The sequence below is a fragment of the Meleagris gallopavo genome, chromosome 27, assembly GCF_905368555.1.
Source record: "Meleagris gallopavo chromosome 27, MGAL_WU_HG_1.1, whole genome shotgun sequence".
NCBI classification, from domain to species: Eukaryota; Metazoa; Chordata; class Aves; order Galliformes; family Phasianidae; genus Meleagris; species Meleagris gallopavo.
Genome location: NC_139430.1, coordinates 2,842,567 through 2,909,916, shown reverse-complemented (window position 1 = coordinate 2,909,916; position 67,350 = coordinate 2,842,567). Strand labels below are relative to the sequence as shown.

The 67,350-nt window shown below is 60.2% G+C and overlaps 6 protein-coding genes across 10 annotated transcripts in view; 2 read left to right on the top strand and 4 right to left on the bottom strand.

The window, feature by feature from the left end:
• The window catches only part of LOC146542743 (uncharacterized), a 6,463-nt gene extending 4,829 nt beyond the window's left edge, over positions 1 to 1,634 (top strand). Inside the window, exon 3 of the mRNA XM_085209557.1 lies at positions 1,176 to 1,634. The gene's annotated coding sequence lies outside the window, so the exon portion shown is untranslated. The remainder of the gene's footprint in view (positions 1 to 1,175) is intronic.
• A 7,198-nt stretch (positions 1,635 to 8,832) lies between these two features.
• Positions 8,833 to 18,914, bottom strand: LOC104916855 (COUP transcription factor 2-like). Its single transcript, XM_085209692.1, is given in 5 exon segments — positions 8,833 to 9,098; positions 11,348 to 11,837; positions 11,840 to 11,874; positions 18,516 to 18,755; positions 18,758 to 18,914. Coding segments are annotated over 5 exon segments (1,095 nt in total). The 5' UTR covers positions 18,822 to 18,914.
• A 3,019-nt stretch (positions 18,915 to 21,933) lies between these two features.
• Positions 21,934 to 25,023, top strand: BOLA1 (bolA family member 1). Of its 3 annotated transcripts, none has more exons than XM_085209693.1 (2): positions 21,934 to 22,072; positions 23,784 to 25,023. In XM_085209693.1, the coding sequence occupies exon 2, from the start codon at positions 23,789 to 23,791 to the stop codon at positions 24,170 to 24,172; it is 384 nt and encodes a 127-aa protein (XP_085065819.1). In that variant the 5' UTR covers positions 21,934 to 22,072; positions 23,784 to 23,788; the 3' UTR covers positions 24,173 to 25,023. The 3 variants fall into 3 exon arrangements, with proteins under 3 accessions (XP_085065819.1, XP_085065821.1, XP_085065820.1); XM_085209695.1 differs by having other exon boundaries at positions 21,954 to 22,069; XM_085209694.1 differs by having other exon boundaries at positions 22,019 to 22,090.
• A 2,432-nt stretch (positions 25,024 to 27,455) lies between these two features.
• SV2A (synaptic vesicle glycoprotein 2A) lies at positions 27,456 to 48,180 on the bottom strand. The gene is made up of 13 exons (XM_085209604.1): positions 47,989 to 48,180; positions 44,487 to 45,205; positions 41,072 to 41,252; positions 40,845 to 40,996; positions 37,089 to 37,222; positions 36,530 to 36,619; positions 35,155 to 35,265; positions 34,985 to 35,073; positions 33,763 to 33,927; positions 32,299 to 32,432; positions 31,994 to 32,197; positions 30,814 to 30,973; positions 27,456 to 27,710 (listed from the first exon to the last, which is right to left on the bottom strand). The coding sequence occupies exons 2-13, from the start codon at positions 45,064 to 45,066 to the stop codon at positions 27,527 to 27,529; spliced, it is 2,184 nt and encodes a 727-aa protein (XP_085065730.1). The 5' UTR covers positions 45,067 to 45,205; positions 47,989 to 48,180; the 3' UTR covers positions 27,456 to 27,526.
• Positions 48,181 to 51,674: 3,494 nt separating this feature from the next.
• Positions 51,675 to 58,452, bottom strand: SF3B4 (splicing factor 3b subunit 4). The gene is made up of 6 exons (XM_085209603.1): positions 58,280 to 58,452; positions 57,737 to 57,865; positions 56,916 to 57,458; positions 56,200 to 56,394; positions 52,913 to 53,083; positions 51,675 to 52,165 (listed from the first exon to the last, which is right to left on the bottom strand). The coding sequence occupies exons 1-6, from the start codon at positions 58,311 to 58,313 to the stop codon at positions 51,981 to 51,983; spliced, it is 1,257 nt and encodes a 418-aa protein (XP_085065729.1). The 5' UTR covers positions 58,314 to 58,452; the 3' UTR covers positions 51,675 to 51,980.
• Positions 58,453 to 58,605: 153 nt separating this feature from the next.
• On the bottom strand, positions 58,606 to 66,531 carry MTMR11 (myotubularin related protein 11). Of its 3 annotated transcripts, none has more exons than XM_085209600.1 (15): positions 66,381 to 66,531; positions 66,181 to 66,293; positions 64,743 to 64,815; positions 64,513 to 64,655; positions 63,111 to 63,331; positions 62,939 to 63,026; positions 62,773 to 62,861; positions 62,566 to 62,687; positions 62,405 to 62,468; positions 62,089 to 62,159; positions 61,457 to 61,629; positions 61,190 to 61,360; positions 60,460 to 60,660; positions 59,975 to 60,235; positions 58,606 to 59,411 (listed from the first exon to the last, which is right to left on the bottom strand). In XM_085209600.1, exons 1-15 carry the CDS (start codon positions 66,424 to 66,426, stop codon positions 59,280 to 59,282), a joined length of 1,968 nt encoding a protein of 655 aa, XP_085065726.1. In that variant the 5' UTR covers positions 66,427 to 66,531; the 3' UTR covers positions 58,606 to 59,279. The 3 variants fall into 3 exon arrangements, with proteins under 3 accessions (XP_085065726.1, XP_085065727.1, XP_085065728.1); XM_085209601.1 differs by having other exon boundaries at positions 60,460 to 60,657; XM_085209602.1 differs by lacking the exons at positions 64,513 to 64,655; positions 64,743 to 64,815.
• Positions 66,532 to 67,350: the final 819 nt, after the last annotated feature.

The window sequence follows — 67,350 nt, the reverse complement described above, 5'->3', positions numbered from 1 at the left end:
GAAATAAGGGGGAATCAGTGGGGTCGTTGGCTTTAACTTCTGGTGCTGGGGCGGCGGGGCCTGATGCTCTTGGAGGTCCCATCTTCCCCCCCCCCCCCCACCAGGGCTGTGTGTGTTTTCCTATGTAGCCATGATGGGCCCCAGGGAAAACTTCACCCAGTGGGGAAACTGAGGCACGGAGGTGGGGGCACCACCACCAAACCCACCCCCCATTCCAAAAACCCATCCAGAATTCCATCCAGGGACCCCCAGAAGTGGGACCCCGACCCCAACCCCTCACTGGGTTCTGTGCCCCCCCTCCCCCCAACTCCGCTCGGCCCCATGGGCTGAACCCCCCCCCCCCTCCCCACAGCTGCACCGTGTGAATCTCCAACTTCATTTTCTAGTGGGTTTTTCCCTTAAAAATCTGTGCCCCCCCCCCTCCCCTCCCCTCCCCAATGCTACTTTTGGCAGATTTGGGGAGAAGTGAGGGGTGGGAGATCCTTGGGAATAAATGAGGTGTCATCAGCCCTGCCTGCTCTTATCCACCCCCCCCCCAACAAGTAATTAAATAAGAATGAAACACAAAATAATAAGAAAAAAGGAGGTGAAAAACCCAACACAAAACGTGGAGGTGGGGAGGAAGGGATGGAAGGAAAATCCGGGTGTGCGAGGTCCCGGTTTGGGTCTGTATCCGATCCTATCAGCCGTGCCTCAGTTTCCCCCCCACCAGCACCGAACGAGGAGCTCTCTCCACACCCCGACCCCCTCCGACCCCCCCGGCCCCCCCATCCCGATGCCGTCCCCCCTCCCTCGGCCCCGTGACCCCGATCTTCAGGCTGACAGGCTGACGGATGGCAGCTCCCGCTGATGGACGATGTCCTTTGGCGGAGGGCCGGGCGGCCGAGGGCTCGGGGCAGCGCGGGGCGGCGGGGGGGGGCACGGATGGAGATTTGTCAACCTTTGAGCCCCGGAGGTGGGGAGGGAGAAAGTGCCCGGCCTGTCGGCAGTGATTGATACGCGATGGCTGTGATTAAATTGGCCTTAGCTAATGATAACTAACTAGTCAGGGGCTGACCTTTCCCTGATGGCGGGGGGGGCCGGGAGCCGTGCTGCTATGGGTGTCGAGTGGGGACGTTTCTTCAGCCTGAGACAGCACTTCTTTTTGTCTCTCTCTTTTTTTTTTCCCCCTTAAGAACGGTTTCCCGGCCATCCCTGCGCACCCGGAGCTGTAGGATCAGGGGTGTCGTCCCACAGTGTGTCCCAGCCCCATGGCTGCACTGTGGTCCCACTGGGATGAGCCCGACCCCAAGGTGTGGGGCTGGAGGAGCCCCTGCGGCTGATGGTTTTCAGCTGGGGGACCCGGAATTCCAGTGGGAAGCGTCGGAGCTGGATGAGGTCTTGGAATTCTGCTCAGGTGCCCTCAAGCCTGAACTGTTCTGGCTTTCCATGTAATGCCATGCTGCCCAGCCCTCCATCCACCCACACATCCATTCGTCCCTCCCATGTATCTATCCACCCCTCATCCCATCCCACCCCATCCCATCCCATTCCATCAAACCCCAACTCATCCCATCCCATCTCTCATCCCATCCCAACCCATCCCATCCCATCCCACCCCATCCCATTCTCATCCCATTCCATCAAACCCCCATCCCATCCCATCCCATCGCATCCCAACTCATCCCATCCCATCCCATCCCTCCACCTCTCCACCCTTCCCTTCCCCCACCCCTCCATCCCTCCATCCCTCCACCCTTCCCTCCCTCTCTCCTCCCCATCCCATCCCATTCCATCCCACCCCATCCCATTCTCACCCCATTCCATCAAACACCAACTCATCCCATCCCATCTCTCATCCCATCCCAACCCATCCCATCCCATCGCATCCCAACTCATCCCATCCCATCCCTCCACCTCTCCACCCTTCCCTTCCCCCACCCCTCCCTCCCTCCAATCCCATCCCATCTCATCCCAACCCATCCCATTCTCATCCCATTCCATCAAACCCCATCCCATCCCATCCCATCGCATCCCAACTCATCCCATCCCATCCCTCCACCTCTCCACCCTTCCCTTCCCCCACCCCTCCCTCCCTCCATCCCTCCACCCTTCCCTCTCTCTCTCCCCCCCCCCATCCCATCCCATCCCATCCCATCCCATCCCATCCCATCCCATCCCATCCCATCCCATTCTCATCCCATTCCATCAAACCCCATCCCATCCCATCCCATCGCATCCCAACTCATCTCATCCCATCCCTCCATCTCTCCACCCTTCCCTTCCCCCACCCCTCCCTCCCTCCATCCCTCCACCCTTCCCTCTCTCTCTCCCCCCCTCCCATCCCATCCCATCCCATCCCATCCCATCCCATCCCATCTCACCCCATCCCATTCTCATCCCATTCCATCAAACCCCATCCCATCCCATCCCATCGCATCCCAACTCATCTCATCCCATCCCTCCATCTCTCCACCCTTCCCTTCCCCTATCCCTCCCTCCCTCTATCCCTCTACCCTTCCCTCCCTCCCTCCATCCCATCCCATCCCAACAAGGACCCCCAGTGTTCCCATGTCCCCAGTGATGACCCCAACGTCCCATGTCCCCCATTAGGATACCCCATGTTCCCACATCCCTAGCAAGAACCCCTTCCATCCCATGTCCTCAGCAAGGACACCCGATGACCCCATATCCCCAGAGATGACCCCAATGTCTCCATGTCCCTGGTGATGAAATCCTCATCCCCCCGAGGACCCCCAGCGCCCCCAGACCCCCACACCCCATCTGCAGGCGATGCAATGACCTCCAATGTCCCCATGCCCCCATTGAAGACACCCGCTGTCCCCATGTCCCCAGCAAGGATACCCCATATCCATTGGGACAGAGGCCACCATCTCCCATAGTGTCACTCCCACAGCAGCCCATCGATGTCCCCGTTCCCCCCCCCCCCCGATGTCCCCGTGTCTCCCCCCAGTGTCCCAGCATCCTCGCGATGCAGGGGATGGCTGCCCGCTGCCCCCCCGATGGCTCCGTCCCCTCGGAGTCCCTTTCCAATAAGTCCCATCCCTCCGTGGCAACAATAACCCTTAATCACTGCAAAGTCATTTAATTTCCGTGTTAATTAATGAGCACTTACGGGAAGGGCCGCTGGGCACGGAGACTCTGCAGATGACGGACGGCCCCTGAGCGTGGTTGGGACATCCCATGGGGAGCAGCATGCCCTATGGGGCACAGAGCCTAATGAGGCACCCTGCTAATGAGGAACGGGACGATGGGGCTGGGGAAGAACTGGAGGGGCTTTAATTTCAGTCCCCATTTCTTCTGTGTGGGGAAACTGAGGCACGGAGGTGGGAAGAGGCCATCTCTAAATGACCCCAAAGGGACGGGGTGTCCCAGTGCGGTGGCTCCAGGCTCAGGGTTGGGGGTGTTTGGACTCGTCAGGGAATTAAGCTCGTTAGGGTCCCACGAGCTCTGGGGGGGGGTGGAATCACCTGCTTGCCCCCCTCTGGCTGCAGAAATGGGGTCACGTCGGTTAAAACAGGAGCTCCCTGACAAGGAAACCCCACCTCCCCAGCGGGGTCTCTGGTGTATTATATGAGGGTAGGTCCCCCACAGCCCCAAGGAGGATCCCAAACCCCTCCCCCTTCCACCACCACCCCACCCCCAGCCCACCCCACTGCTCTCTGCAGGAGGTGGGGACCCCTCGGGTTCTCCTCAGTTCCCCCCGGTGTGGAACGTGCCTCAGTTTCCCCCACGGGATGAGCCTTCAGCCATAGGGAGTGGTGACACACAGTGGTTTATGGGATGGAGTTCAGGGGGTGTGTTGGTGACCCCATAAATTATAAGATGGGGTGGGAAACGGGATGGAGTTGGGGTGGGGTGGGATTGGGGTGTGGATGGGGGTGGGGATTGTGTTGGGATGGGGATGGGGATGGGATGGGATGGGATGGGATGGGACGGGATGGGATAAGGATGGGAATGGGGATGGGATTGGGATTGGGATTGGAAATGGGATCAGAACTTGCACAGGGATGGGATGGGATTAGGATGTGAATGGGGATGGGATGGGATTAGGATGGGATTAGGATGGGAATGGGGATGGGATGGGATGGGATGGGATGGGATGGGATGGGATGGGATGGGACGGGATGGGATGGGGGTCGAGATGGGGATGGGAATAGGGATGGGGATGGGGACGGGGATGGGGTGGTATAGTATGGGATTGGGATTGGGATTGGGAATGGGAATGGAAGGGGATGAGATGGGGATAAGGATGATATGATATGGGATGGAATGGCATGATATGATATGGGATGGGACAGGGATGGGTTGGGATGGGGATGGTACTGGGATTAGAATGGAGATGGGATGGGGATGGGGATGGGGATGGGGTTGGTTTGGGGATGGGGTTAGGATTGGGTTGGCTTGGTATAGGGGTGGGGACAAGAATAGGAATATAAATGGGAAAGGGGTGAGGATGGGCACAGGGATAAAAAAGGGGGTGTGATGAGACGAGGAAGGGGCTGGGGGGAGACAGAACTGGGGCTGCCGCGCTGCAGCCGTGGCACTGAGGATGGGGAGCAGGTTAAAGGGTCGCAGGGAGACGTGGGGACCGGGATGGTTTCAAGAGCACAGAGAGAGCCAGGAGGGGAGGGAGCTGGGGCAGGGCTGGGGGCAGAGCTCACAGCCCCCCCCCAGGACAGCAGCACTGGGGAACGGCTGCACCTCACAGCAGGAACTCCTGGGTGGGTGCTGGCCCCTTGGAGCACCCAGCTTGTAAATCCCCAGCGCCCGCCTGCCAGCCCATCTGCTGCCTTAATGTCAGCGCTGTAAATTAGCTCCATCACTGCGGCGACCTTGATGAGTTCTGCACAGGAGCTGAGAGCTGAGGGGAGGGGGGGGGGAGGGGGGCTGTGGGAGGGGGACACATAGGTGACCCATCCCAGTGCTGCCTCAGTTTCCCACTGCCAGAAGAGCAGCTCCAGAGGGCAGCGTGGCTCTGTGCTCAGCTCCCAGATGAACCTCCAAAGCTCCTCTGGGGGTGGGGATACAGCCAGGAGCCAGGGAGCTCCCCCCCGTCCCCCCCATCCCCCTCCCCAAATACCCTCCCAGTCAGGGGCTGGGGGTTGCAAACTTACCTCCAATGATCGACCTGCTGCTGCTGAGCTGCACCACGTGCACACACACGTGAAAATGCGTGCGCACCTGTATGCGTGTGTGCGCGTGCACGCACGTGCATGGGTGTGTGTGCGCAGGCATGGGCGTGAGTGGATGCGCACAAATGCGTGCGTGCAGATGCAGATGGGCCTGCATGCATGCGTTTGGGCAAGGAGCATCGCTGCAGGATGGTTGTGGAGTGGCTGAGGGTGCGTCGTGCCCAGGGTGCAACTGAATGCTTGATCCAGGCATGGGGGTAGCACTGGCTGCAGCAGGAGTGATGCTGGATGCAGCAGAAGCAGCACAGAATGCAGCAGGGCTGGCGTTAGATGTGTGCGCGTGGACACACCGGGACCAAGGGCGGTGCTGGCTGCACCAGGGTTGGCATGTGGTGCAGGGTGACACTTTGTGCCTGCACAGGGGAACAGCAGGGGCTGAGCACAGCAGTCAGTGCAGCAGGGTTGCAATGGGTGCATGAATGCGGATGCAGCGAGGACCCGGGGCAGCATTTGGTGCAGCAGGGCTGCAACAGGTGGATTCCTAGGGCTGCAGCAAGGACCGAGGGCAGCATTCAGCACACAAACAATGCAGACGGTGCATATAGGAATGCAGCGAGGACCCAGGACAACACTCAGTGCACCAGCACTGCAGTGGGTGCATGCACAGGGCTGCAGCAGCAACCCAGGACAATGTTAGATGCACCAGCAGTGCAGTGGTTGCACAGGGCTGCAGCAATGACTCAGGACAGCGTTCTGTGCAGCAGGCCTGCAGCAGGTGCATGCACAGGGCTGCAGCAATGACCCAGGACAGCGTTCTGTGCAGCGGGGCTGCAGCAGGTGCATGCACAGGGCTGCAGCAATGACTCAGGACAGCGTTCTGTGCAGCAGGGCTGCAGCAGGTGCATGCACAGGGCTGCAGCAACGACCCGGACAGCGTTCTGTGCACCAGAGCTGCAGCAGGTGCATGCATAGGGCTGCAGCAATGACCCAGGACAGCGTTCTGTGCAGCAGGGCTGCAGCAGGTGCATGCACAGGGCTGCAGCAATGACTCAGGACAGCGTTCTGTGCAGCAGGACTGCAGCAGGTGCATGCACAGGGCTGCAGCAACGACCCGGACAGCGTTCTGTGCACCAGAGCTGCAGCAGGTGCATGCATAGGGCTGCAGCAATGACCCAGGACAACGTTCTGTGCAGCAGGGCTGCAGCAGGTGCATGCACAGGGCTGCAGCAATGACCCAGGACAACGTTCTGTGCAGCAGGGCTGCAGCAGGTGCATGCACAGGGCTGCAGCAATGACTCAGGACAGCATTCTGTGCAGCAGGCCTGCAGCAGGTGCATGCACAGGGCTGCAGCAACGACCCGGACAGCGTTCTGTGCACCAGAGCTGCAGCAGGTGCATGCATAGGGCTGCAGCAATGACCCAGGACAACGTTCTGTGCAGCAGGGCTGCAGCAGGTGCATGCACAGGGCTGCAGCAATGACCCAGGACAACGTTCTGTGCAGCAGGGCTGCAGCAGGTGCATGCACAGGGCTGCAGCAATGACCCAGGACAGCATTCTGTGCAGCAGGGCTGCAGCAGGTGCACACAGAGCTGCAGCAAAGCCCCTGAGCTGCAGTGGGGCCGATGCAGAAGGCAGTAACTCTCCCCAGGGCCTTTCCCAGCCCATCCTCGGGTGCAGCCCCACGAGCGCTCCGTGCATCACTCAGCCCGTGTGGGGTTGGTTTAAAATATCCCCCACTGGCCGATATTGATGGGGGGGTCACAGCGAGGCGGCCCGCGGCCTTTGCTTTGAAAAGGCCATTTTTGACTTTTCTCTAATGGGTTTTGAAACGTCCGTAATAAAACATCGGCAGCTCCAACGCAGCTGGGATGGGAGCGGGGAAACACCAGGGTCAGACTGCGGGACAGACTGGGGGATACTGGGATGAGATGGGGGACAGGCTGGGATGAAAGTGGGGGACATAATGTGGTCAAATGGGGACATACTGGGAATGTGCTGGAGGGTATACTGGGATGAGACGGGGAAATGCTGGGGTCAGAATGGGGGACTGACTGGGATTGGTCTGGAGTATACTGGGATGAGACTGGAGGAACAGTGAGATCAGAGTGGGAGATGTACTGTGGTCAAACTGGGAGCATACTGGGATTGTGCTGGGGGTATACTGGGATGAGATGGAGGACATACTGGGATCAGACTGGGATGAGATGGGGAAAACACTGGGGCCAGATCGGAGAATATACTGGGATTGGCCTGGGGTGTAGTGGGATGAGATCGGGGAACGACTGGGATCAAAGTGGGAGACACACTGCTATCAAACTGGGGACATACTGGGGTTGTGCTGGGAGTATACTGGGATGAGATGGGACATACTGGGATCAGGCTGGCAGTAAACTGGGATGGGATGCAGGAAACACAGGCGTTAGACTGGGGGTATACTGGGATGAGACTGGGAGCAGAGTGGGGCTGCAGTGGGGTGAAACAATGGGATGATGATAGGGTCAGACTGGAGGGCAGACTGGGGTTGGACTGGAGTATACTGGGATGAGACTGGGGAAGCACTGGGATAGAAGTGGGGGACATACTGCAGTCCAACTGGGGGATACTGGGATTGTGCTGGGGGTATACTGGGATGAAATGGGGGACCTACTGGGATGAGATGGGGGTGTATTGGGATGAGATGGGGAAAGAACTGGGTTCAGAGTGGGAGACATACTGGGATCAAACTGGGGGACAAGCTGTGGTCAGACTGGGGCTGTACTGGGACCAACTAGGGAGGTACTGGGATGGGGTTGGGATACGCTGTGGTCAGACTAGAAGGTGTACTGGGGTATACTGGGGCATACTGGGGCTGCATCAGGACCAACCTGACTGGATCTGGGATCTGATTGGAGTACAGTGGTGGTCAGTGGGATGATACTGGGGGCATACTGGGATCAGAAGAGGGCTGTACTGGAAAGGATGGGGCTGTACTGGGAAGGATTGGGCTGTACTGGGACCACACTGGAGTTTGCAATGGGTTCATACTGGGGGCATACTGGGATTAGAAAGGGGCTGTACTGGGGAGGATGGGGCTGTAGTGGGACCACACTGGAGGCTGCAGTGGGTTCATACTGGAGGCATACTGGGAACAGGAGAGAGCTGTTCTGGAGAGGATGGGGCCGTACTGGGGAGGACGGAGCTGTGCTTGGGCTGTACTGGAAGCTGCAATGGGATGATACTGGGGGCATACTGGGATCAGAAGGGTGTTATACTGGGACCACACTGGAGGCTGCAATGGGATGATACTGGGGGCATACTGGGATCAGAAGGGTGTTATTCTGGGACCACACTGGAGGCTGCAATGGATGATACTGGGGGCATACTGGGATCAGAAGAGAGCTGCTTTGGAGGATGAGGCTGCACTGGGATGATAGTGGGGTCATACTGGGATTAGAAAGGGGCTGCACTGGGAAGGATGGGGCTGCACTGGGATGGGAGATGGGGCCGTTAATAACAGCACACGTGCAGAGGGAGAGCCGTGAGGACACGATAAAGGATTTATTTGGCTTTTAGAAATAATCCACACCTGTCCTTCTGCCCGTCCCCGCAGGGCCATTAGATCTCCCCCAACCCCCCTCCCCCTCCCCAAATCCCAGCCCCAAATCCCTGAAGGCCACAACTCCGCACCCCCCCCCTCTCCCTTCCCCAATCCCCCCATCACTGCATTGGGCCGTAGGGCCAGCAGAAAGCCGCCCCGGAGAGCAGCATGTCTCGGATGAGGGTCTCGATGGGGGTTTTGCCCACCAGGCGGACGAAGAAGAGCTGCTCGATGACGGCGGAGGAGACGCGGCGCAGGGCCGGCAGACGCAGCAAAAGCCGCCCGAAGCGCCCGGGCTGCCGGCCGAGCTCGTATTCCTCCAAGGCGCGCTGCGATCGCTCCTGCACGGCTTCCACCTGGCCCGGTTCCGACAGCCCCGAGGCGTCTGCGGGGTCGCGTTCTTAGGATTCCGCATCCCCCCCCCCCCTCTTCCTCGCCCCCCTCCCTTTGCCCCATTGCCGTGCCGGGTTTGGGGTGTGTGGGGTGGGGGGGGAAGCGATGGGAAATGGGGATTTCCTTCTGCTGTGCTGGGGGGAAACTGAGGCTCGGAGCTTTGCAGCCGCTGGGGAGGGAAGGATGGGGGGCGGGGGGGAGAGGACACGGGTACAGCATCTGTTAGCCCGACCCCATTGAGTCCCACCCCATTAATTCCCATCCACCCCATTCAGCCCCCCCCCATTGAGTCCCACCTCATTAATCCCCGCCCCATTGAGCCCCTCCCCATTATTCCCCACCTACCCCATTAATCCCCCCACTCCATTGAGTCCCACCCACTCAATTGAGCCCCACCCCATTATTCCCCACCCACCCCACTGAGCCCCCTATCCCATTGAGCCCCATCCCACTGAGTCCCACCCCCCCATTAATCCCCACCCCATTGAGTTCCACCTCATTAATCCCCCCACTCCATTGAGCCCCTCCCCATTAATCCCCACCCCATTCAGCCCCATCCACCCCCATTAATCCCCACCTGTTGAATCCCACCTCATTAATCCCCCAACCCCATTAATCCCCACCCCACTGAGTCCCACCCACTCCACTGAGCCCGCCCCATTAATCCCCATCCACCCCATTAATCCCCACCCTATTAAGCCCCACCCACTCCATTTAGCCCCGCCCACTTTCTCACAGCCCATTCATTCATTCCAACCCATTTCTCCTCTCATTCCCCACCCATTCATTCCCATTACTCCCACTCCCTTTAGCCCCAACCCCATTGAACCCCCACTCTATCAAGCCCCCCCCTTTCCATTTCACCCCACCCTCTCTCTCCCAGCCCATTCCTTCACTCCCCACCCATTCCTTCCCAGCTCCATTACCCCAACCCCCCTTAGCTCCACCCCATCGAACCCCACCCTTTCCATTTCACCCCACCCTCTCTCTCCCCCCACATTCCATTCACTCCCCCCCCCATTCCTTCACTCCCCGCCCATTCCTTCATTCCCCACCCATTCCTTCCCAGCTCCATTGCCCCAACCCCATCGAACCCCACCCCATCCATTTCACCCCATCCTCTCTCTCCCAGCCCATTCATTCGTTCCCCTCCCATTCATTCATTCCCCACCCAATTCTTCCCAGCTCCGTTACTCCCACTCCCCATAGCTCCACCCCATTGAACCCCACCCTATTAAGTCCCACCCATTCCATTTCACCCCCCCTCTCCCAGCCCATTCATTCGCTCCCCACCCATTCCATTCATTCCCCACTCATCCCTTCAGTCAGCCCTGACCCATTCATTCCCAGTCTCATTACTCCCACTCCCCTTAGCCCCAACCCCATTGAAACCTCACTTTATTAAGCCCCACCTCCTCCATGTAGCCCCTCCCCCTCTCTCCCAGCCCATTCCTTCACTCCCCACCCATTCCTTCCCAGCTTCATTACTCCCACTCCCCTTAGCCCCAACCCCATTGAACCCCCACCCTATCAAGCCCACCCTTTCCATTTCACCCCTCCTTCTCTCTCCCAGCCCATTCACTCATTCCCCACCCATTCCTTTTTTCATCCCCACCCATTCATTCCAAGCCCCACTACTCTCATTCCCTTTAGCCCCAACCCCATTGAACCCCCACCTATCAAGCCCCACCCTTTCCATTTCACCCCACCCTCTTGCTCCCACCCCATTCCTTCACTCCTCACCCATTCCTTCCTCCCCGCCCATTCCTCCCCAGCCCCATTGCCCCAACCACATTGAACCCCACCCCACCCATTTCTCCCCACCCATTCCTTCCTTCACTCCCCACCCATTCCTCCCCAGCTCCATTGCCCCAACCCCATTGAACCCCACCCCACCCATTTTTCCCCACCCTCTTTCTCCCCACCCATTCCTTCCTTCATTCCCCACCCATTCCATTCACTTCCCACCCATTCCTTCCCAGCCCCATTGAACCCCACCCCATTGAACCCCACCCCACCCATTTCTCCCCACCCATTCCTTCCTTCATTCCCCACCCATTCCATTCACTTCCCACCCATTCCATTCACTTCCCACCCATTCCTTCCCAGCTCCATTGCCCCAACCCCATCGAACCCCACCCCATCCATTTCACCCCACCCTCTCTCTCCCAGCCCATTCATTCGCTCCCCTCCCATTCGTTCCCAGCGCTCCCATCCCCACCCCCCACCCCCGACCCTCACCGGGCGAGAAGAGCGCGACGGCCTTCAGGCAGGCGTATTCGGCCGCATCCACGTGCAGCGCCTTCAGCCTCTCCACCTGCTCCTGCAGGACTCGGATGTGATCCATGAAGGCGACGACGCGCTCCGCGGCCATGGGCGCAGCGTGCAGCCCGGCGGCGGCCAGCAGCGGCGCGGCGTGGAGCGGCATGGAGCACTGAGCCGCGTTCAGCACGAAGAGCTCGCTCCAACCCACGCGCAGCAAGGCGACCTGGTCCGAGAGCTGCAAATCCGGGAAGAACGGGATGCCTTTGGCCCATTCGATGGCGCTGAACAGGAGGCGGGCGGCCAGCTCGCAGACGCTGTCGATGCCCGGCACCCCGCCGGGCTGCAGGCACTGGGTGCTGCAGCGGGTCGGGGGGTAAGGCTCGGCTCGCAGCAGCAGGGAGATGAAGGTGCTCAGGGAGCCGGGAGCGCCGGATGGGTCCCCCGGGGTCGGGGGTACAGAACCGTGCTGCTCGGAGTGGGAGCCGTGCGGCCCCGCTGCACCGCTGTGGGGGGAGAGGGGTCAATGCTGGGGGGGAGGGGGGGCTGAGACCCTCGTGGTGGGGGAAAGTGGGGGGTGAGGTAATGGGAAATGGGGTGAGGTGTGGGGGTGAGCAATGGGAATGGGGTGCACCAATGGGATGGGGTGAAAGGGGAGGACTGGGGTGAAAAGGGAGGACTGAGGTGAAAAGGGAGGACTGGGGTGGAGCAATGGAATGGGGTGGAGCAATGGGAATGGGGTGCTCCAATGGGAATGGGGTGCTCCAATGGGAATGTGATGAAGAGAGAGGAATGGGGTGCTCCAATGGGTTGGGGTGAAAAGGGAGGACTGGGGTGAAAAGGGAGGAATGGTGTGCTCCAGTGGGAATGGGGTGCTCCAATGGCATGAGGTGGAGCAATGGGAATGGGGTGCTCCAATGGGAATGGGGTGCTCCAATGGGTTGGGGTGAAAAGGGAGGACTGGGGTGCTCCAATGGGATGGGGTGGAGCAATGGGAATGGGGTGAAAAGGGAGGAATGGGGTGGAGCAATGGGAATGGGGTGAAAAGGGAGGAATGGGGTGCTCCAATGGGAATGGGGTGCTCCAATGGGATGAGGTGGAACAATGGGAATGGGATGAAGAGGGAGGAATGGGGTGGAGCAATGGGAATGGGGTGAAGAGAGAGGAATGGGGTGCTCCAATGGGCTGGGATGTGGGGCGGTGATGGGAATGGAGTAGAGCAATGGAAATGGGGTGGAGGAAGGGGAATAAGGTGGGACAATGGGAATGGGGTGAAAAGATGGGAATGGGGTGCAGCAATGGGAATGGGGCAGAACAATGGGAATGGGATGCAGCGATGGGATGCAGCGATCATTTGGAGTGTGGAAAAGAATGGGGTGCATTGATGGCAATAGGATGCAGCGATGGGAATGGGGGGTTCTGAAAAAAAATGGAGTGTGCTGGTGGGAAATGGGGTGCAGGAGGGGAATGGGGTGCAGCGATGGGACGGGGCTGCAGGGGGGCACAGCGCACGCAGGGAGCCCCGGGGGTGCCAAAAAACCCCACACAGCATTTGGGATCGTCCCCCCTTCTTGTAAGGATGCTGTGCTGATGGGGTCCCCGAGGTGACAGCAGATGGGGGGGAGTGCCCCCAAAGTGACAGCAGTCAGTGGGGGGGGGGGTGCACAGGAGCATCCCTCCACCCTCTGAGGTTTTTGGGATTCAAACCCCAATGGGGGTCACCGCACCTCCTTGTCGCCCCCCACCACCCCGCACTGTGGGGTCAGGAGGGCAGTAAGTTCATCCCCAGGTTTATCCTAACAGCTCCTGGCAGCCCCGATGCCATCCAGCATTTGGGACAACCCTTACGTTCACCTCCACCTGCCCCACTGCAGACCTGCCAGCACCCCAGTTCCCACTGTGGCACCAAAAATCCCAAATCCCGTCTGCATCACCCCAAATCCCCATTGCATCAATAACAACCCCGAATCCCTTTTGCATCACCCCAAATCCCCACTGCAGCACCAGCGAACCCTAAGCCTTTTGGCATCACCCCATATCCACACTGCAGCACCAAAAATCCCAAATCCTCTTTGCAGTCCGTTTTTTGATGGGGGGGTTGGGGAAATAAAGAATTGGGGTCGGGTTTGAGCTCTTTTAGGGATCAAGCTGCTGCAGTGGCACAAAGGGGGATGGGTGCCCTGACCCTGAAAAAACAAAGACAAAAATCCCATATGGAATAAGTGCCCAACACTGCATGGCCCCATCCATCCCAGTGCCGGCGGCACCATGTGGGGACAAAGACCCCAATGAGCCCAAATCCAAACCCCAAAGAAAGAGCCAAAACCTCAGTGACCTGAAGCCCTAAAAAAAAACCCCAAACCCCAAAGAAAGAGCCCAAATCCCAATGACCCCAAACCCCAAAGAGCCCAAGCCCTATAAAGCCCAAAGACAAACTCCAACAACCCCAAACCCCAAAGAAAGAGTTCAAACCCCAAAGGAGGAGTCAGAACCCCAATGATGCCAATCGCAAACCCCAAGGAATCCAACCCCCCCCCAAAATGCCCAAACCCCAAAGAAAGAAGCCAAATCCCAACAACCCCAAGTCCCAAAGAAAGTGTCCCAACCCCAACAACCCTAAACCTCAACGACCCCAAAACTGGACCCCAAAACTGGACCCCAAAGAAAGAGCCTAAACCCCAATGGCCCTGAACTCCAAAGAAACAGCTCAAACCCCAATGATCCCAAATCCTAAAAAAGTACCTAAACACCAATGACCCCAAACCCAATGACTCCAAACCCCAGAGTCCAAACCCCAAAGACTCCAAACCCCAGTGACCCCAAAGAGACTCTCCAAAGAGTTCAAACTCCAGTGACCCCAAATCCTAAAGAAAGTGCCTAAACCCCAATGACTCCAAACCCAACAACCCCAAAGAGCCCAAACCTAACGACCCCAACGAAAAAGCCCAAATCCCAACAACCTCAAATACAAACAGGGAGCTCAAACCCCAATGACCCCAAATCCTAAAGAGTCCAAAAATCCCAAATCCCCAAAGAAAGAGCCCCAACCTCAGTCACCCCAAAACCCAAAGAAAGAGTTCAAATCCCAATGATCCCAAATCCTAAAGAAAGAGCCCAAACCCCATGGAGTCCCAGCCCACTGACCCCCAGTTCCCCCATTTCCCCGTTTCCCCCATATTCACACACTTCTCCCATCCCACAATTTCTCCCACTTCCCCCCAATTCCCCCATTCCCCCCCACACCCCAATTTCTGCCACTTCCCCCAATTTCCCCTATTTCTCTCCATTCCCCCATTTTCCCCCAGTTCCCCTATTTCTTCCACTTTCCCCGTTTCCCCCATTTCCCCCATTAACCCCCCCATCCAAATTCCTCCTCTTTTAGGGTTGTGTTCCCAATCCTTCCTGCTTTCCTGCGCCCACGTCCCCTCTCTGCCCCACATCGACCCCACAGAACTCAGAGTTGGAAGGGGGGGGATTGGGGGCGGGTTTGGGATTGGGATTCTGCCCCATTTGGGGATATTGCCCCTACAGCGATGGGGTCGGGGATTGGGGAGCGAAGGGAGGGGGGAAACGGAACGAGGGATTCTCTTCCCTTTGCTTTTTCCCCTTTTCTTCCCCCTCCCCCCTTTCACTTCCCATCACTTCCCCCTTTTTCCTTCCCCTCCCTCCCCCCATTTTCCCACATCTCCCCCTTTACCTCCCCATCTTCCCTGCATATTCCCCCATTTCCCCCATTTCCCCCATTTCCCCCAGTCCCACCGTCCTCATGCCCCCAATCACCCCATACCCCACCCTCCCTTTGCCCCCCCTTACCCCATTACCCCACATCCCACCCTTGTGCCCCTCATTCCCCCATACTCCACCTTAACCCCCCAGTACCCCCCCACCCCACACCTTTCCCATGCCCCCCTTACCCCCCCACGACCCCTTATCCCACACCCCTTCCCCATACCCCCTTAACACCCCACATCTTTCCCATATCTCGCTCTTTACCCCCACAACCCCCCCATCCCACACACCTTCCCCATACCTCCTTACCCCCCACGACCCTTCCTACCCCTCACTTTCCCTATAGCCCCCTTATCCCTCCATGCCCCCCCCACCCCTCACCTTCCGCATACCCTCCTCATCCGCCCACGACCCCCCCACCCCGCACTTTCCCATAACCCCCCTTACCCCCCACGCCCCCTCACCTTCCCCATACCCCCCTTACCCCCCCTTGTCCCCCCATCCCACACTCTTTCCCCATATCCCCCAGGCCCCCAACCCCTCACCTTCCCCATACCCCCCTTACCCCCCCATGCCCCCTCACCTTCCCCGTACCCCCCTTGCCCCCCTATATCCTCCCATCCCACACCCCTTTCCCATACCTCCCCCACGCCCCCTCACCTTCCCCATACCCCCCTTACCCCCCCCATGCCCCCTCACCTTCCCCGTACCCCCCTTGCCCCCCTATATCCTCCCATCCCACGCCCCTTTCCCATACCCCCCTCCACACCCCTTCACCTTCCCCATACCCCCCTTACCCCCCCATGCCCCCTCACCTTCCCCATACCCCACTTCCCCCCCACGACCCTCCATCCCACACCCCTTCCCCATACCCCCCCTTATCCCCCCAGGCCCCCAACCCCTCACCTTCCCCATACCCCCTTACCCCCCCTTACTCCCTCATCCCACACCCCTTCCCCATAGCTTCCCTTACCCCCTCACCTTCCCCATACCCCCCTTGCCCCCCACGACCCCCCATCCCACACCCCTTCCCCATACCCCCCCTTATCCCCCCAGGTCCCCCTACCCCTCACCTTCCCCATACCCCCCTTGCCCCCCACGACCCCCCATCCCACACCCCTTCCCCATACCCCCCCTTATCCCCCCAGGCCCCCAACCCCTCACCTACCCCATACCCCCCTTACCCCCCCATGCTCCCTCACCTTCCCCATACCCCCCCTTATCCCCCTATACCCCCCCATCCCACACCCCTTCCCCATACCCCTCCTTACCCCTCACGCCCCCCCACTCCTCACCTTCCCCATATCCCCCTTACCCCCCCTTACCCCCTCATCCCACACCCCTTCCCCATACCCCCCCCATCCCCCCAGGCTCCCCCACTCCTCACCTTCCCCATACCCCCCTTACCCCCCCTTGTCCCCCCATCCCACACACCTTCTCCATACCCCCCAGGCCCCCAACCCCTCACCTTCCCCATACCCCCCTTACCCCCCCATGCCCCCTCACCTTCCCCGTATCCCCCTTACCCCCCTACACCCCCCCATCCCACGCCCCTTTCCCATACCCCCCCACGCCCCCTCACCTTCCCCATACCCCCCTTGCCTCCCACGACCCACCATCCCACACCCCTTCCCCATACCCCCCTTACCCCCCCATGCCCCCTCACCTTCCCCATACCCCACTTGCCCCCCACGACCCTCCATCCCACACCCCTTCCCCATACCCCCCCTTATCCCCCCAGGCCCCCAACCCCTCACCTTCCCCATACCCCCTTACCCCCCCCTTACTCCCTCATCCCACACCCCTTCCCCATAGCTTCCTTTACCCCCTCACCTTCCCCATACCCCCTTGCCCCCCACGACCCCCCATCCCACACCCCTTCCCCATACCCCCCTTATCCCCCCATGCCCCCTCACCTTCCCCATATCCCCCTTACCCCCCTACACCCCCCCATCCCACACCCCTTTCCCATACCCCCCCACGCCCCTTCACCTTCCCCATACCCCCTTACCCCCCCTTACTCCCTCATCCCACACCCCTTCCCCATAGCTTCCCTTACCCCCTCACCTTCCCCATACCCCCCTTGCCCCCCACGACCCCCCATCCCACACCCCTTCCCCATACCCCCCCTTATCCCCCCAGGTCCCCCTACCCCTCACCTTCCCCATACCCCCCTTGCCCCCCACGACCCCCCATCCCACACCCCTTCCCCATACCCTCTCTTATCCCCCCAGGCTCCCCCACTCCTCACCTTCCCCATACCCCCCTTACCCCCCCTTGTCCCCCCATCCCACACTCTTTCCCCATACTCCCCAGGCTCCCAACCCCTCACCTACCCCATACCCCCTTACCCCCCATGCCCCCTCACCTTCCCCATACCCCCCTTACCCCCCTATACCCCCCCATCCCACACCCCTTCCCCATACCCCTCCTTACCCCTCACGCCCCCCCACTCCTCACCTTCCCCATACCCCCCTTACCCCCCCTTACTCCCTCATCCCACACTCCTTCCCCATAGCTTCCCTTACCCCCTCACCTTCCCTATGCCCCACGACCCCCCATCCCACACCCCTTCCCCATACCCCCCCCTATCCCCCCAGGCTCCCCCACTCCTCACCTTCCCATACCCCCCTTACCCCCCCTTGTCCCCCCATCCCACACTCTTTCCCCATACCCCCCAGGCCCCCAACCCCTCACCTACCCCATACCCCCCTTACCCCCCATGCCCCCTCACTTTCCCCATACCCCCCTTACCCCCCTATACCCCCCCATCCCACACCCCTTCCCCATACCCCTCCTTACCCTCCACGCCCCCCCACTCCTCACCTTCCCCATACCCCCCTTACCCCCCCTTACTCCCTCATCCCACACTCCTTCCCCATAGCTTCCCTTACCCCCTCACCTTCCCTATGCCCCACGACCCCCCATCCCACACCCCTTCCCCATACCCCCCTTATCCCCTCAGGCCCCCCCACCCCTCACCTTCCCCATATCCCCCTTACCCCCCCTTACCCCCTCATCCCACACCCCTTCCCCATACCCCCCCCTGTCCCCCCAGGCTCCCCCACTCCTCACCTTCCCCATACCCCCCTTACCCCCCCTTGTCCCCCCATCCCACACACCTTCTCCATACCCCCCAGGCCCCCAACCCCTCACCTACCCCATACCCCCCTTACCCCCCCATGCCCCCTCACCTTCCCCGTACCCCCCTTACCCCCCTATACCCCCCCATCCCACACCCCTTTCCCATACCCCCCCACGCCCCCTCACCTACCCCATACCCCCCTTACCCCCCCTTACTCCCTCATCCCACACCCCTTCCCCATACCTTCCCTTACCCCCTCACCTTCCCCTTGCCCCCCTTGCCCCCCCACGACCCCCCATCTCACACCCTTCCCCATTCCCCCCCCCCCCGCACCTTCCCGGCGCATCCCCACCCGCAGACACTTGCGCAGCCGGCAGTACTGGCACTGGTTGCGGTGGGGCTGATCCACGGGGCAATCGCGGCCCCCCCTGCAGCTGTACCGCAGGTTGCGACGCACGGAACGCTTGAAGAAGCTCTTGCAGCCCTCGCACGTTCGCTGCCCGTAGTGCCGCCCGCTCGCCCGGTCCCCGCACACCACGCATTCCCCGCCTCCCCCCCCGGAGTCCCTTTGTCCGACGTTTTTGGAACGTCCGGGGGGGGCTGAGTGGGATCCGGCCACGGAGCGGCGGTCAGAGCCATAGCGGGGAATGGAGGGGGGGGGAGTGGGGAGAAAGGAGTGGAGTGAGGATGGAGGAGAGGGGCAATAAGGGGGGTGATGGTAGGGGAGAGTCGGGGGGCGGAGGGAAAAAGGTTTAGGATGGAGGAAGGGGAGATTTGGGGTGGGGGAGAGAGGAAATGGGGGATGTGGGAAAAGGGAGCTCCGGGAATAAGGAATGGGAAGAACCGGGATGGAAAGGGGGGAGGTTTGGGGTGGGAGAGGGGGGAGCTGGAGGTGGGGTGGGGGAGAGGAGCGATGGGGGGCACCGGGATGGGAGTGGGGGGCACCTGGAATTGGGGAACGGGGAGAGCCGGGTGGAAAGAGGGAAATGGGAGAGGGAAGATAGGGGATGGGAATGGAGGAAAGGGGAGAGCCGGGACGGGGAAAGAGCTCCGGGATGGGAGAGGGGAGATTTAGGGTGGGAAAAGGGGGAACTGGGGGCGGGGTGGGAGAGAGGAGCAACGGGGGGCAGCGGGGTGGGAGAGGGGGGGGATTTGGGGTGGGAGAGGATAGCACCGGGAATTGGGAACGGGGAGAGCCGGGGTAGGAGAGGGGGGCACAGGGAATGGGAATCGAGCTATAGGGGATGGGGAGAGAGCTCCGAGGTGGAGAAAAGGGGAAAGGCGGGATGGGAGAAGGGAGGTCCGGGAACAGAGAACGGGGAAAGATGGGACGGAAGGAAGGGAGGTTTGGGGTGAAAGAGGGGCACCGCGAATTGAAAACTGGGTGTCGGGAATGGAAAAGGGGCTCCGGGGTGGGAGAGAGAAGCGAGATGGGAGAAGGGAATTCCGGGATGGGAGAGGGGAGCAAGGGGATTGAACGAGGGGAGATTTGGGATGGGAGAGGAACGGGGAGAGCCCAGGTGGGAGAAGAGGGCACCGGGAATGGGGGATCGGGAGCTTTAGGGTGGGAGAGGGGGAAATGGGGAATGGGGATCGGGGAGGTCAGAAGTGGGAGAAGGGAAGATCGGGAATGGGAATCGGGAGCTCCGGATTGGAAATAGGAGCCCGAGTTGGAGAACGGGGAACTGCGGGATGGGAAAGGGGAGAAGCGGGTGGGGATGGAGGGAATGCGGGATGGAGGAGTGGAGCTCCGCGATGGAGAAGGACTGGAGAACCGGGGTGGAGGAAGGAGCCCCGGGATGGAGAAGGGGGCTTCGGAAGGGAAGGGTGGGGAGGGGGGAACTGAACGGGAGAGGCGGGGAGGGGACGGGCGGAGGAGAGCCGTGCGCCGGAGGGCTGGGGACGGAGAGCCTCAGGAGGAGGAGAGAGAAAAGTTCTCCTCCCCGAGGGTCTCCAGGGGGGAGCGGCTCCGGGGGCGGCCCCTCGGGGTTGGGTTGGGGCGGGGGATCCCGACGGAGACCCGGAGCCGCCCTTCCTCCTGAGGCTCCGCCGGACCCGGGGCTGCCCCACGCGGGGTCCCGGTGTCCGCCTGCCCGTTTGCTCGGCCAGCTCCGTGCGATGGGCGCGTGTTTGCGAATGGGGATCCACGCGTGGGTGGAGGTCTGCACGGTGTGCGTGTGCAGCGACGTGAGTGTGCAGGGAACGCCGGGAGGGTGCGAGGAGACGTGTGGGTGCGTGGATTCCTGCGTGTGCACGAGTGCGTGTGAGCGTGCGGTGGGCTCCGGGAGGGTGGTGAGGTGCACGAGTGCGTGCGCGGACACGCGTGTGTGTGGGCACGTGTGGATGGATGTGCGTGAGTGCACGGGCACGTGCGTGCATGTCTGTGCGCACGGATCCTTGTGTGCGCGGGGACGTGCGCACGTGTGTAAATACCTGTGTGCGCGTGCGTGGACGTGTTTGTGCACGGACCTCCCCCCCAGCGTGTGCGTGCGTGTGCACGTGGAAAGACGGGTTGACACGAACCTGCGTGTGCACACGCGTGTCTGCCTGTGGCTGCACGCGGCTCCGTGCGCGTGCAAACCCGCGAGCATGTGCCCCGCTGCTCGCGCCCACGTGCGGCTCCGTCACGCTTAAGCCCCGCCCCCACATGCCCATATAAGGATCGCTGAGCTATATAAGGGCATATAGGGGAGGGGCTTTCCGCGACTTTGCGTGACGTCATCAGGCTTCCCACCAATCAGCGGGAGGGGAGGGCGCGGCGCGGGGTGTAGGGGCGGGGCTGTGGGGGCGGGGCTGTGGGGGGCGGAGCCTGAGGGGAGTGGGCGGGGCTTGGGGGAATAGGAATAGGGACAGGGACACGAATAGGGATGGGGAGTGGGGACAGAGAATGGGGACAGGGGGCAGAAATAGGAACAGGGTTGAGGACAGGGGACGTGGAGTCCAGGGCCTCATCCTCATGCCTGGGAATGGCATGGGGACAGAGGGAACAGGGACAGGGGACAGGGATGGGGATAGGGTCAGAGATCCCGGGGCTACATCCCTATGGGACTGAGGGGACCAGGATGGGGACAGGGAGAGGAACAAGAATAGGAACAGGTGTGGGGATGGGAACAGGGACAGGGGTTAGGAACAAGGGACAGAGGTGGGGACAGGGGACAGAGAGCCCAGGGTCACATTCCCATAGGGGAGAGAGAATGAGGAAGGGGATGGGGGAAAAATAAGGACCTCAATGGGATCAGGAGATGGAGACACGGGATGGGGCCAAGGGATGAGGAGAAGGACGGGCATGGGGGTCGAGGGACACAGCCCCATGGGGAAAGGGGACAAGGATGGGGCTGGGGACAAGGACAGGAGAGCTGAGGCACAGTGGCCCTAAATCAGTGCTTTTTTCGATTGCTCATAAACTCTGTGTTCCCAGCAGGGCTGGGTGGGGGGCACAACATAAATCCCCCCGAGCTCCTTTTAGGTCAAATTCATGGGCTTTTAGCTGCTGGCAGCAAGAGCCGCACTCAGGTCGGTGTGACTGGGGGATTTACGGGGCGGGGGCGTTTGTGGGGTGGGGGCTTTGTGGGGCTGTTCCGCTCTACAGTGCAGCTTGGTGTCACACCCCACCCGTGTCACACTCCCACTCGTGTCACTCCCTACTGGTGTCACATCCCTGCCGTGTCACATCCCCCCTGACAGCCCCGTTGTCCCCCCACCCCTGGGTAACACTCCAACATATCCCCGTCGATAACCCCCTTCCCATTCCGCCCGCTTTGTTGGATCCGGTGCCGCGGGGGCCGCTGGGAGTTGTAGTTCCGCCGGGACCACGTGACGGAGAGGAAGTGGGCGGAGGGACTCCATTTCCCATCGTGCCCCGCGGCGCAGAGCGATTGCTGCGGAGGGTGGTGAGGGCACCCGGTGTGGTGGGTTGGGGGGGGTCCTATATGTGTGTGGGGGGGGGCTCGGAGGGAACGGACCCTATAGACGGGGATATGGGGTTGGATGGTTACGGGGGGGGGAGGTTTGAGGGATGGGGTTGTGTGGGGGTCCCGGGGGAGGTGCAGCATCGGGGGGAGCTGAGAGAGGGGGCGGGGGGTGGGGGCGGGGTCTGCGGGAGAAGATGCTGGGGGGGGGATGGGGTGGTGTAGCGGGGGGTTGGGGGGGGTCTGCGGGAACAGATTTGGGCCAAGTCCTCAGAACCCCCCCTCCTGTAACCCTCCATACCCCTCTCTCCCCTCCTCCTCCCAATACCCCATTTATAGGGTCCGGCCCCTCAGAACCCCCCCAAAACCTCCCCACCCCATATACCCCCACTATAGAACTGTATGCCCCCCCCCCCCATAAACAAGGTCTGATCCTGCAGCCCCCCCAAGCCTCCCCACCCCACACCCCCCACACCCCCTATACTCCATTTTTAGGATCTGGTCCCTCAGAACCTCCCAAGAATCTCTCCACCCCATATAACCCCACTATAGAACTGCATACCCCACCCCATAAATGAGGTCTGATCCTGCAGCCCCTCCTGAACCTCCCCACCCCATAACCCTGCATACCCCCATTTATAGGGTCTGGTCCCTAAGAACCCCCCCTAAACCTCCCCACCCTGCATACCCCCATTTATAGGGTCTGGTCCCTAAGAACCCCCCCTAAACCTCCCCACCCCATATACCCCCACTGTAGAACTCTGTGCCTCCCCCAAAAACGAGGTCTGATCCCGCAGCTCCTCCTGAACCTCCACACCCCATACCCCTGCATACCCCCATTTATAGGGTCTGGTCCCTCAGAAGGACCCCCCCTAAACCTCCCCACCCCATATACCCCCACTGTAGAACTGTATGCCTCCCCCAAAAACGAGCTCTGATCCTGCAGCCCCTTCTGAACCTCCCCACCCCATAACCCTGCATACCCCCATTTATAGGGTCTGGTCCCTAAGAACCCCCCCTAAACCTCCCCACCCCATATACCCCCACTGTAGAACTCTATGCCTCCCCCAAAAACGAGCTCTGATCCTGCAGCCCCTCCTGAACCTCCCCACCCCATAACCCTGCATACCCCCATTTATAGGGTCTGGTCCCTAAGAACTGCCCCTAAACCTCCCCACCCCATATACCCCCACTGTAGAACTCTGTGCCTCCCCCAAAAACGAGCTCTGATCCTGCAGCCCCTCCTAAACCTCCCCACCCCATAACCCTGCATACCCCCATTTATAGGGTCTGGTCCCTAAGAACCGCCCCTAAACCTCCCCACCCCATATACCCCCACTGTAGAACTCTGTGCCTCCCCCAAAAACGAGGTCTGATCCCGCAGCTCCTCCTGAACCTCCCCACCCCATACCCCTGCATACCCCCATTTATAGGGTCTGGTCCCTAAGAACTGCCCCTAAACCTCCCCACCCCATATACCCCCACTGTAGAACTCTGTGCCTCCCCCAAAAACGAGCTCTGATCCCGCAGCTCCTCCTGAACCTCCCCACCCCATAACCCTGCATACCCCCATTTATAGGGTCCGGTCCCTCAGAAGGACCCCACCCCCCGCCCCCTTTCCCAGCTCATCCCACCGCCCCCCCCCCCATCCCCATCCTCTCCCCACCTTCTGACCCCCCCCTCCCCTTCTCAGCCCCGATGCCGCCCCCGACCCTCTCAGCTCTGCCCTCCGGCCCCATCGCCCGCGCCATCCTCTCCAAGCTGACGGCAGCCCTGCAGCCCACCCACCTCCACCTGGAGGACCACTCCTCCCGCCACGGCGGCCCCCCCGGCTCCGAGACTCACTTCGGGCTCCTGGTGGTCAGCGGACGCTTCGAGGGGCTCAGCCCCATTGAGCGGCACCGCCTGGTGCACGCCGTGCTGTGCTCCGAGCTCCGGGGGCCGCTGCACGCGCTCAGCATCGTCGCCCGCACCCCCCAGCAGTGGGAGGAGGACCCCCGGCTGCCCCAACCGCCCCCGTGCATGGGGGGGTCCAAGCGGGAGAAGCGAGAGGCCGAGGGGGACGCAGCAGCGTCGCGATAGGTGCTGCAGTGTCATCGCGATAGGTGCCGCAGTGCCACGATAGATGCAGTGTCATCGTGATAGGTGCTGCAGTGTCATGATAGATGCAGTGTCATCGTGATAGGTGCTGCAGTGTCATGATAGATGCAGTGTCACTGTGATAGGTGCTGCAGTGTCACGATAGATGCAGTGTCATCGTGATAGGTGCCGCAGTGTCACGATAGATGCAGTGTCATCGCAATAGGTGCCGCAGTATCACGATAGATGCACTGTCATCGCAATAGGTGCCACAGTGTCATGATAGATGCAGTGACATTGCGATAGGTGCCGCAGTGTCACGATAGATGCAGTGTCATCGCAGTAGGTGCTGCAGTGTCACAATAGATGCAGTGTCATCGTGATAGGTGCTGCAGTATCATGATAGATGCAGTGTCATTGTGATATCTGCGGTGTGATGGCGACAGATGCTGCAATGTCACGATAGCTGCTGTGTCGAGGCAGATGCTGCGTCATTGTGATTAATGCTGTATCATTACGATTAATGAGGTGCCATTATGATAAGTGCTGAGTCATCGTGATAAATGCGGTGTCATCACAACAGATGCTGCATCATCACGACAGATACCGTGACATTGCGATAAATGCTGTTACTGCGATAAATGCAGTGTCATTGTGGCAGACACTGCTTCATTGGAATAAATGCTGTATCGTCATGACAGACACTGTGTCATGATAAATGCTGTCATCGCGACAGATGCTGAATCGTGATAAATGCTGTGTCAGTGTGATAAGTGCTGCGTCATCGTGACAAATGCGGTGTCATCATGACAGATGCTGCGTCATGTGAATAAATGCTGTGTCATCGTGATGGACTCCGCGTCGTGGTGACGGATGTGGTGTCATTGCGACAGATGCATCGTTGCGATAGCTGCTGTGCCATCGCGATAGGTTCTGCGTCGCAATAAATGCTGCGTCATCGCAATATGTGCTGCGTCACTGTAGCCATTGCAGCAGAACTGGGGGATTGGGGGCTTCTTGAGATATGAGGGCAGATTTGGGGTGATGTGTGGGGACGGGTGGATATGGGGCAGATTTGGGGCGATGAATGGGGGCAGATGGATATGGGGAGATATGGGGCGATGTATGGGGGCAGATGGATATGGGGAGATATGGGGCGATGTATGGGGGCAGATGGATATGGGGCAGATATGGGGCGATGTATGGGGGCAGATATGGGGGCAGATATGAGGCGATGAATGGGGGCAGATGGATATGGGGGCAGATACGGGGTGATGTATGGGGGCAGATGGATATGGGGCAGATATGGGGCGATGTATGGGGGCAGATGGATATGGGGAGATATGGGGCAATGTATGGGGGCAGATGGATATGGGGCAGATATGGGGCGATGAATGGGGGCAGATGGATATAGGGAGATATGGGGCAGTGTATGGGGGCAGATGGATATGGGGCAGATATGGGGCGATGTATGGGGGCAGATGGATATGGGGGCAGATATGGGGCGATGTATGGGGGCAGATGGATATGGGGGCAGATATGGGGCGATGTATGGGGGCAGATGGATATGGGGGCAGATATGGGGCAGATATGGGGCGATGTATGGGGGCAGATATGGGGCAGATATGGGGCGATGGATGGGGGCAGATATGGGGCAGATCCGGGTCGATGTATGGGGGCAGATATGGGGCGATGTATGGGGGCAGATATGGGGCGATGTATGGGGGCAGATATGGGGCAGATCCGGGTCGATGTATGGGGGCAGATATGGGGCAGATCCGGGGCTGGGAATATTTTCCCTTTTTTTCTGTGTGTCATTTTTTAATTCTTTACAAACATCTAAAAACTACAGCACGGCACGACTGCGCACGGACAGAACTACGGACGCGCTCCTCACGGACCAGCGACACCGAGGCGGGGGAGGGGGGGTAAAAGGGAAAAGGGGGGGGGGGGACGGACAGACGGACGGACGGAGGGAGGGGCTGCTCGCGTTCTGGGGGGGCTGCAAAGTGCTGTTTGCATAGAGCTCAGCTCCCGTCCTGCACTGGGACTGAGCCTCTGGGGGGGGGGGGCAGGGGGGGGGCACAACGCTGGGACCCCCCCCCCCCCACGTGCCCCCATAGTGGGTTATAGGGTGGTGGTGGTGGGGGGGGTTATGGGGTCGGGGGGGGGTTATAAGGAGGGTGGGCCCAGCGCTGTATTTGTGCTTTGCAAACCAATGCTGGTTTTGAGGGTCTGGGGGCTGACTTGGGGGGGTGGGGGGGGGATTTGGGGTTTAGGTGCCCCCCCTGCCCCTCCTCCCCCCCCCCACTGCAGCAAAAGGAAAATCATTGAAAGATCAGGAAAAATAAAGGAACTAATTGGGGGGGGGGGGGGGGTGTCAGGGGGAGGTGACCCCATTGTGCGTCCCCCCCCCCTCCCCTCCATCCCTCTGCTGCTATGGGGCTCACAGCTGGGGGGGGGGGGGGGAAGGCTGCCCCATGGCCCCCCCCCCCAAAGCAGGAAAGGTGTGAGGGCTGTGGACACCGCATTCACCCCCAGCCCCCCCCCAACCCCCCCAACCCCCCCCCCAGCAGCTTCTCACCTTCAAGGCTGTTACACCCACGGTGTTGTGCCCCCCCCCCCCACCACCCCAACCCCAACATACTGTGCACCGGGGGGGTGGGGGGGGGGGTTGGGGGTCGTGCACCCCATCTTCGCCTGCACCCCAGTGCACTGAGCACCCCACCGACCCAAGATGTGGGTGCACCCCCCCAAGCCCCCCCCTCTGCTCCGTGCCCCCCCACCCACTGATCCAATGCACCCCCAAAACGTTGTGCACCTCAACGCTCCGCGCACCCTATGGTGCACCCCCCCCTCCATTCTCTTCCTGGGGGGGGTCTGTGCCCACCCCCCCCCCCCCCAAGCACCACCCCAGCCCCACAGATGGGGAAACTGAGGCACAGAGCCCCACAAACTGCATGGTGAGGATTGGGCCTTCCTCCTCCTCCTCCTCTTCCTCCTCCTCCCCCCCCATCCCAGCCCACAGGGACGTGGGGACCCCCTGCTCCCCCCCAGCGAGCAGCGATGCACAGAGGAGATGAAATGAGGGGGGAGGGAGGAGGATGGGGGAGGGGGAGGGGGGGCGTCTCGGATTTGGGGTACAGAAAAAGCGACCGGAGAGGGGGGATGTGCAAATGAATGAAAATAAAAAAGAAAAAGAAAATCCCAGATGCTCCAAGAAGACGTTTCACAGTGTCTAACGAGGACATAAAAGGGGGGGGGGAGAGGGGGGGGGGCTAGGGGGTGGCAGGAAGGGAGTTGAGATGGGGGTTCGTGGGGTGAGACCCCCCTCCCCCCCCATTTCCTCCCCCCCCTTCACTGCAGGACCTGCCCACGAGTTTCGGGCAGTTTGAGGGCCAGGGAACTGCCCAGGGCGAGGGCAGCGGAGGCGAGCAGGATGGGCACAGCTTTGGTGATGCCCACGAAGGAGGTGAAGATGCTGATGCCCAGCACGGCTGCCAGCTTGCAGAGAGCATTGAGGAACCCAAACGCCGTCGTCCTGGAGGGGGGAGAGTGGGAGGTTGGGGGGGGGGGTGGCACTGTGGCACAGCCCTGAGGGCGCGTCGTACAGCAAACTGTTGCTGGCACCCCGAAAGCTGCGTGTGGCATCCCAAAATGTGGCATCTGGGACCCCGAAATACGGCACTGGGCACCTCAAAGCCTGGCACCCCAAAACTTTGGCGCCTGGAACGCCAAAATCTGCACCTGGCTCCCCAAAAACTGACATCTGCCACCCCAGAACTTTGTAACTGCAACCCCAAACCATTGCAATGAGAACCCCAAAACCGTGCAACTTGGTCCCCAAAATTTGGCATCTGGCACCCCCAAAACCTGGCACCCCAAAACCTGGCACCCCAAAACCTGGCACTTGGAACGCCAAAATCTGCACCTGGCTCCCCAAAAACTGACATCTGCCACCCCAAAACTTTGTAACTGCAACCCCAAACCATTGCAAGTAGAGCCCCAAAACCGTGCAACTTGGTCCCCAAAATTTGGCATCTGGCACCCCCAAAACCTGGCACCCCAAAACCTGGCACCCCCAAAACCTGGCGCTTGGAACGCCAAAATCTGCACCTGGCTCCCCAAAAACTGACATCTGCCACCCCAAAATCTGGAAACTGGAGTCCCAAAACTTTGTAACTGGAACCCCAAGCCACTGCAACTGGGTCCCCAAAACCTGACACTGCCAAATCTGCACCTGGCACCCCGTAACCTGGCAACTGGAGCCCCAAAATCTGGCATTTAGAACCCCAAAACGTTGCACTCGGCACCCCAAAAGCTGGCAAGTGAAACCCCAAAGCCTGACATCCAGCAACCCAAAATGTGGCATCTGAAAGCCCAAAATATTGCAAGTAGAGCCTCAGAACAGAACCTTACAGTCAAAAATCTGGCACCTGGCACCCCAAAATCTGCACCTGGCACCCCAAAACATTACAACTGGAAACCCCAAACCTGGCAGTCCAAAAGCTGGCGCCTGGAAACCCCAAACCTGGCAGCTGGTACCCAAAAAAAAAGCACCTGACACTCCAAAGTCTGCACATGCACCCCAAAACGTGGCATTTGGCACCCCAAAACCTGACATCTAACACCCCAAAATCTGCACCTGGCACCCCAAAATTTGCAACTGGAACCTCAAGACGTTGCAACTGGAACCCCAAAACTTGGCACCCCAAAATCTGCACCTGGCACCCTAAAACTTGCAAATGGAACCCCCACACCGGCACCATACACCCCCCAAATCTGCACACGGTGCCCCAAAATGCAGCACCTGAAACCCCAAATCTGCACCTGGCACCCCAAAACCTTGCAACCGCGTCCTGCACCCAGCACCCCGTGGTTCCTATGGGGCAAACAAAGCATCACACCCTGCACCCAAAACCTTGCATCTAAAACCCAAAGTCTTGCACCCAGCCCCCAAACCCTTGCACTTAAAACCCCAAATCCTCTCACCCAGACCTAAAACTTCGCACCCTACACCGAATTCTGGCACCCAGCCCCCAGATCCTTGCACTTAAACCCAAAACCTGGCACCCTACACCCACTCCTTGCACCCAGACCCAAACCCTTGTATCTAAAACCCCAAACCTTGCAACTAAAACCCCAAATCCAGCACCCCAGCCCTCAAAACCTTGCACCTAAAACCCAAATCCTTGCACCTAAAACCCCAAACCTTGCAACCTGCACCCACTCCTTGCACACAGCACCCAAAACCTTGCATCTAAAACCCCAAATCTTGCACCTGAACCTCAAAATCTTCCACCCTTCATCCAACCCTTTGCATCCTTGCACCCAGCTCCTTGCATCCAAAACCCAAAGCCTTGCATCTCAAACCCCAAATCCTGCACCCTGCCCAAAACCCAAACCCTTGCACTCAAGTCCCCAGATCCTTGCACCCAGGACCTGAAATCTCGCATCTCAAACCCCAAACCTGGCACCCTACACCCACTCCTTGCACCCTGCCCCCAAAACGCTGCATCTAATCCCCAAAATCTTGCACCCATCACCCAATCCTTGCACCTAAAACCCCAAACCTTGCAACCTGCACCCACTCCTTGCATACAGCACCCAAAACCTTGCATCTAAAACCCCAAATCTTGCACCTCTATCTCAGATTCTTTCACCCTTCATCCAATACTTGCATCTAAAACCCAAAACCTTGCAACTAAAGCCCAAAATCTTGCACTGAACCCCCAAAACCTTGCACCTAAAACCCCAAGCCTTGCACCTAAAACCCCAAACCTTGCAACCTGCACTCACTCCTTGCACGCAGCACCCAAAACCATGCATCTAAAACCCCAAATCTTGCACCTGAACCTCAAAATCTTCCACCCTTCATCCAACCCTTGCATCGAAAACCCAAAACCTTGCAACTAAAGCCCAAAATTTTGCACCGAACCCCAAAACCTTGCACTCAGGTCCCCAGATCCTTGCATCCACACCCCAAACTTTGCACCCAAGCCCCGAACCTCGCATCCACACCTCAAAACCTTGCACCCAAGCCCCAAACCTTGCATCCACACCCCAAAACCTTGCACCCAAGCCCCAAACCTCGCATCCACACCCCAAACTTTGCACCCAAGCCCCGAACCTCGCATCCACACCTCAAAACCTTGCACCCAAGCCCCAAACCTTGCATCCACACCCCAAAACCTTGCACCCAAGCCCCAAACCTCGCATCCACACCCCAAACTTTGCACCTGAAGCCCCAAATGTTGCATCCACACCCCAAACTTTGCACCCGAAGCCCCAAACCTCGCATCCACACCCCAAACTTTGCACCCAAGCCCCAAACGTTGCATCCACACCCCAAACTTTGCACCCGAAGCCCCAAACCTCGCATCCACACCCCATACTTTGCACCTGAAGCCCCAAACCTCGCAGCAAGAACCCCAAACTTTGCACCCAAGCCCCAAACCTTGCATCCACACCCCAAACTTTGCACCCGAAGCCCCAAACATTGCATCCACACCCCAAACTTTGCACCCGAAGCCCCAAACGTTGCATCCACACCCCAAACTTTGCACCCAAGCCCCAAACCTCACAGCAAGAACCCCAAACTTTGCAGCCAAGCCCCACAGCCCTGCACCCCGCACCCCGCACACCTCTTGTCGGATGGATAGAGCTCCACAGTGAGCACATCCAGGGCGTTCCAGGAGGCGATGCTGACGCCACCGAAGAGGCAGAGCAGTGCAATCATGGCAGATTCGCTGTTCCCAAAGGAGAGGAAGAAGCAGCTCACACAGGACATCACGCTGGAGCCGGCTGCCGGGGGACAGAGCGTCAGGGGGGGACTGAGGCAGCAGGGGGGGGCACTGGGACAGGAGAGGGGGGAAATGGGGCAGAAAGGGGGAGAATGAAGAAGCAGGGAGGGAAATTAAGGGAAATATGGGGAAACTGAGGCAGGAAAAGGGAAAATGGGGGAGGGGAGGGGAAGGGAAGGGAAGGGAAGGGAAGGGAAGGAAGGAAGGGAAGGGAAGGGAAGGGAAGGAAGGGAAGGGAAGGGAAGGGAAGGGAAGGGAAGGGAAGGGAAGGGAAGGAAGGGAAGGGAAGGGAAGGGAAGGGAAGGGAAGGGAAGGGAAGGGAAGGGAAGGGAGGGGAGGGGAGGGGAGGGGAGGGGAGGGAGGGGAGGGGAGGGGAGGGGAGGGGAGGGGAGGGGAGGGGAGGGGAGGGGAGGGGAGGGGAGGGGAGGGGAGGGGAGGGGAGGGGAGGGAGGGAGGGGAGAGACACTGGGATGGGAGAGGGAGGAAACTGAGGCAGGAGAGGGGAAAATGGAGAGGAGATGGGGAAACTGAGGCACCAGAGGGGGGCACTGGGAGACAAGAGGGGAGGAAACGGGGCAGAAAGGGGGAAAACGAAGCAGCAGAGAGGGAAATTAAGGCAAATAAGGGGAAATTGAGACAGGAGAGGGAAAACAGGGGAGGAAAGGAGGAAACTGAGGCACCAGAGGGGGGCACTGGGACAGGAGAGGGGGGAAAATGGGGCAGCAGAGAGAGAAACTGAGACTCATATGGGGAAACTGAGGCAGGAGAAGGGAAAATGGGGGGAGGAGAGGGGGAAACTGAGGCACCAGAGGTGCCACCGGGACAGGAGAGGGGAGAAAATGTGTCACCAGAGAGGGAAACTGAGACACATATGGGGAAACTGAGGCAGGAGAGGGAAAACAGGGGAGGAAAGGGGAAACGGAGGCGGCAGGGGGCACACTGAGTCAGGAGAGGGGGAAATGGGAGAGGAAAGGGGGGAAAGGAAGCAGGAGAGGGGGGACCTCGAGGCAGCAGCACCCACCCAGCATGCGGAGGCGGCCGATCTTGTCCATGAGCAGCGCTGAGACGATGTTCCCAGGCAGCACGGCCAGGGTGCCCAGGAAGCTGACAAAGTAGATCATGTAGGCGTTGTTGTCGTCGCTGAAGTCCAGCTGGCAGCCCTCCTTGTTGTGCAGGAAGGTGCTGTTCAGCATGCGGCTGTTGATGAACTTGTACTCAAAGAGGTCTGGGGGGGGAGGCAGACAGAGGGGGGGGGGCTTTGGAGGCTGCCCTCCCCTGCTCCCGTTTCCCCCTCTCCCACCTCACTTCCCCTCCCCCAACCCAAACCTGTGTTGTAGAAGATGGTGGAGATGAAGGTGCAGTTCTTGAAGAAGGTGTTACTGGAGGTGATGTCCTCGAAGTAGCAGTCCTCAAACAGCGAGTCCTCAAACGTCACCGACTTCATCTTCAGCCCAATGAATCTGGGGGGAGGGGGGGGGACAGCCAGCGCCATCAGCCCCGTGTGGGAACCACCAGCCCCAGCCCAAAGCCATCAGCCCTGTCCCAGTGCCACTCACCCCATACTGGTACCATCAGCCCCATCCTGACACCCCCACTATCGTCCCATTCCTTTTGTTTCCATCCCAGCTCTGTCCCAATGCCCCCAGCCCCATCCCATTGCTCCCGTTTCCATCCCAGTGCTCCCAGCCCCATCCCAGTGCCACCTAGCCTGTACTGGTACCATCAACACCCCCAACGCAGTGCACCCAGCCTCATCTCATTGCTCCTGTTTCCATCCCAGTGCCTCCAGCCCCGTCCTAATGCCCCCAGCCCCATCCCAATGCCTCCAGCCCTGTCCCAATGTCCCCAATCCCATCCAATGTTTCCAGCCCCATCCCAACACCCCCATGTCTTAATGCCTCTAGCCTCATTCCAATGTCCCCAGCACCATCCCAGAGTCCCCATCCCCATCCCAGTTCCTCCAGCCCTGTCTCAATGCCCCCACAGCCCCATCCCAACACCCCCAGCCTTATCTCAATGTCCCCAATCCCATCCCAACGCCCCCAGCCCTGTCTTAATGCCTCTAGCCTCATTTCAATGCCCCCAGCACCATCCCAGAGTCCCCATCCCCATCCCAATGCCTCCAGCCCGGTCTCAATGTCCCAATCCCATCCCAATGCCCAAAGCCCCATCCCATTGCTCCTGTTTCCATCCCAGTGCCTCCAGCCCCATCCCAATGCCCCCAGCCCCATTCTAATGCCCCCAGCACCATCCCAGAGTCCTCATCCCCATCCCAATGCCCCCAGCCCCATTCTAATGCCCCCAGCACCATCCCAGAGTCCTCATCCCCATCCCAATGCCCCCAGCCCTGTCCCAACGTCCCAAATCCCATCCCAATGCTTCCAGCCCCATCCCAAAGCCCCAGCCCTGTCCTAATGCCTCTAGCCTCATTCCAATGTCCCCAGCACCATCCCAGCATCCCCAGTCCCATCCCAATGCCCCCAGCCCTGTCCCAATGTCCCCAATCCCATCCCAACGCCCCCAGCCCTGTCCCAGTGTCCCCAGTCCCATCCCAATGCCCCCAGCCTTGTTCCAATGTCCCCAATCCCATCCCAATACCTCCAGCCCTGTCCCAGTGTCCCCAATCCCATCCCAATGCCCCCAGCCCTGTCCCAATGTCCCCAATCCCATCCCAACGCCCCCAGCCCTGTCCCAATGCCCCCAGCCCCATCTCATTACTCCTGTTTCCATCCCAGTGCCCCCAGCCCCATCCCAGCACCCCAAGCCCCATCCCACTGCCCCACCACCCACTTGTCATTGAAGTACTCCCCGCCCTGGTGGATCTGGTTCTCCAGGGTGAAGTTGAAGGTGAAGTGCCGGACCTTCTCGCGGGTGAAGAGTTTGGTGCGTGAGGCGTACTCGATGTTCTGCAGGTGCTTGATCATGTCTGGGAACCACACCGTCAGCCCGTAGTAACTGTGGGGTGAGAGGAGCTGAGCCTGGCACCCTGCACCCATCTCCGTCCCACTGTCACCAGCTCCATTCTGATGCTGCCTACCCCCATCCCAGTGCCATCAGCGCCCTCCCAGTACAACCAGTCCCATCATACCGCCGCCGTCAGCCCCAGCCCAGAGCTACCCACCCTATCCTGGGTGACCAGTCCCATCCCAATCCCGTTGGCACCATGCCAGCATCCCCCACTCCCATACCAGTATCGCTAGATCCCAATGCCAGTAGTCTCATCCCAGTGTCCCCATCCCCATCCCAATACCATCAGCCCCATCCCAGTGCCCCCAGTCCCCGCACCGGTACCACCAGTTCCATCTCAGTGCCATCAGTCTCATCCCAGTACCCCCATCTCCATCCCAGTGCTATCAGCCCCCATCCCAGTACCACCAGCCCAATCCCAGTGCCATCAAGCTCATCCCAGTGTCCCCAGCTCCATCTCAATGCCATCACCATCATCCAATCGCCATTAGCCCCACCCCAGCACCACCAGCCCCATCCCAATGCTGTCAACCTCATCCCAAGATCACCAGTCCCATACCAGTATCATCAGCCTGGTCTCACTGCCCCAGCCCCATTCTCAGCCCCATCCCAAAGCCCCCAGCCCATCCCATTGCCCCCAAACCCATTCCTAGCTGCATCCCATTGCTCCTATTCCCACTCCAATTCTCCCAGCCCAGTCCCATTACCCCCAGCCCCATTCCCATTCCAGTTCCATCACTCCTGTTCCCATCTCAATGCCCCCAGCCCCATCCCACTGCTCCCAGCCTCATTTCCAGCCCCATCCCAATGCCCCCAGTCCTGTCCCATTGTCTCCAGCCCCATCCCATCACTCCTGTTCCCATCCCTTTACCTCCAGCCCCATTCCCATTCCAGTTCCATTGCTCCTGTTCCCATCCCAGTGCTCCCAGCCCCATCCCATCTCTCCCGTACCCAACACATTGCCCCCAGCCCCATTCCCAGCCCCACCCCATCACTCCTGTGCCCAGCCCAATGCCCCCATCCCAGGGACCCACCCAGACCCCACCTGAAGCTCATGGTGAACCACACAGCCATCATCATCAGCGTGATGCGGCGGTACTCGGGCGCGAAGCACTGCTGGAAGTTGCTCCAAACCTGCAGGGTTGGAGGATGAGAGGTGAGACAACAGGACATAGCAGAGACCCCATGGCTGTGGGGCTGAACCTCACCCCATACCTGCTGCGAGAGGCTGAGGCAGCGCACCAACCAGCGGCGGTGCCACGCGCCCGTGTCCGCCTGGATCTCAATCAGCTCATCCTCCCTCTTGATGGTCTTGATGTGGGTGACCTGCAGGCGCCCGTGCCTCAGTTTCCCCACTCGCTGTCACCCCCCCACCCACCTCCACCCCCATCACCCTCCCCATCAGGCGATGCTGCTCCCCGAGGTGGAAATTGGCAGGGGAAGCAGCGGGCGTGGGGGGATACGTGTGGGGGTATGGGGGTGGGTGGCAGCAGTGTGGGACTTATGGCACCGGGGTGGGGCTGGTGGGGCTGGTCTGGGGGTCTGGGGGTGATGGCACTGGTGTGGGGGTATTCAGGGGGGCTGATGGCACTGGTGTGGGGGTATTCAGGGGGGCTGATGGCACTGGTGTGGGGGTATTCAGGGGGGGCTGATGGCACTGGTGTGGGGGTATTCAGGGGGGGCTGATGGCACTGGTGTGGGGGTATTCGGGGGGACTGATGGCACTGGTGTGGGGGTATTCAGGTGGGATCGATGGCACTGGTGTGGGGGTATTCGGGGGGACTGATGGCACTGGTGTGGGGGTATTCAGGGGGGGCTGATGGCACTGGTGTGGGGGTATTCGGGGGGATCAATGGCACTGGTGTGGGGGTATTTGGGGGGGCTGATGGCACTGGTGTGGGGGTATTCGGGGCGGGCTGATGGCACTGGTGTGGGGGTATTCAGGGGGGGCTGATGGCACTGGTGTGGGGGTATTCAGGGGGGGCTGATGGCACTGGTGTGGGGGTATTCAGGTGGGATCGATGGCACTGGTGTGGGGGTATTCAGATAGGGCTGATGGCACTGGTGTGGGGGTATTCAGGTGGGATCGATGGCACTGGTGTGGGGGTATTCAGGGGGGGCTGATGGCACTGGTGTGGGGGTATTCAGGGGGGCTGATGGCACTGGTCTGGGGGTATTCAGGGGGGGCTGATGGCACTGGTGTGGGGGTATTCAGGGGGGCTGATGGCACTGGTCTGGGGGTATTCGGGGGGATCGATGGCACTGGTGTGGGGGTATTCAGATAGGGCTGATGGCACTGGTGTGGGGGTATTCAGGGGGGCTGATGGCACTGGTGTGGGGGTATTCAGGTGGGATCGATGGCACTGGTGTGGGGGTATTCAGGTGGGATCGATGGCACTGGTATAAGGGCACTCAGATGGGGCTGGTGGCACTGGGGTAGAGATGATGGCATTGGGACAGGGCTGGTGGCACTGAGATGGGACAGATGAGAGCAGGATGGGGCTGATGGCTCTGGGACGATGGTATCCAGATGGGACTGGTGGCTCTGGACAAGGGTTGGTGGATGCACTGGTGGGGGGCTGGACCTTACCGAGAAGACCCTCTCAGGGTGGCCCTTGGCCCGCATGTTGGTGTCGTGGACCTGTTTCAGCACCATCCAGGCCTCGTCGTGCTTGCCGTTCTGCAGGGCAGAGCCAGGGCTCACCATGGGACCAACGCTGCTCTGCCCCCGGCATCCATTTGGGGGGCACCGCCCCACCCCCAGCACCTTCACGGGGTCCCTGCCTCACGCCCAGCACCTACCTGGCATCCCTGCCCCTCCGCGTGTCCATGTGAGTGTCCCTATCCCATCGCCAGCACCTTTATGGGGGTCCCTGCTCCATCCTAGCAGCCCCCTGGGGGTCCCTATGCCACTGCAAGCACCCACCCGCACCCAACCCCAGTATCCATCTGGGGGTCCTTACCCCAAATCCAACATCCATTTGGGGGTCCCTCTCCCACCCTCAGCAGCCACCCGAGGGTCTCAGCTCCATTTCCAGCATCCATTTGGGGGTCTCACCCCCACCCCAGCATCCATTTGGGAGTCCCACCTTCACCCATAGCCCCCCAGTCCCAGGCAGGATGCGGCCGTGCCCCCCAGCCCCGCTGACCTCCAGGTAGAAGCGGGGGCTCTCGGGCATGGTGGTCAGCGCTCCGATGGCGAAGACGGAGGGGAAGGCGCACACCAGGACAAAGACCCTCCAGCTGTGGAACTGGTACGCAGAGCCCATCTGGAAGCTCCAGCCTGTGAGGAAGGGGCATGGCAAGGGAGCTGAGACCCTGCAGAGCTCAACACATGGATGGTGGAAGCTGAGAGCCCACCGAGCTCAATGCATGCATGGTGGTGGGGCTGAGAACACACAGAGCTCGGTGCACACATGGTTATGATGGGGCTGAGAACACACAGAGCTCGGTGCACACATGGTTATTATGGGGCTGAGAACACACAGAGCTCGGTGCACACATGGTTATTATGGGGCTGAGAACACACAGAGCTCGGTGCACACATGGTTATTATGGGGCTGAGACCACACAGAGCTCGGTGCACACATGGTTATGATGGGGCTGAGAACACACAGAGCTCGGTGCACACATGGTTATGATGGGGCTGAGACCCCACAGAGCTCGGTGCACACATGGTTATTATGGGGCTGAGACCACACAGAGCTCGGTGCACACATGGTTATGATGGGGCTGAGACCACACAGAGCTCGGTGCACACATGGTTATTATGGGGCTGAGAACACACAGAGCTCGGTGCACACATGGTTATTATGGGGCTGAGAACCCACAGAGCTCGGTGCACACATGGTTATTATGGGGCTGAGAACGCAGAGAGCTCGGTGCACACATGGTTATTATGGGGCTGAGACCCCACAGAGCTCGGTGCACACATGGTTATTATGGGGCTGAGACCCCACAGAGCTCGGTGCACACATGGTTATTATGGGGCTGAGAACACACAGAGCTCGGTGCACACATGGTTATTATGGGGCTGAGAACACACAGAGCTCGGTGCACACATGGTTATTATGGGGCTGAGACTCCACAGAGCTCGGTGCACGCATGGTTATTATGGGGCTGAGAACACACAGAGCTCGGTGCACACATGGTTATTATGGGGCTGAGACCCCACAGAGCTCGGTGCACACATGGTTATTATGGGGCTGAGAACACACAGAGCTCGGTGCACACATGGTTATTATGGGGCTGAGACCCCACAGAGCTCGGTGCACGCATGGTTATTATGGGGCTGAGACTCCACAGAGCTCGGTGCACGCATGGTTATTATGGGGCTGAGACCACACAGAGCTCGGTGCACACATGGTTATGATGGGGCTGAGACCCCACAGAGCTCGGTGCACACATGGTTATTATGGGGCTGAGACCCCACAGAGCTCGGTGCACACATGGTTATTATGGGGCTGAGACTCCACAGAGCTCGGTGCACACATGGTTATTATGGGGCTGAGAACACACAGAGCTCGGTGCACACATGTTTATTATGGGGCTGAGACCCCACAGAGCTCGGTGCACGCATGGTTATTATGGGGCTGAGACTCCACAGAGCTCGGTGCACACATGGTTATTATGGGGCTGAGACCCCACAGAGCTCGGTGCACACATGGTTATTATGGGGCTGAGACCCCACAGAGCTCGGTGCACGCATGGTTATTATGGGGCTGAGACTCCACAGAGCTCGGTGCACACATGGTTATTATGGGGCTGAGACCCCACAGAGCTCGGTGCACACATGGTTATTATGGGGCTGAGAACACACAGAGCTCGGTGCACACATGGTTATTATGGGGCTGAGAACACACAGAGCTCGGTGCACACATGGTTATTATGGGGCTGAGAACACACAGAGCTCGGTGCACACATGGTTATTATGGGGCTGAGACCCCACAGAGCTCGGTGCACACATGGTTATTATGGGGCTGAGACCCCACAGAGCTCGGTGCACACATGGTTATTATGGGGCTGAGACCCCACAGAGCTCGGTGCACGCATGGTTTAGGGGCTGAGACCCCACAGAGCTCGGTGCACACATGGTTATTATGGGGCTGAGACCCCACAGAGCTCGGTGCACACATGGTTATTATGGGGCTGAGAACACACAGAGCTCGGTGCACACATGTTTATTATGGGGCTGAGACCCCACAGAGCTCGGTGCACACATGGTTATTATGGGGCTGAGACCCCACAGAGCTCGGTGCACACATGGTTATTATGGGGCTGAGAACACACAGAGCTCGGTGCACACATGGTTATTATGGGGCTGAGAACACACAGAGCTCGGTGCACACATGGTTATGATGGGGCTGAGAACACACAGAGCTCAGTGCACACATGGTTATTATGGGGCTGAGAACACACAGAGCTCGGTGCACGCATGGTTATTATGGGGCTGAGACCACACAGAGCTCAGTGCACACATGGTTATTATGGGGCTGAGACCCCACAGAGCTCGGTGCACACATGGTTATTATGGGGCTGAGACCCCACAGAGCTCGGTGCACGCATGGTTATTATGGGGCTGAGACTCCACAGAGCTCGGTGCACGCATGGTTATTATGGGGCTGAGAACACACAGAGCTCGGTGCACACATGGTTATGATGGGGCTGAGACCCCACAGAGCTCGGTGCACACATGGTTATTATGGGGCTGAGACCCCACAGAGCTCGGTGCACACATGGTTATTATGGGGCTGAGACTCCACAGAGCTCGGTGCACACATGGTTATTATGGGGCTGAGAACACACAGAGCTCGGTGCACACATGGTTATTATGGGGCTGAGACCCCACAGAGCTCGGTGCACGCATGGTTATTATGGGGCTGAGACTCCACAGAGCTCGGTGCACACATGGTTATTATGGGGCTGAGACCCCACAGAGCTCGGTGCACACATGGTTATTATGGGGCTGAGACCCCACAGAGCTCGGTGCACGCATGGTTATTATGGGGCTGAGACTCCACAGAGCTCGGTGCACACATGGTTATTATGGGGCTGAGACCCCACAGAGCTCGGTGCACACATGGTTATTATGGGGCTGAGAACACACAGAGCTCGGTGCACACATGGTTATTATGGGGCTGAGAACACACAGAGCTCGGTGCACACATGGTTATTATGGGGCTGAGACCCCACAGAGCTCGGTGCACGCATGGTTACGGGGCTGAGACCCCACAGAGCTCGGTGCACACATGGTTATTATGGGGCTGAGACCCCACAGAGCTCGGTGCACACATGGTTATTATGGGGCTGAGAACACACAGAGCTCGGTGCACACATGTTTATTATGGGGCTGAGACCCCACAGAGCTCGGTGCACACATGGTTATTATGGGGCTGAGACCCCACAGAGCTCGGTGCACACATGGTTATTATGGGGCTGAGAACACACAGAGCTCGGTGCACACATGGTTATTATGGGGCTGAGAACACACAGAGCTCGGTGCACACATGGTTATGATGGGGCTGAGAACACACAGAGCTCGGTGCACACATGGTTATTATGGGGCTGAGAACACACAGAGCTCGGTGCACACATGGTTATGATGGGGCTGAGAACACACAGAGCTCAGTGCACACATGGTTATTATGGGGCTGAGAACACACAGAGCTCGGTGCACACATGGTTATTATGGGGCTGAGAACACACAGAGCTCAGTGCACACATGGTTATTATGGGGCTGAGACCCCACAGAGTTCGGTGCACACATGGTTATTATGGGGCTGAGACCCCACAGAGCTCGGTGCACACATGGTTATTATGGGGCTGAGAACACACAGAGCTCGGTGCACACATGGTTATTATGGGGCTGAGACCCCACAGAGCTCGGTGCACGTGTGTCCCCTTACCGTAGTGTGGGATGATGGCCCAGGCCATGGCGGAGGCGTAGATGCCGCCGATCATCCAGAACATGCAGAGCCAGCTCAGGTGCTCACCGCGTTTCTCCTGCGCCAGGAACTCGGAGAAGTAGGAGAAGACGATGGGGATGGAACCGCCGATGCTGGGGGCGCAAAGAGAGGGGCATCAGGGAGAGAAAGAGGGGGACATCAGCACACCGTCCCGCGGGTGCCCTTACCCCACGCCCGAGAGCAGCCTGCAGAAGAGGAAGGTGCCGTAGCCCTGGACGAAGGAGGAGAAGAAGGCGAAGACGCTGTTGACGGAGAGGGAGATGAGGAGGCACTGCCTTCGGCCCAGGCGGTCGGCCAGCCCGCCCCACAGGAACGCGCCCACCATCATGCCCAGGTACACGATGAGCCCTGGGGGGGGACAGCGGCGTCAGCCCTGGGTACCAGGGACCCACATCGGTGATGCTATGGGGGATGAGGGGCTGAGGGGTCCCCCAGTACCATACTGGTGATGCTATGGGGGATGAGGGGCTGAGGGGTCCCCCAGTACCATACTGGTGATGCTATGGGGGATGGGGGGCTGAGGGGTCCCCCAGTACCACAGTGGTGATGCTATGGGGGATGGGGGGCTGAGGGGTCCCCCAGTACCACAGTGGTGATGCTATGGGGGATGGGGGGCTGAGGGGTCCCCCAGTACCACAGTGGTGATGCTATGGGGAATGGGAGGCTGAGGGGTCCCCCAGTATCACATAGGTGATGCTATGGTAGATGGGGAGCTGTGGGGTCTCCCCATATCGCATCAGTGATGCTATGGGGGATGGGGGGCCCCCAGTAACACGTAGGTGATGCTATGGGGGATGGGGAGCTGAGGGGTCCCCCAGTATCACATAGGAGATGCTTTGTGTGATATGGGGTGGAGGGATCCCCCAGTACAACACATGTGATGCAATGGCAGATGGGGAGCTGAGGGGTCTCCCCATATCACGTCAGTGATGCTATGGGGGATGGGGGCTGAGGGGTCCCCCAATACCACACTGGTGATGCTATGGGGGATGGGAGGCTGAGGGGTCCCCCAGTACCATACTGGTGATGCTATGGGGAATGGGGGGCTGAGGGGTCCCCCAGTACCATACTGGTGATGCTATGGGGAATGGGGGGCTGAGGGGTCCCCCAGTATCACATCAGTGATGCTATGGTAGATGGGGAGCTGTGGGGTCTCCCCATATCGCATCAGTGATGCTATGGGGGATGGGGGGGTGGGGGGCCCCCAGTATCACACAGGTGATGCTATGGGGGATGGGGAGTTGAGGGGTCCCCCAGTATCACGTACGTGATTCTTTGTGTGATATGGGGTGGAGGGATCCCCCAGTACAACACATGTGATGCTATGGCAGATAGGGAGCTGTGGGGTCTCCCCATATCACATCAGTGATGCTATGGGGAATGTGGGGCTGAGGGGTCCCCCAGTATCACATCAGTGATGCTATGGTAGATGGGGAGCTGTGGGGTCTCCCCATATCGCATCAGTGATGCTATGGGGGATGGGGGGCCCCCAGTAACACGTAGGTGATGCTATGGGGGATGGGGAGCTGAGGGGTCCCCCAGTATCACGTAGGTGATGCTTTGTGTGATTTGGGGTGGAGAGATCCCCCAGTACAACACATGTGATGCAATGGCAGATGGGGAGCTGAGGGGTCTCCCCATATCACGTCAGTGATGCTATGGGGGATGGGGGCTGAGGGGTCCCCCAATACCACACTGGTGATGCTATGGGGGATGGGAGGCTGAGGGGTCCCCCAGTACCATACTGGTGATGCTATGGGGGATGGGGGGCTGAGGGGTCCCCCAGTATCACGTACGTGATTCTTTGTGTGATATGGGGTGGAGGGATCCCCCAGTACAACACATGTGATGCTATGGCAGATAGGGAGCTGTGGGGTCTCCCCATATCACGTCAGTGATGCTATGGTAGATGGGGAGCTGTGGGGTCTCCCCATATCGCATCAGTGATGCTATGGGGGATGGGGGGGTGAGGGGCCCCCAGTATCACATAGGTGATGCTATGGGGGTTGGGGAGCTGAGGGGTCCCCCAGTACCGCATAGGTGATGCTATGGGGGATGGGGAGTTGAGGGGTCCCCCAGTATCACGTACGTGATTCTTTGTGTGATATGGGGTGGAGGGATCCCGCAGTACAACACATATGATGCTACGACAGATGGGGAGCTGTGGGATCTCCCCATATCACATCAGTGATGCTATGGGGGATGGGGGGGTGGGGGGTCCTCCAGTACCACGTAGGTGATGCTATGGGGGTTGGGGAGCTGAGGGGTCTCCCCATATCACATCAGTGATGCCATGTAAGATGGAGGGGAATGAGGAGTCCCCCAGTACCACATTGGTGATGTTATGGGAGACGGGGGGCCCTGAGCCCCCCTACTGTCCACATCCATCCCCACCCCTTTCCTGATTTGCCAGGTTTTGGGGTACGGCGGATTCAAATTTGGGATGGGGGTGGGGCACCCCACAGAAGGGGGGAGCGCACTGCAGTGCAGCCAATGCAGTCCCTGCAGCCCCCCCCGAGCCGCTCACAGCATCCCCTTATCAGCAGCGGGCAGCAGCTGGGCTGCAGCACAGAGATAAGCTGGGGGCTGCAGGGCCGGGGGGGGCACGAGGCACTGCGGGGCTGTGCTGCGGTGCTCGGCCCATCAGCTGCTGCACTGAGACCCCCACAACCCATTGGGAGGGGTCCTGGGAGGGGGGGGATTCCTGTCACTGCCCTCAGCCACTCCTGGTCCCCTTCTGGTGCTCCCTTCCATCTGTGCCCCCCAGATCCTTACATTCCCCCATAGCTTCTCATGTTCCCCCATCTCGTGATGTTCTCCCCCCCATCCCATGCCCCTCTACACCCCCACCCACTCCCACAGCACCCACCCGTGTGCCCCACAGCCCTGTGCCCCTTTGTACTCCCCTGTCTGCGCGTACACTCCCGTGTCCCCCATACGCCACGTCCCACAGTGTCCCCTATCTGCTCATGTCCCCCCCAACCTCATCTCCCCGTTTCCTCATGTGCCCCCACACCTGCGTCCCTCCACACCCTACCAGCTCCTGTTCCCCATATCCCATCCGTCCCTCCATATCTTACCTTCTCCTGTCCCCATTCCCCATACTTTCCCCTCACCTGCGTCCCTCAATATTGCCCTACCTGCTCCTGTCCCCACAGATGTACCCCTCCGTACCCCACCCCCCACATCCTCACACCTGTGCTCCTAACATCACGTCTTCTCCTGCCCCCCGTATCCCATGTGTCCTTTTGGGGTCTCTCCATATCCCTTCTGTTCACATTCCCCGTAGCGATGTCCCTGCACTCCCCACTTGTCCACGTCCCCCGTATCTCACAAATCCCTCCATATGTCCCCACGCTCTGTCTGCTGCTGTCCCCCATATCCCCCATGTCCCCCCGTACTCCATCCTCCCACGTCCCCACGCCTGTGTCCCTCCACACTGTAACTTCCCCCGCCCCCCACCTCCCACGTGTCCCTCCATACCCACCAACTTCTGACTCCCACAGCCCACAGATCCCCTGCAAACCTCAGCCCACCTCCCCACACCCGCATCCCTCCCCCCCAACCCCTCTCCCTACTCACCCAGCATGCCCTTGTTGGAGTCGGAGAGGCACATGTCCTTCTCGGCGCTGGGCAGCACGAAGCCCACCACGAACACCTCCACGCCGTCGGCCATCAGCGCCAGTCCCAGCACGAAGTAGAGGCTCCATTGGAAGCGCCCGTGGCCGCACTCCTGCAGGATGAGCTCGTACTGCTGCGCCAGCTCCTCCTTGTCCTTGCGCCGCTGCCCCTCGCTGTCATCGAAGGCCCCGGGGGTCACCTCGCCCCCCAGCCTCTCGCCGCCCTTCAGCGAGTCCTGCCTCGGGATGCCTTGGTACTCGCCCTCGTAGATCTCATCCTCTTCGTCGTGCCCTTCGGTGGCATCGCTGGAAGCCCCCTCCTCCTCGGCCGCCCCCTCACCGCCCCGGTAGTAGCCGTCCTGCGGCGCGTAGTCCTCGTCGTCGTCCTCCTCCTCGAAGCGGCTGTAGGAGCGCTTGGTGTACTCGTCCTGCACGCGGTCCATGCCCTTGCTCACCTTCTTGGCCGCGTGTTTCTTCACCTCCTTGGCGATGTCTTTGGCGCCGCGGATGAACGCCGTCCGGTCTCGGAAGCTCTCGTCCATGGTGACGTTGGGATGGGATGGCGGCGTGGGGCTTTTTTAGGGGGGGGGTCTTTGAATCGGGACTGAGCCCTCACGCCCGGGGGCCGCGGTTGGATGCGGAGGGCCGGGCAGCAGCGCTACCCATCCGCGTGGCCCACACCTGGGGACCCAGACACAACAGTGCCCGTGTTAAGGTGGGGATGTCCTATGTCCCACCTCACCCCGGGGTCTGCACATCCAGTGTGAGGCTCGGCGTGCAGCATTTGGATGGAAACTGGAGGATTTGGGGGCACCTCTGCCCCACAGCAAGGCTGCGGGGATGTGAGCATAGCGAGAGCCCAGTGCAGGGTCAGGCACCCACAGGTGTGGGGAACGTGAGCAGATAGGATCTGGAGGGACACGTGGGATATGGGAGAAGATATTCTATGGAGGCACGTAGGAATCGGGACTTGAAAAGGTGGGGGATGGAGGGACACAGCAGCTCCAGAGCCCTCCCCACATCTCCTTCATTCAGAGAAGCAAAGCCCGCATGGTGGGGCACCTCCATCCCAGCAGGATGTCGAGGGAGCCACATCTCAGCCCTATCTGTGACTCCAGAGGCTCATGGGGATGGAGGATCCCCAGCACGGCCCCACAGCCCCCCACCGACAAGCCGAGGTCCCCAGGCCGCGGGGACGCCCCTGTCCCCACCGCAGCCCCCTGCCAGGCCGCCCAGCCCATTGAGAAAAAAATGGGGCTCAGTGGGGCTGGGAAGACGAGGCTGGGCCACGAACCAATGAGCTGCAGGGGGCGTGGCCACCCCACCTGCATCAATGGGGCTGGAGGGGCACGGCCCCGCCATTCAGCCAATGAGCTTCGGGGGGGTGTGGCCACACAGGAGCCCGCCCTCTGCTCCCACCACCTCCGGGCGGGGGTGGGGGGGGTCTCAGCGCTGGAACGGGACCCCCGGGGAGATGCTGACCCCAGCAGGGCACGCGGCATCCCTCAGGCTGGCAGGGCGGCGATGACAACGAGGGCCTGGGGACAGCCGGCCCTGTGGGTCAGAGCCACGAGGGACAGAGGATAAGGAAGCTGGAAGACACAGTGGGGTCACCACCAAGAACTGGGACAGCAGGAGACCCCCAGAAAGCACCAGGGCTCTGGGAACCGAGCGGCACTGTCACCGTGCTCCAGAGGGACAGTGAGGGAAGCGGGCTCCAGGGGTCCCCAAACCACCCAGGGCAGCACCAACGCTCTGGTGGCCATCCACAGGCAGGGCGTGAAGTGAGGTTTGGGTTGGGGGGTGCTCAGGGTGCTATGCAGGCTCGCCCGGCACCAACCCAGCTGCCCAGAGGTGGCTGCGGGTGCAGAGCAGGCGTGGGGACCTCGCGTGCCCACCCCAGGGAGGCTTCTAGAAGGAGACTGGCTGCAGGTGCTTTCCATCAGAGCCGTTGGCCAAAGCTGAGAGCCCGAGGCAGAGCCGGGCACGCTCTGACCACCACCGCATCTGAGTTTCGGGAGGAAAGGGGGGGTCCGGATACACCCAAGGGCCCCCATCCTGGGGTGTCCAATCCCCCAGCCCCACCTGGCCGTGGGCATCACCCCACATTGCCCCTTACCGAGCACGGCACAATGCGTGCCAGGGACAGACCCACAGCCCCCAGCGGGGATGGGCGCTGCTGACCCAGCATGAACCCCCTCCCCTTCCCTTTCCTTCCCTTCCCTCCCCCCCCCAAAATGGGCTATTTTTACTTCTGGCAGCACGAACCCGCCAGGCAGCAGTGGCTGCGACTCAGGAGTTGTGCCGCAGGGAGGACGCAGCCGTCACAGCGTGTCTCCCTCCCCCCTGACCCCCCCTGTAAGAGCGAGGCTGGGGCGCAGCGTAGAGCTATATTTGGCCTTTCCAAAATATCCGGGGCTGGCGGCAGCTCTCCCCCGGGGCGGGCACCCAACCCACGCCGGCTCTGCGCAGACACCCTGGGACAGTGCGGTGCTGGCGCTGCGGCACAACACCAACACTCCCCCCCTCCTATTTCCAGCCCCCTCCCCCCCTTCAACTTCCATCCCTGGGCATTAAATCCTCATCACCCGCTGCCCTCCTCGGGTGGAATCCCAGCAGCCCTGGAAGGAGCCGGTCTGCGGCCTTCACCACCACCAAGGTCATCTGGTGCAGGGCTGCTTCCACGGGGCTGTGACGCATTTTGGCAATAGGGATCTGGCAAAGGGAGTGGGGAGAATGGGGGGGAGGGGGACTACAAGCACCTGCAGGTCGTGGCCGAGGGCCACACAGCATCGGGTCGCCACACAGCAACAGCAGATCCTTTAAGGATGAGGGTTCTGCTTTCCCAAGGAAGGCAGAAACGGCACAGATCACAGCCTCGCAAGATGGGGTGTGGAGGTGGGGGTTTCCCAAAAATGCTCTCCTGGCTGCATAAAGGCTCAACCACCCCATCCCTGATGGTGGCCCCGGCCACCACCACCAGCCCCGCACAAGGTTATGGGATCCAGACCCCTTTCCTCTCTCTGAGCACCTGATCAGCGCGGCCCCATGCCCCAACCCCCCCAGAGGGTTCCCATATTAGGGTCCCCCTGCAACCCCTCGGCAGAACCACGAACATGGCGACACGGGGAAGGGTTGGCACTCCCCAGTGCCCAAGGTCACCCCCACCCCCCACCCAGGGGAGCTGTGGCACTCCCCCTCCCCAAAACCCGTTGGGATGGTTACCCATCCCCATAACGCAACCCCTGCGGTGCGCGGCGCTGAGCGGTACCGAGGGGCTCCCGACCACGCAGAGAAAAGCAGAGCGAAGTGGAGGCAAGGATTTTCAGGACAAAATGGCCACAGCGATGGGAAGGAGAAGGAGAACTCCCCATCAGCCAGCGACCCCGAGGATGCTAATTAAAAGCAGATGGGAGGGGGAGGGAGGGGGGAGATGCTTTATAGAGGCATCCTCCTCTCCTTACCTGTGTCAGCGCGTGGTCTGCTCCAGCACCGGCTGTGAGAAGGAAGGATGCTCCGAGGAGGAAGGATGCTCGTGGGGATCCAGCAGGAGCAGCCCGCGGGTACCAGCCCGGCGTCAGCGCTGCAGCCTCCGCCACACGCACCGAGCGCTGGGAGAGTCCATTGCGACAGCCTGAGAAGGGAGGCGATGGGGAGGGCTGTGCTACAGCGGGGCGGGGGGGGGGGGGGGGTAACGGTGAGAGGCGGGGGGGGGGGGGGGCTCTCAGGTCCTTTGGTTATAGCAGAGCCGAAGGGATGCAACGCTCCGCCGGGTGCCTGGAGCTCCCCCGGGCTCGGGGCTCCGGTGCTGGGATGGTTCTGTGGGCTGTGAGCAGTGGGTCCCGGCCCCGCGATGGGGTTCGGTGCGGAGCAAAAGGGTTTCACGGCGTTCAGAACCGCTTTGGCAGCTTCTCCCCCTGCTCTCGCCACGGCCGCGGGCAGATGGAAGCACAGCCAGGCAGATCTGAGTCACATCCTCCTCAGGGGTGAATTTCGATTGCTTCAGATCAGATTTTCTCCGCCTGGACTGGTAAGGCTCGGCCCTCCATCAGGATATGGCACAGAGCCCTCCGATGGCTTTTTGGGGCGGTGGGGGAACACAGAGCAACGCTTTCCCGCATGCCATGAGCTGAGCCAGCCTCAGCTCCAGAGCTCAGCCCCAGAGCCACCAGCAGAGCCCTACAGGACCCCGACCTCCTTCCAGCAGAGGATGAGGAACGACGTGGGCGTACACGAGGCTGAAGTCTGCCACGGACACAGCAGGGTTGGAGAGTCCCCAGAGTGGCACTGGAGCAGCACAGACTCTCAGACCACAGAGCAAGGGTTGGAGGCACGGACCTGGGGCTGACACGCAGTGGGACCAGCAAAGGGAAGGATGGAGCTGGGAAAGAACTGAGCTCCCATTGGAAATAACCCCCAAACGGTGCTTTGTGGATCTGTAACCCAACTGAAAGAGCTCGAGCACGGCCAAGGCGAGCTGCAGAGCTCCATCTTCCACTCATCGCAGCCAGGCTCCCTCAAATCCCCAACGTGGAAACAGTGGGGAGGGGGCTCTGGTCCCATCCATCCCTTCCCAGCCAGCCCGGACCACAGGCGCTCCCTATCCTGGAGGAAGAAGGCATCTATTTTTTTTTTTTTCCCCCCAGGAACAGCACTAAAATAGAAGTCCCTGCACACACGCACGCATCACATCAGCTTAACCAGAGAGGCAGGCTGAGGTGGCTGCGAAATTAAACCCGAGGCTGAGCTGCAAATGGCACCAAATGGGAGGATGCAACATCCTGCACCGGAGCTTCTATCGAGCCAGCAGTGCTGCGCTTTGGAGAGGAGCACCTCCTCAGCTGGCAAGGTGACCCAGCTGCAGCACCGAGGCGTGGATCGAGGCCCAACCCACGGGTGGCACTTTGCCTCTCCCTGGCACGATGGTTTCCACTCCAGGAAAGCTTTTCTTTTCATTGCTGGAGCTGCTGTGGGTTTCGCTTGCGGCTGCTTGGCTTTGTCCACTCAGAGCCTTGGCATCCAATTCTTGTCTGCCATCAGCTCTCCAGCTCGGTGCTGGGACCTTCCCTGCATCTCACGCATCCACGATGACCCCGAGAGCAGTGCAGCTGCCAGCTGGTTGAAAATATGACATTTTCTCCCAGAAATACCAGTTTTCTCCCCTCTCCCACCACAAATTAAAACCCACTGCACTGCTGTTTGCTTCGGAGGTGCTCTCTCTGCAGCGTTAAGCAGCCCTGCCCTGCACCCAGCACCCGCAACAGGGGATTCCAGCTCTCCACCCACCTTCTCTGTGCCTAAAGGAGCATCACCGCTCATCTGGACGTACACCAACAGAGCAGAGAGCAGAGGAAGACAAACTTCAGCCACGTGGATGGGAAGATGAGTGCAAACGCTGGGAATGATGTAAATTCCTGCGCTCCTCAGGAATCTCTTAAGAAAAAACACCCCCGGCCCAGCTGCTGCTTCCTCAGAGCACCCAGCAGAGCCCCTCACAGCTTCTGCCCTCTTAACCAGCCCCAATTTACTGCTGATTTACACCTGAGCCATTTTCTCCTCCTGCTTCAGCTCAGCTCCTTAAAGCAGCCGCTCTCACTTTCCTCTTAGCACAGTGGAGGAAGCAGAGCCAAACAGCGCCATGACTTCACTTGGTAACATTGGGATCGACAGAGGCTGTCGGTGCTGTGCTCTTCCTGCAGTTTTACCACCAGCTCCAGGCTGGATGCCACCCAGGCAACTTTCTCAGAAAGAAGTGATGCCATCAGGAGCAGCGCTGGAAATCATCGCAGCACAAAGAATCCCAGATCTCCTCCACCAGTCCTGAACTGGGAAAGCTGGATTTGTGCACACCTGTGCTAGGAGGAGAGCGAGAACACACAACAGGGCAGCATGGCTGTTACTTCTATTACAGCCCCTGATAAAACATAATTATAGCACCCCTGAGACGAGCGCGGAGCCCTTCCAGTTTGCCTCACAGATCCTCCAGTGGTTATTCACGTGCCAAAGGCAACAACATCACAGAGGGGAAACAGAGCTTGTAGGTGGGCTTTGCTTTTTCCCCAGCCAGGTTCTGGGTTTCTACGCACCTCACAGGCACTTATCAACCCACCCCACGATGACTAAAGCAAAGCATGGCACCGTTTTTTCTCTGGCCCAAAAGGGCGAGCAGAGATTGAAGCTAAAGGTCAATTTTAGCCCTAGGAAGTTAAAATAAAAATAAAACAGCAAAGAGTAAAACCAAAGCTGAGAAGAAGATCCTTTCTCCTCCACGGAGCAACAGAGGGGCAAGGCAGTTTCCCAAGAAGTTTCTCCCCTCAACAAAGCCTGCTTGTAAAAAGCAGAATCCCCGTCCATATCCCCTGGTTCTTCCATAATGCCACGACGACTCCAGGAACCCAAATGCCAAAAAACGCTTTCTGTGCATCTGAACCACTTGAAGTCTCACGCACAGAAATCCAACACCCCTCTCCCCGTCTCCCATAGCAGGCTCTCACACCTTCCTGTAAGGAGCTCTGCAGGAAGCCGAGCCTCCGTCCTCCTCGCTTTCCCCACCGCTGCAGAAAGTGCCAAATTTTCCATCCACCGACTCAGCTTTTACGCTTCCCCAGCTGTCAGCCTCACTGGTGCAAAGACACTGAATCCATTCTGAGGGGCAGTTCTGGCAACTCAGCCCCAGGAAGCACACAGACCACGCGGAGACCAGACCTGCTCTGCCTCCTTCCCCGGCTGCTTAACTCACGCTGCCCCCCACTTGATATTATTCTCAGAACCACAGCTTGAAGGGCTTCCCGTGGTCGTGAGCAACATCAAAATGAGCTCTCACGAGGCAAGGATTTGGGAGAGCAGGTTTCGTTCCCAAATTATTCTCCGAATGTCTTGGCCATCTGACTGGGCTCTCTGGGATGACAGCATCCAAGGATGCAACAGACTTGAAGGCTCAGTTGTCTGTGATCTTCGCTGAAGGTGTGCAAGCCCACGTGGAGCCCATCAGCCACAAGCTGGGGTGCAGCACCCCAAATTTAGCAGCTCACCAGGATGGGCAGGCAGCCTCAGCATCAGCTGCTGTGTATGGCTGCATCCCAGGTGTCCCCACGGCTGCATGCCAGGCCAGAGCAGCACCAACGCCCTTCATCTCAGAGGGACAGCCTGCTATTCTTAAAATGGTTTATTTGTAAACGGGCCATCGTTGCTTTACACGGGGAAAAACAAAAAAAATCCCGTTGAAGTTACTGTGAAAAATCTTCAAGGAGAGGGAGGAGGAAGAAGAAAACAACAAAATGAACGCTACAAAAAGAAACGAGGAAAAAGAGGAGGAGGAGAAAAAAAAAGAGGGGGAGACCTGTGAGAGGGATGGACCCAACTACGCCTCTTCCCTCTGGGCGGGGGTACATCAGCCCAAGGGTGAGCGGCAGCCTGAAGGAAGGACACACAGCTGCACGGCTTGGCCCGACGGCCTTTAGGGCAGGGGGCCTCTCAGGGGGCCACGTGGGGGCACCCCTGGGGGTCTCTGAGCCGGCCGGGGGGGCAGGGGGACTCTCTGATAGCCGTACGGCGGGGGGCGAGGGGGGCCGCTGTACCCGTGGGGAGGCATCAGGGGAGGAGGGCCGCGCATCCCGTGGTGCGGCATGGGGCCGGGGTGACCTGTGGGGAAAGCAGAGCTGTTAGCGTCCTCTGGGGGAAGAGGCAGCCCACCCCACGCCCACCCCACGCTTCTAGTTGGTGCCCGCAGGTTGGGGAACCCACCTGTAAACCAGAAGGTTGATGGAAGCCCCATCAACCCATCAGCCTGGTCCCCCCCCCCCCCCCGAGGGCTACACACATGGGGCTGCCCCACTCAGTACGCCCTCATCCCATGGCACCGCGTCCCCACATCACAGGGGTGACCCCACAGCTCAGCTCTCAGTGGTGGGTGGCATCGTTCTGGGCCGGCAGACGATGGGTTTTACCTCATCCACAGCCCCTCAAGTGGTGACTGGTGCTCAGCCACTCCGTGCCGAGCTGCAAGGGGACACGAGGCGACGCTGCCCCTCACTCCCCTCCCACAGGTCCCTCCTGTAACCCCCAAGACGACTGCTGGACACGCAGGTCTCAAGAACCCTTCTTTTGGCAAAGCCCAGCTGACATCTCCCCTCAGAAAACGGGGAAAAACATCAGTCTGCACAGCGCCTGTCCTGCAGGCAACGCCCTACATCCCCAGAAACACCAAAAAAGCCCTGGGAAACCCCAGCAGGCAGCGCAGAGCCGCCAGGTCCTGCTCTGAAGAGACCGCGCACCACCTCCTTCCCAGCCCTATGAAGGAAGGGTGCGGGGCTGAAGGAGGCACTGAACTCGACCAAGGGTCTGACTGCCTGAAAACCCACGTGCTGCCCCTCGCAGCCACCGACTTACCCATAGGTGATCCGAAATGAGGCCCTCTGGGTGGCATACCCATGGGGGGGGGGCCGGGGTGCGGCATGCCGGGTGGGGGCCGAGGAGGGGGCTGGCCTCCAGAGCCCGGTGGTCCTGGGTGGTGCTGGCCCATCCCGGGAGGGCCGTGGTGCACCTGCATGGGAGGCATTCCTGTGGGGATAAAGGGAGCTCAGGATCTCGCCGCTGCAGCCCGTGAGGCTGCGTGCTTGAAATGGCAGGTATAAAAAAGGAGCCTGACAGCAGTTTTCTGCTCCCAGCCAGGAGATTTAAGGGGAGAAAGCAATCAGCTTTCCTCTGAAGCACACAGAGGAAGGACAAAAGTGAACAGGAGCTGGCTGTAGAAATGTCAGAACTTGTCCAGCTCTGGGAGAAATACTGTTCTCAGTGATGCCAGGTAGTTTTTCCACACTGTGTTTTCAGATACGATTTCTTGCCTTCATATAGAAACAAACAGTGATTTAGCAGCTGGATCTTTCAGGCAAGGTTAAAGTAGGACTTTTGGGGGGATTGGATTCGATGATCTCTACCCCCGCAATTCTGTGATTCTGTGACAGGTAGAAGGAAGAAAAACCACCAAGTGTGGCACAGCCTTTGCACAGGGGCTCAGGGAGAAGCCACCACCTTGGAGATTTCCACCAAGAACCCAAGCAACCTGACTTTGAAGCTTGCTCTGCTCCGAGCAGGAGCAAAGCCTGCATTCCCCTCTCCCCCCCCAACAATTCTATTATTTTAAACTCATAAGGAAACAAAACCGAATTTCCAATTGCTTTCTCCTTCCAAAAAAAAAAAAAGAGAAAGAAAGAAACAGGAGCCAGGTGCAGCTCCGTGGAGCACGCGGTGTGGAAGCACTCACTCAGGCTTCCCTGTGCAGTTCATAATTAGCTGCTCCACAGCCTGAAGAGCCGGGCTGTGATCGGGGACAGCAGCAGCCGCCATCTGCTCAGCACACGCCAGGGCTGGGATCACACAAAGCCCCCTAATCAATCAGCCAGCCTGCCCTGCAACCCTCGGGGCAGGGTTATTACAGAGCAGGCAAGATTAGAAACAATGGAATCAGAACTTTTCGTCTTTTTTAAAGCCAATGCAAAACGGATTTAATTTCTGCCTTGGAAACCACAGAGTCTAGATGTATACACTGCTCATTTCCCCAGTACTACAGGGCTAAAAACGGAAGGGAATCAAAGAAACATTTTGTTCTCGTGCCTTGAATTAGCTCCCACCTAGCAGAGCTGCAGACTGCGCAGAGAAGGTTCACACTTCATGCATTAACTCACACCAGAGAAAAGTGAGGATGGCTTGGAGTCTCGTCGACGTTCTTCCAGCCAGAACAGCACCAGGGACCTGAAAAGCCTGCAGTGCAGTGGCCTGTGCCTTCCTGTGCCCCACACCTTCACAGGGACAACGCGTGTCTTGACCCAAACTGGATGCCTCCCACAAGGGAACTATTTCCTAAATCACCAAAATGCTTTTCACAAATCCCGCTCCAAGCTATTTTTTGCACATTTTACAACACACAGAAGAGAAACCCAAAAGCAGCACTGCTGACATGACATATCTGCTCCTACGCAGACTCTCCCTGTTTTCTTGGGGAGGAGAGCAGCCACCAGGCTGCCCTGTGCTGCAGAGAGCAAAAATACAGCCAGCACACAAACAAATGCAGCTCAGGGCATTCAGACTGCTGTTTCTATTTAGCACTGAGCAAAACCAGTGTCTCAGCAGCTAACTGAGGTACCCCCTGCCCTGTCTGCCTGCTCCACCACGGCTGTACTGTACTCAGTGCCTTCCAGACAACAGCAGTAATTCTCTCTCCTTTTTACAGAAGGAAAGCCTCGCAGAATCACAGAATTGTAGGGGTTGGAAGGGACCTCCAGAGATCATCGAGACCAACCCCCTGCCAAAGCAGGTTCCCCACACCAGGTCGCACAGGTAGGCGTCCAGGCGAGACTTGAATATCTGCAGAGAAGGAGACCCCACAAGCCCCCTGTGCAGCCCGTTCCAGTGCTCCGTCACCTCACCGTGAAGAAGTTCTTACGCACATTGGTGCAGAACTTCCTGTGCTGCAGCTGATGGCCGTTTCCCCTCGTCCTGTCTCCATGCACCACTGAAAAGAGCCTGGCCTCACCGCTATGGCCGCCACTCCTCAGATATTTATAAACCTGGATCAGGTCCCCTCTCAGTCGTCTTTTCTCAAGGCTGAACAGACCCGGTTCACTCAGCCTTTCTCCATAGGGGAGATGCTCCAGGCCCTTCACCATCTTTGTGGCCCTCCGCTGGACTCTTCCCAAGAGATCCCGGTCATTTTTGTACTGGGGAGCCCAGAACTGGACACAGCACTCCAGATGAGGCCTTACCAGGGCAGAGCAGAGGGGGAGGATCACCTCCCTCGACCTGCTGGACACGCTCTTCTTAATGCACCCCAGAATGCCATCGGCCTTTTTGGCCACGAGGGCACACTGCTGGCTCACGGCCGACCTGTCGTCCACCAGGACGCCCAGGTCCCTCTCTGCAGAGCTCCTCTCCAGCAGCTCATCCCCCAGCCTGTATTGGTGCATGCAATTATTCCTCCCTAGGTGTAAGACCCTACGCTTGCTTTTGTTGAACCTCACCCGGTTTCTTACTGCCCAGCTCTCCAGCCTGTCCAGGTCTCGCTGAATGGCAGCACAGCCTTCAGGCGTGTCAGCCAATCCTCCCAACTTCGTATCATCAGCAAACTTGCTGAGGGTGGCCACTGTCCCCTCATCGAGGTCATTGATGAAGGTGTTGAACAAGACCGGACCCAGCACAGACCCCTGGGGGACACCACTGGTTACAGGTCTCCAGCCAGACTCTGCACCACCAACGACGACCCTCTGCGCTCTGCCACTCAGCCAGTTCTCAACCCACCTCACTGTCCACTCGTCTGTCCCACATTTCCTCAGCTGTGTTATAAGGATGTCGTGGGAGGCAGTATCAAATGCCTTTCTAAAATCAAGGTAGATTACATCTACCGCTCTTCCCCCATCCACCCAGCATGTGACAGCATCATAGAAGGCCACCAGGTTGGTCGAGCACGACCTCCCCTTGATGAACCCATGCTGACTACTCCTGATAACCTCCTTTTCTCCCAGCTGTCTGGAGATGGTATCCAGCACAAGCTGTTCCATCACCTTTCCAGGGACAGAGGTAAAAGCCTCATGGAAGAAACCACAAGAGGGGGTGATTTATCCAAGGCCATTCCACAGAAAAGGTTCTGCATCTCCCGAGCTTGGGAGATGCCTGACACGTACCTGGGTGGTGCATGCCACCTGGGGGGAAGGCGTGTGGGTGAGGTGGGTGCCCTCCGGTGGGTGCAGCCCCAGTTGGGGGGCCGGGGGCACCGGCTCCAGGTGGCATTGGTGGGGGTGGCATGGCGGGAGGCATGCCAGGAGGCATTGCTCCAGGAGGTGGCACCGGCGGGGGAAATGATCCTGGAGGTGGGAGGCCTGGAAAGAGAGAAAGAAAGAGCAGCCATGAAGATTTGGTTGAGTGCAGAAGGATGAAAAACAAGCACAAAGAATCCCAGACAATCGGGAAGGAAGTTAAAGCACGGTAAGCCACAGCAAACAGAGAAACCAGCAGACTGAAGCACTGGGATCCGTCCACTCCATACTGGGAGAGCACAGGCTGAGCTGCTGCAGCACGAGAAGAATTCCCAAGGATGACAGCCTTGCAATCCTGCGGGTCTGCAGGGCTTTGCACTGTCACCAAGAGCACCCATGCGGCACGGTGCTGCTGCACTGAGCACCCAAACGTGACACTGAGCAGCTCCACACAGAACAAAGCCTTTCAGCTCTGCCCACAGACGCTCCAGTAACAGCACACTGAGACTCAGGAGTCCTATCACCACCCAGGGCATACTGCTCCAAGGTGAAAGCAGGCTGCTTCCACAGACCCCAAGGCAGGGACAAACACACACACTGAGCACCAAAACCACCTCTTTTCAACCCAACGTGGCTCTACCCACCTGGAGGGGTGACGCCAGGTCCCAGAGCAGTGACCACAGGGGTGGGGACAGATGGAGGAGGAGGAGCATCGGCAAACAGCTGGTGGGGCCGATCAGCCTGAGAGAGTGGATTCTGAGCTGCCAGGAGCCGCTCAGCAGCTGAGCCGTGCCGCTCGCCTTTGGAATCCTTCTTGAAGGCATAGGAGACAGTGATGGGCCTGTTGCAGAGGTATTGTCCATTCATGGCCTCGATAGCAGCGTCAGAAGCATCAAAGCTGGCGAAGTTGATGAAGGCATAACCCTTGGAATTGCCCGTGTCCGGGTCCCGCATGATCTTGGGTGTCTGCAAGATGACCCCAAAGGCGCTGAAGGTGTCGTACAGCAGCTTCTCGTCGATTTCGGGGTCCAGGTTGCCTATGAAGATGTTGGCCCCCACATCCAGGTTCTTGTTGTGAGCTGAGGCTTTGTTCACTCGGATCGGCTTCCCATACAATTTGATCATGTTCATGATTTTAATGGCGTAATCTGCGTCCTCCTCGCTGAGGAACTCCACGAACCCATAGCCTGCAACAAGGCCCCACACAAAGCTTTAGGTCAGGGCAGAACCACGGCCTTACGCTGCCCCCCATTGCCTCGAAGGGGAACGCTGCTCCTGCAGCCCGAAGGCACCAACTCTTCTCACTTAAAAACCGAGCCCAGGGCTCTCTCAAGATGGAAGGCCCTGCAAATCATCCACCCTCACCTCCCTTCCTGCAACAACTGCTCTCTGACCACACTCCCCCCAGACCCCCCAGCTAAAGCATTCTACTCCACGTGAGCTTTTTGGGGAGCACACCACTCACCCTGGTGTTGGCCTGTGACTCGATCCTTGGGCATGTGGGTGTTGACCACGGGGCCTGCCTGGAGGAAGAGCTCCCATAGCAGCGGCTCGCTGACCTTCTCGTCCAAACCCCCCACGTACACAGTCGCATCTGGAACAGAGCAGAAAAGAGACCGACTGAGCAGCGCGTGGGAGCTGCAGGCCTGAGCCCCGAGTGCTCGATGAGGAAATCACCGGAGGCTGCAGAGATGCCAGAGCAGAGCCCTGCCTGAAGCCGGGAGTTAACACGGCCTCTTTATGCTGTTCCAAATCAGAGGCTCTGCAACGAGACCCTGAGAGAAACCAAAGCCCCTCAAGCATCCCGGCCGCGAGGGAGCCGAGACCCCCGAACCCTTCAACCGGGCCCACAGGGAACCACAACCACGGCCCCAGCCAGGAAGGCCGCACAGCCCCTCCACCTCCCGGTGACCCACAGAACTCCATACAGACAACCACCCGCTCGCCCTCAGCACCCAATCGCCCCCCACACCGACCCGCCGTCCCCGCGCAGCCCCGCACGGCTCACCCTGGTTCCGCTCCGAGATGGGCCCCGCCGCCATCTTGGCCCGCTCCCTCCCGCGCGGCACCGACGCGAAGCGACGCGACGCAACGCGACGTAAGGAGACGTAAAGCGCCGCAGCCTCACGCTGTGACGTCACCACGGCCGCGAACCGGAAGTGACGTTGGCGCCTGAAGGCGGCCGCCATGTTGCTTTAGGGGGGGAGCGGCCTGCTACCGCACCCCTCCCCTTCTGTCGCGATATCCCCCGCGGCGCCTCGACAACCCGCGACATTCCTCGGGTGTCGCCCCCCTCTCCCCTCGGCATGCTCCTCCAATGGCAGCCACACGCCGTTGCCTGCAGAACGCTGTGCTTTAATAGGCAAATACAAACACCGCTGACAAGGCCCAGCCTCCCCCCCTCCAGCCGCGCCGTGAGGCCGCGGCTCCCGCGTTGTGCTGTGGGCGCAGCCCGAGGAGGGGTCAGAACCCTCCGCCCCACGGCGCTGATCCCCTCTGAGCCGTGGAAGAGGGGAACCCAGCGCTGCTGTGGGGCCTCCAGTGAGGGGTGCGGCCCCATAGAGCTGCGGGCCCCATGAAGCTCCGGGCTCCAAAAAGCCACAGGGCTCAAAAAGCTACGGGCCCCTGGGAGCCCCCAAAAGCCCCAGGCACTGACGGACCACAGGCCCCAAAAAGCTGTGGTCCCCAGAAGGCCCCAGCCTGCCCAATAAAACACAGGCAATAAAGAGCTGTGGACCCCAAAAAGCCCTAAGCTCCCAAATCTTCAGGCCCCAAAGAGCCATGGTCCCCAAAAAGCCCCAGGGCCCAAAAAATGGTGGTCCCCCAAAAAATCTCAGGCCCCAAAGAGCCGTGGCCCCAGCGCAGAGCGAAAGGCAGCAGCTGAGCCAGCACCTGGGGGGCTGCGTCCCTCCACAACCCCCAGACTGGAGGGACAACGAGGGACGAGTCCATCCCTGCAGCGTGTGTCCCCTCAGGGGGGTTCCCACCCCCAGGGCCCCCTGAGACCCTCACCGTGAGGGTGCCAAGGGGCTGCTGGCGGGCTCGGCATGGGCCCCATCCTGCAGCCATGCATGGAGCCGGTCCTGCAGCAGAGCCAGCTCCTCCACCAGTAGGGCCGGGCAGGGGGCCAGGCGGCCATGCTGTGGGGACATGTGGGGTCAGGGTGGGGCACTGCAGGGTCGGGATGGAGACGTGGGGTTGGAGAGGCACATATGGGGTTGGGATGGACGCGCATGGGGGTGAGGTGGGGTCGGATGGACACATATGGGGTGTGAATGGATGGTTATGTGGGGTTGGGGTGGTTGCATATGGGGTTGGGATGGTCACACATGGGGTTGGATGGACAAACATGGGATTGGGAGAGACTCGTGGGGGTGAGATGGATATGTGGGGTTGTGGTGGACGCACATGGGATTGGGGTGGATGGATACACGGGGTTGGGATGGTCACACATGGGGTTGTATGGACAAACATGGGATTGGGAGGGACACTCATGGGGGTGAGATAGACGCGTGGGATTGGGAAGAATGTCCATGGGGTTGGAATGGATGCATGGGGTTGGGATGGATGCACACTGGGGTGGGATGGATGAACGCGGGACTGGGTTGGTCACGCGTGGGGTTGGATGGACACGTGGGGTTGGGATGGATGTACGTGGGATTAGGATGGACACGAGGGGCTGAGAATCCCCCAGCCCCGTTACCTGTGCCTCAGGCAGACCCCGCAGGTAGCAGCGTCGCCAGAGCCGCACCGAAGGTCCTGCAGCACAGGGCAGCAGCAGCCCCTGGGGGGGTGTGGGAATAGGATCACCCCCCCGATCACTGAGGGTCTCCAGGGAGGGGGCCCAGCGCAGCAGGCGAGGGGGGGGGCGGCCGCTCCGCCATGGGAAAGGCTGTGGGGTCAGAGAGCCCTTGGACAGAGCCAGCACCGCCCCAGAGCTCGATCCTGACCAGGCACTGGGAGACTGGGAAACAGGAGAAAATGGGTTAGGGGCTGTGGGGGGAAACCCAGCAGCTGGGGTGCAAAGGGGTGGTGAGGAGAAATAGGGGAAAAGCTGGGTTAGGGGCAACGGAGAGGGAAACTAGAAAATGGGGTAAAAGGGGGAAGGAAGGGGAAATGGGGAGAAAACAGCAATTGGGGTGAAAAAGGGTGCTGCTAAGGGGAATGGCAGCCCCCCAGCCCACTCACCGTGCCCGTGTTCGGGGGATCCGCAGCATCGGGGGTCCCCACGGGGCCGGGGTCCCATGCCGGGTTCCGGAATCGCGCCCGCTGCTGCCGGCTGTAGCGCAGCCCCCAGGCCCAGACGGGGGGCAAACGGCACGTGGTGCTGCCTGGGGGGGGGTCCCAGCGGCCGCTCACAGGGGTGTAGGTCTGGGTGCGAGGCTGCTGCTGCGGGGGGACAGGGGGTCAGCCCCAAAGAGGGGCTGTGCAGGGCATGGGGAAACTGAGGCGCATATGGGGAAAGTTGAGGCATGGGGATGGGGAAACTGGGACAGGAGGTGGGGAGGAATGGGTGGGAGGGGGGAAACTGAGGTGGGGGGAAATTGAGACAGGAGAGGAGGAAACTGAGGCACGTATGGGGATATTAAGGCACAGGGATGGGGAAAATGCAGCAGAAGAGGGGGAAACTGAAGCCCCATATGTTATTCAATTTCCTTCCCACCTCTGTTTTCCTTCTCCTGCCCCATTTCCCTCCCCTTCCTTCTCCATTCCTCTCTATCCTACCCCAGACGGGCAATGGGGCAGGAGAGGGGAAACAGGTGGGGGGAAAATTGAGGCAGGAGAGGAGGAAACTGAGGCACAGAAAGGGAAACTGGAGGCACAGGGATGGGGAAACTGAGGCAGAAAAGGGAAACTGAGGCACGAAAAGGGAAACTGAGGCACGAAAAGGGAAACTGAGGCAGGCCACCCCGCTCACCGCCCCACCGCGGCCCCTCTGCCTCTGGCAGCTGAAGAGGAAGGTGCTGCAGTAGGGCAGGAAGGTGCTGTCGTGCAGGGCCAGCAGATACGCCTCGGTGAAGCCAAACGCCGCCGGGAACTGCCGCAGCAGCTGCCAGGCGCAGTCCAAGAACAGCAGGAAGACGGGGGACTGCGGGGGGGGTGCACACGGGTGTCACCCCCAGGGAGGTGATGCGGGGACGGTACCCCCAGGGGGTGACACGGGTGAGGGATTTGGGGTCGTCACCTCCTCACGGGGGCTGTCCCGGCGCAGACCGAGGCGCTGTGGGAAGGGGTGCCCCGCTGCCACCCACTCACGCTGCACCAGGCTCTGGAAGCCATGCAGGGTGCGTGCGTGGGGGTCCGCCAGCAGCTGCACCAGTGAGGCCAGCAGGCAGCTCAGGTCACGGTCTGAAGGCTCTGGGGGAAGGGAGACAAGTGGAGAGGATGGAGGGGGCCCCGTTGTGACCCCCACCCCGATGCCCTCCATCCCAGGACCCCCTACCCTGTGTCCCCCACCACAGCGCCTCGCTCCTCATCACCCCCCCAATCTGGTGTCCCTTGTCCTGGCGTCCTCCCCACTCTAATTCCGCCCCCCCCAGTTCTCCCCACGCCAGAGTTCACCATCGCACTGCTCCCTACCCTGGTGTCCCCCACCACAATGCCTCCCACCTCATCATTTCCCCACCCCAGCGTCCATTGTCCTGGTGTCCCCCCACCCCAATTCCCTTCCCACTCCAATTCCCCTCCCACTAACGTCCCCCACCCCAATGTCCCCTATCCTGGTGTCCCCCACCCCAATGGCCTCCACCTCAGTGTTCCCTCACCCCAGCATTCCTTCCATCCCACTGTCCCCACCCCAATGCCCCACACCCCTACCCTGCAGGACAACAGAGCACCGTTTCCCTGCCAGCAGCGATGCCACCTCCACAGCTTTCCTCAAGCAGGCTCTGGGAACGGGGAGGGAAAGAGGGAGGGGGGTCAGTGCTCCCCAAAACGACCCCATTGCCTCCTGGGGGCAACCAACCTCGCAGCCCCCGCGAGATGCTGACCCCCATCCAACGCAGCTCCCTAGAATGCTGAGGTTGGGTTTGGGGGGGTGTCCCCCAATCGAGGCTGCGCCGCAATGCCCTGGGATTGGTTTGGGAGCCCCCATAACGGGGGGGGCTTTAGGGTTGCATCCCCTAAACCTCACCGGACGTGCTCCAGCCACCGCGTCCCTTCCAGCGCTGACAGCCACTTCTCATCAGCTGCTGCACCTGGTTTGGATGGAGGGGAGAGGGAGTTGGACAACGAGAATGGACTCTGCCCCCTGCCCCCCCTGCCCCCCTCCTCCTGTGACCCCCCCCCTCTTACCAGGCAGGCACAGCGCCCGCAGCCTGAGGTGTGCCAGCTGGATGTCGGGGGGGCCGGGCAGCTCAGCGGTGTCAGCCAGCACACACGGCCTGCATCCAGCACCCAGCAGCACCTCCAGGCACCTGGGGGGGTTGGAACAGCACCTTGCATGGGGCCGGGCACGGTGACCCCCCTCCCCCCCCCAACTCCCCCCAGGATGGGGTTTACCTGATGTCCTCGCTGCCCGGCTCTGAGGCTGCGTGGAAGCCAGCGGCTCTCAGCAGGTCGCTGCCATTTGGGTGGTGCCAGCACAGCCGCTGTGTGCAGATGGGAGCCCCCCCATGTCACCCCCCCACGTCGCCCCCCCCCCATCACCCCACATCCCATTACTCACAGCCAGGCGGCGCTCCTGGAAGTGGGCGAACGTCCGCTTGAGGTCGTGGTCCAGCAGCGTGCTGGGCACCCACAGGTAGCGGGGAAGGCTGCAGGCAGGCGTGGGTTGGGGTCCCGCGTGGGTTGGGGGCACATCCCACCCCTCTCTTCCCCCCCCCACATGCAGTACCTACCTGGAGGCCATATCGAAGCGCTCATTGACGGCGCTCACCCTCCAACCCACCGCCCCCAGGCGCTGCAGCTCTCGCTCCCAATCCTGGAGGCTCTCGAAGAGCAGCGTGGGGGGGGAGCCTTCCTCCTCATCCTCATCGTCTCCCATCGTGGCATCCACGTGGCTCCCGCTGTCCCCCGGCCACGCGGCCGTCTCCCGCGCTTGGGCGATGGCGTTGGCCACCTGTGGCGAGGAGAGAGGGCTGAGTGCTGCGACCCCGCCTGAGCCCCCCCCCAAAAATTCTGTGTGCCCCCCTGCCCCCATCCTCAACCTCATCTGCCATTGTGGTGTCCACGTGGCTCCTTATCCTGGTTGCATCACTGTCCTCATCCAGCCCCATCCCAGTGTGGCCCAGTCCCATTCAGCCCCATCTCAGTGCGTCCCAGTCCCATCCAGCCCCATCCCAGTGCATCCCAGTCCCATCCAGCCCCTCCCAGTGCATCCCAGTCCCATCCAGCCCCATCCTAGTGCGTCCCAGTTCCCATCCAGCCCCATCCCAGTGTGTCCCAGTCCCATCCAGCCCCATCCCAGTGCGTCCCTGTTCCCATCCATCCCCATCCTAGTGCGTCCCAGTCCCATCCAGCCCCATCCCATTTCCATCCAGCCCCATCCCGTCTGCATCCCAGTCCCCACTCACTCTTATCCCGATTCCAACCTGGTCCTATCCCAGACCCATCCTGAACCCATCCTGGTCCGATCCCAGTCCCATCCAGGCCAAATCCCAGTGCGTCCCAGCTGCATCCTGATCCCAGTCTGCCCACACTCTGACCCCAAACTGGCAGCATCCCTGCCCTTATTCCATCCCCAACCCAGCTGCATCCCGCTCCCATCCCAGCCACATCCTGCTCCTATTTCAGCTGCATCCCAGCCTGTCCCAATCCCATCCCAGTTGCATCCTGACCCCCAAGCTGCACACATCCTGACCCCAGTTGGCTGCAGCCTGACACTATCCCAGCTGCATCACTGCCTTTATCCAGCCCGAGCCGATGCACCCTGCCCCATCCCAGCCATGTCCCTGTCCCCACCCACCTGTGTCCTGATCATACCCCACAACCATCCTGATCCCATCCCAGTCCATCCAGGCTCCAACCCAGTGCATCCCAGCTGCATCCCGACCCCAATCTCTCTACAACATGACCCAAGCCGACAGCATCCCTGCCCTTATTCCAGCCCCCACACAGCTGCATCCCAATCCCAATCCCATCCCAGCCCCATCCCAAACCTAACCAAGCTGCATCCCAGCCCCATTCCGATCCCACATCCCAATCCCCACACTCGTGCGATGGCCTTGGCCACCTGCAGCGTGGAGCCCGGGGCCGACACCATACATGAGCCCCCGCCCCGAACGCCGTCCATCCCCTCACCCGGAACGCCTGCAGCCCCAGCCCGTTCTCTGGGAAGTGGAAGCGCAGCAGACGGAAATCCCGGCAGAAAACTGCCAGCTCCTCGGGTATGAAGGTGAGGGTGGAGGCGGCCGTCAGCACCGTGGGTTTGGTGAAGCTGCTGGCTGAGAAGGGGGGGAGGCGGTGGCCATCAAACCCCCCTGGGTCGTTGCAGACGGGGTCAGGGCTGCGTCCCCCATCCTGTCCCCTACCTGCCACCAGTGTGCGGATGCAGCGCAGTGCCACGCTGTAGTCGCTCTGCAGGAAGGGGCTGAAGCTGGGGGGCTGCAGAGGGGGGTTGATGGGAGGCGGCTCGGAAGCCTTAGGGGCAGCAGGGCAGGAGCGGGGCCTCGCAGCCCCATCCCCACCCCGCGTCCCACTGAGAGGAGCTCCCAGGGTGAAAGGAGCAATGGGGGTCATATCCAAGGAGAGGCTGGGTTTGGGGAGGGCAGGAGGGGGTCAGGGCGCAAGAAGGGATGGGATCACACTGGGGTCAGGATGCAGTCAGGGCCAGTCTCAAATGCAGCTGGGATGGGGCTGTGATGCTACTGGTATAGGATCGGGATAGGATCAGGGTGGACACATCCAGACGGGGACGAGTGCAGCTGGGATTGGGTCAGGATGCAGACAGCTTGGGGTCAAGGTGACGGCAGACCGGGGTCAGGAGGCAGCTGGGATGGGACTGGGGCACAAATGGGATGGGATTGGGATGGGATCAGGATACAGCTGGGTTGGGGCTGAATGGAGGCAGGGATGCAGCCAGAATCGCTGGATCACAGCGTAGTTTGGGTCAGAAGGGAACTTCAAGAGCATCTCATTCCTCCCACTCCACTGCCAGCAGGGACACCTCCCAGCACACCGGGCTGCTCAAAGCCCCATCCCACCTGGCCCCACTGCCCCCACGGATGGGGAACCCCCAGCCCCTCTGCGCAGCCTGTCCCAGCATCCTCACAGTCAAGTATTTCTTCCTAATATCTAGTCTGGATCTCCCCTCTTCCAGTTTAAAGCCATTTCCCCTCACCCAGTCGCGATGTGCCCTCATCAAAAGTTCCTCCCCAGCTTTCCTGTCAGCCCCCACCAGGTAAAAAGATATGGGTAGTTCAGGGTCAGGATGCAGTTGGGATGTGGATGGATTGGTTCTGGATGGGAACGGGACGGATCCAGGGTGGGATGAGGACATGGGTGGATGGGGACTGGGATGCAGCTGGGCCAGGGTGTATGCGGATGGTTGGGGTCGAAATGCAGCCGGGAGAGAGCGTGGATGGGGTTGGGGTGGCATTAGGACACAAGTGGACGGGGACAGGAATGCAGCTGAGGTGGGACTGGGATGCAGATGGGAGAGGGTGAGGTGCAGCTTGGGGTCAGGGTGTGGGCATCTTGGGGTCAGGATGCAGCTGGGATGGGGACCAGGATGGGACACGGTCGGATGGGGACAGCGATGGAGCACGGACGGGTCCGGGATGGGATGAGGACACGGGCGGGCGGGGACGGGGACGCCGCTGGGTCGCGGTCAGGGCGCAGCCGGCCGGTGAGGGTCAGCGGGCAGCGTGGGGTGAGGACGCAGCGGGGATGGGACCGCGACCGGCCGGGGTTGGGACCGGGGAAAGGGGGGGGTTAAGGGGAGGGGTCGCGGTGCGGCGATGCCCCCACCTGCGCTCCGGGCACGAACGCCACGCGGACGTTGGTGCAGAGCAGAGTGCCCCGCACGGAGCCGCCCCCCCCGCGGTGCCGCACTCCCCGCGCCGCCTCCAGGACCACCTCCCCTACGGGACGGGACGGGACGGGATGGCACGGGACCCCCCAGCAGGGCCGGGTCGGTGCCCCCCATCGCGGACCCCCCCACCCCCTACCTGGCAGCACGGGGAGGACCGAGAGGCCGCCGCGCGTCGCGCTCATGGCGGAGGACTTTGCCCGCAGAGCCCCGCCCGGACCCCCCCGCGGCCCGCGGAGCTCCGCACGGCACTGCCCGGGGGGGGGCGGGGCGGGGGGTGGGGCGGCTGCTGAGCTTTGTGGGGTGCGGGGGTCCGGTGGGGGTGCAGCTCCCCCCAGCCCATAAAAGGTGCGCGGTGCTGGATGCGGTGCTGAGTCCCATAGGGATGGATGGGGGGGGGGAACCCTGTGAGCCCTACGTGGGATGGGTGTTGCTGTGGGTGTGCAATTCCCCCCACGCCAGCCCACCGGGTTATACGGCGCTGGATGGGGTGGACTGCAGGTTCCTGAAGCCCATAAGGTTGTGTAGGGTTGGGGGAGGCGAGGGGGTGCAGCTCCTCCCTCCCCGTGATGTTGTATGGTGCTGGGGGCAGGTGCGCAGCTCCCCGAGTCTTATATGTGGGGGGGGGTCTGCATCTCCCACCCCACAAGGTTCTGGAGGACGAGTAGATCCCCACACCCTATAAGGGTTTATGGGCCTGACGGAGGTGCACAGCTCCTGGCACCCCAATACGTTGGTGCAGCGCATCTCCCTGCGCCCCACGAGGGATGCGTGGTGCTGGACAAGACCCCAAATCCCATAATTGTGTGGTGCTGGATGGGGGGCTGCGAATCCCTGAACCCCATAAGGGTTATATGGTACAGGAAGGGTGGGGAGGGGCTGTGGCTCCTTGAGTTCTGCGGAAAGGTGGGGAAAAGGCTGAGGGGGTGCAGTTCCCTCCACTCTAAAACTTGTTAAGGTGCTGGGGTGGTTGCACAGCTCCGTGAGTCTTATATAGGGTTGGGGGGGGTGGAAGGGGTTGCATTTCCCCCCACTCCATAAGGTTGTACGGTGCTGGTTGGTGGGGGGGGGGGGGTCCTGCAGCTGGCACCCAAATGGGTTGCTATGGA

What these genes read in the sequence shown, in the direction of transcription:
- MTMR11 (XM_085209600.1), bottom strand. Translation starts at nt 66,426, where the DNA reads ATGAGCGCGACGCGCGGCGGCCTCTCGGTCCTCCCCGTGCTGCCAG. An exon ending in TGGGGCTGCAGGCGTTCCGG is followed by an intron (nt 63,332 to 64,512) that starts GTGAGGGGATGG and finishes TCCTCGCCACAG; the next exon opens with GTGGCCAACGCCATCGCCCA. An exon ending in CGCTTCGATATGGCCTCCAG is followed by an intron (nt 63,027 to 63,110) that starts GTAGGTACTGCA and finishes GCCTGCCTGCAG; the next exon opens with CCTTCCCCGCTACCTGTGGG.
- SF3B4 (XM_085209603.1), bottom strand. Translation starts at nt 58,313, where the DNA reads ATGGCGGCGGGGCCCATCTCGGAGCGGAACCAGG. An exon ending in CATCTCGGAGCGGAACCAGG is followed by an intron (nt 57,866 to 58,279) that starts GTGAGCCGTGCG and finishes GCTCTGTTCCAG; the next exon opens with ATGCGACTGTGTACGTGGGG. An exon ending in AGTCACAGGCCAACACCAGG is followed by an intron (nt 57,459 to 57,736) that starts GTGAGTGGTGTG and finishes GCCTTGTTGCAG; the next exon opens with GCTATGGGTTCGTGGAGTTC.
- SV2A (XM_085209604.1), bottom strand. Translation starts at nt 45,066, where the DNA reads ATGGACGAGAGCTTCCGAGACCGGACGGCGTTCATCCGCGGCGCCAAA. An exon ending in GGCCATCATCCCACACTACG is followed by an intron (nt 37,223 to 40,844) that starts GTAAGGGGACAC and finishes CCTTCCTCACAG; the next exon opens with GCTGGAGCTTCCAGATGGGC. An exon ending in GGGGAGTACTTCAATGACAA is followed by an intron (nt 32,433 to 33,762) that starts GTGGGTGGTGGG and finishes CCCTCCCCCCAG; the next exon opens with ATTCATTGGGCTGAAGATGA.
- BOLA1 (XM_085209693.1), top strand. Translation starts at nt 23,789, where the DNA reads ATGCCGCCCCCGACCCTCTCAGCTCTGCCCTCCGGCCCCATCGCCCGC.